The sequence below is a fragment of the Gobius niger genome, assembly GCF_951799975.1.
Source record: "Gobius niger genome assembly, chromosome: 1".
NCBI classification, from domain to species: Eukaryota; Metazoa; Chordata; class Actinopteri; order Gobiiformes; family Gobiidae; genus Gobius; species Gobius niger.
The window spans coordinates 2,030,317-2,091,865 of record NC_136852.1 but is presented as its reverse complement, the minus strand read 5'-3'; the positions used below and the strand labels follow the sequence as shown (position 1 = coordinate 2,091,865).

The 61,549-nt window shown below is 41.2% G+C and overlaps 4 protein-coding genes across 4 annotated transcripts in view; all 4 read right to left on the bottom strand.

Annotated features, from left to right (window-relative positions):
- LOC306979272 (arf-GAP with coiled-coil, ANK repeat and PH domain-containing protein 2) overlaps positions 1–13,423 on the bottom strand; it is a gene marked incomplete at its 3' end in the record, with an annotated part of 24,702 nt that extends 11,279 nt beyond the window's left edge. The window contains exons 1-17 of the mRNA XM_079578149.1: positions 13,369–13,423; positions 11,991–12,048; positions 10,077–10,196; positions 9,894–9,947; positions 9,772–9,830; positions 8,185–8,368; positions 6,660–6,704; positions 4,943–5,038; positions 4,370–4,444; positions 4,134–4,237; positions 4,015–4,066; positions 3,787–3,887; positions 3,552–3,654; positions 1,308–1,498; positions 1,114–1,183; positions 935–1,029; positions 799–869 (exon numbers count right to left, since the gene is read on the bottom strand). Of these exons, the coding sequence (XP_079434275.1) occupies positions 799–869; positions 935–1,029; positions 1,114–1,183; positions 1,308–1,498; positions 3,552–3,654; positions 3,787–3,887; positions 4,015–4,066; positions 4,134–4,237; positions 4,370–4,444; positions 4,943–5,038; positions 6,660–6,704; positions 8,185–8,368; positions 9,772–9,830; positions 9,894–9,947; positions 10,077–10,196; positions 11,991–12,048; positions 13,369–13,421 (1,531 nt within the window). The 5' untranslated portion in view covers positions 13,422–13,423. The remainder of the gene's footprint in view (positions 1–798; positions 870–934; positions 1,030–1,113; positions 1,184–1,307; positions 1,499–3,551; positions 3,655–3,786; positions 3,888–4,014; positions 4,067–4,133; positions 4,238–4,369; positions 4,445–4,942; positions 5,039–6,659; positions 6,705–8,184; positions 8,369–9,771; positions 9,831–9,893; positions 9,948–10,076; positions 10,197–11,990; positions 12,049–13,368) is intronic.
- Positions 13,424–19,307: 5,884 nt separating this feature from the next.
- LOC306961897 (UDP-glucuronosyltransferase 1A1-like) lies at positions 19,308–32,520 on the bottom strand. The gene is made up of 9 exons (XM_079554852.1): positions 32,157–32,520; positions 28,550–28,613; positions 28,326–28,474; positions 26,890–27,017; positions 26,730–26,823; positions 23,473–23,598; positions 22,526–22,613; positions 22,119–22,338; positions 19,308–19,602 (listed from the first exon to the last, which is right to left on the bottom strand). The coding sequence occupies exons 1-9, from the start codon at positions 32,484–32,486 to the stop codon at positions 19,332–19,334; spliced, it is 1,470 nt and encodes a 489-aa protein (XP_079410978.1). The 5' UTR covers positions 32,487–32,520; the 3' UTR covers positions 19,308–19,331.
- Positions 32,521–33,939: 1,419 nt separating this feature from the next.
- Positions 33,940–44,974, bottom strand: LOC306979239 (UDP-glucuronosyltransferase 1A1-like; the record flags this gene model as incomplete). Its single annotated transcript, XM_079578104.1, has 9 exons — positions 33,940–34,246; positions 35,664–35,883; positions 37,596–37,683; positions 37,748–37,873; positions 38,967–39,060; positions 39,936–40,063; positions 42,807–42,955; positions 43,031–43,094; positions 44,540–44,974. The coding sequence occupies 9 exons, from the start codon at positions 44,972–44,974 to the stop codon at positions 33,976–33,978; spliced, it is 1,575 nt and encodes a 524-aa protein (XP_079434230.1). The 3' UTR covers positions 33,940–33,975.
- Positions 44,975–46,390: 1,416 nt separating this feature from the next.
- ilkap (integrin-linked kinase-associated serine/threonine phosphatase) lies at positions 46,391–54,659 on the bottom strand. Its single transcript, XM_079554864.1, has 10 exons — positions 54,519–54,659; positions 51,712–51,849; positions 51,506–51,623; positions 50,416–50,522; positions 50,253–50,346; positions 50,100–50,187; positions 48,624–48,751; positions 48,406–48,525; positions 47,967–48,048; positions 46,391–46,589 (listed from the first exon to the last, which is right to left on the bottom strand). Exons 1-10 carry the CDS (start codon positions 54,559–54,561, stop codon positions 46,434–46,436), a joined length of 1,074 nt encoding a protein of 357 aa, XP_079410990.1. The 5' UTR covers positions 54,562–54,659; the 3' UTR covers positions 46,391–46,433.
- Positions 54,660–61,549: the final 6,890 nt, after the last annotated feature.

Below are 61,549 nucleotides of genomic sequence, written 5' to 3'. Positions count from 1 at the left end.
ATTGGGAAAAATATGGGGGGAAATGTGGAAGGGTGAAACTGAAAAAAGGGGGATTGGGTAAAAACAAAACATGGTGGAAAAAATGGGGGGAAATTTTAAGAAAATGCGTGGAAAAATCAACAAAGGCGTGTACCGTAAATGCTCTAATATAGGCCGGGGCCTTTATTTACTCAAGGGCATCTCGGACCAGGCCTTTATTGGAACCAGGCCACAATTAGAGACAGGCCTTTATTTCTATTTGAGCAAAACGGACGACCAGGAAAACGAAGAAAAACGAGATTTGTGTCCATTTGCACCTAAAATATTAGGTTCATTTATTAATGAACATTTCAAACCCTCTCCCAGTGGCTGGAACATTGACGCCTTTTATTTTGTCGGGACAACAGGAAGTGTTTCGTTGCTGTTAGCGGAGCTTTGACATCAATGTCACTGCAGGTTTCTGTTTCGTTTTTACCGTGGACCGGATTATTTGTTGTTATCTTGTGTAAAAGGCGAGTTTAGACGGAGCGTTTGTGTTTGTGATCGATCATGAGACTGACCCGAGAGAAGACGAGACGCTCGCGCTGATGGGAGGAGTTATTTTGAGGCGTGGGACTGACCTGCACACGGAGCAGCTGGACGTGCTTTGAAGATGCGATGGAGACTTTATTAAAACCCTGGAGGGTCACAAACATTTGATGTTTGCCTTGTTCCCAAATATGGTCTTTGGAGGTTTGAAAAGTGGCTAAATCTGTGTCAAAGTTACGCCTCATTCCGTGTGAACATTATTGTTTGTCGATAAATGTTTGTTGGACCCACCTGCTCCACCGCCTTTGTCCACAAACCTCTTCTCCACAAACTTGTCTTTGATCCAGCGCTCTTTCTCCGAGCTGGAAAACAAGCGTCAGACTCTGATCATTTCTTTTATCGCAGTGAGGTTCAGATCTGACTTTACCGCGGGCTGTCGGGCCGTGGTTTGGTGCGTCCCTCCTCTGAACAGCGCGCCTCGTAGATCCTGTTCACCTCGTCGTTACCCAGAATGCACAGCAGCTGCGGACAGAAAACAAAGGGAGAAATGTGGAGAACCTGAAGCTGGAGAAGAAGAACATGAATGTGAGGAAAAACGTTTCGTACCTTGAGTTGTTCTGCTTCCCACGAGTCCAGCGTGATGGACCTGACCTTGGACACGTGGACGCCCAGGCTCCTGTGACACACACACACACACACACACACACACACACACACACACACACGTGAAACAAACGCTGACACAGAGTCCAGCGCCTCCTCCTCGCAGCCTGGAGGATCTGAGGAGGAGCCTCACTCACCGGTGGATCCCGGAGCACTCGATGCAGACGGTGACCCCCAGGTTGACCGAGGCCCAGCGCGGCTGCTCCGCCCCGCAGTCGCAGCAGCGGAGGTTCCCCGCGCCCTGCAGAGCCACCCCCAGGACAGAGAGCTTCTCCTGGGCACGAGGGGAGGAGCGAGGGGCCGGGAGCGGAGGGCTGGGCTCCGGAGCCTGAGGAGACCAGGGAGAGAGACCAAACATGAGAGGGCGTCTGACACAGGGGCGGACTGGCCATGTGTCCATTCTGGAAGAGCACAGAAGGGCCACCGGTCCCGCCTCAACCGAGCTTTACCCAAATCTAAAAGCTGAAAAGAAAAGCATCAAAATAGCGAGAAATAGAGGATAAAAACAAAACAAAAATGTGATGAAAAGGCAACAAAAACGTGAGAAAAACACGGACAAAAAAAACTACAAAAACGTGATAAAAACAACAAAAATATGACAAAAATGACTTGACAAAAAGTTGCCATCACTTTTGTAGGTCTTAGCTTTCCTTTGCTCTCCAGATGAGAAGCTTTTAGATTTGGGTAAAGCCCAGTATAAAAAAAACATGAATCTAAAAGGAATTCCGTGGAGTATGGTGTACCACAAGGTTCAGTTTTGGGACCATTATTATTTATTATTTATATTAATGATTTTGCTTCTGTTTCTATGACCACCTTTCCCGCTCTTTTTGCTGATGATACTGATCAAAATAATAATAATAAAAAGAAAATGAAAATGCACTCGGTTAAGGCGGGTGGTTAGAGGTTCAGATAAGTATTTGTGGAAGTCACGATTACGCTAATTTGTGCCAGGCTGGTCAGAGTCCAGGGCTGTTTTTCAGTCCCGGTCCAGCCCCTGGTCTGACACAATATAATACAATAATAAAATATAATAAACATGTGCTCAAAGGCGTCTCCTCACCACCGGAACCTTTAGCACCCCTCGGTTCTATCGCGGTACCTCACCCTTCAGAACACGTATACATATATATTATGAATATTTTAAATAGATATGAATTTTCGGAAACTATATCGACATGCATGATACGGCCGTAAGTGTTTCAGAGATAAAACCTTGGTCTCACTAAACGCAGAGAAAAGGAAGAAAATGGTGTGAAAAAAAGAACATTGATCTTCAGACGTCGAGAAAAGAAACAAGAACATTTAACAAAGGTCCTTCTGGTCCTTCGAGCCGGACTGAGGAAACACACATGGAGCAGACCAAGTACAGACGTTTGTGAGAGTAGTAGTAGTAGTAGTAGTATAGTAGTAGTAGTAGTAGTAGTAGTAGTAGTAGTAGTAGTACCTGAGTACATGGAGGCTCTCTGTAGGCCTGGTCGATGGGAGTATGTGACAGTAGTAGTAGTAGTAGTATAGTAGTAATAGTAGTAGTACCTGAGTACACGGGGGCTCTCTGTAGGCCTGGTCGATGGGAGTATGTCACAGTAGTAGTAGTAGTAGTAGTAGTAGTAGTAGTAGTAGTAGTAGTAGTACCTGAGTACACAGGGGCTCTCTGTAGGCCTGGTCGATGGGAGTATGTGACAGTAGTAGTAGTAGTAGTAGTAGTAGTAGTAGTAGTACCTGAGTACACGGGAGCTCTCTGTAGGCCTGGTCGATGGGAGTATGTGACAGTAGTAGTAGTAGTAGTAGTAGTAGTAGTAGTAGTACCTGAGTACACGGGAGCTCTCTGTAGGCCTGGTCGATGGGAGTATGTGACAGTAGTAGTAGTAGTAGTAGTAGTAGTAGTAGTAGTACCTGAGTACACGGGAGCTCTCTGTAGGCCTGGTCGATGGGAGTATGTGACAGTAGTAGTAGTAGTAGTAGTAGTAGTAGTAGTAGTAGTAGTAGTACCTGAGTACACGGGGGCTCTCTGTATGTCACAGTAGTAGTAGTAGTAGTAGTAGTACAGTAGTAGTAGTAGTAGTAGTAGTACCTGAGTACACGGGGGCTCTCTGTATGTGACAGTAGTAGTAGTAGTAGTAGTAGTACCTGAGTACACGGGGGCTCTCTGTATGTGACAGTAGTAGTTGTAGTAGTAGTAGTAGTAGTAGTACATGAGTACACGGGGGCTCTCTGTAGGCCTGGTCGATGGGAGTATGTGACAGTAGTAGTAGTAATAGTAGTAGTAGTAGTAGTAGTAGTAGTAGTAGTAGTAGTAGTACCTGAGTACACGGGGGCTCTCTGTAGGCCTGGTCGATGAGAGTATGTGACTGTAGTAGTAGTAGTAGTAGTAGTAGTACCTGAGTACATGGAGGCTCTCTGTAGGCCTGGTCGATGCTGGTCTGGACGGCCGTGACCCAGGTCTGTCTCAGAGGTTCTGAATCCGCCTGAAGGACACAGCTCCTGCAGAGACCGGAGAACTTCATGAACCTCCTCACCTCAGACGAGATGGAGCTCAGACAGAACCAGACCGAGCAGGACCGAGCCGGACCGAGCCGGACCGAGCAGGACCGAGCCGGACCGAGCCGCACTTACTTCTGCACAGAGAGCAGCTCGAAGCAGAAGCGCCGCTCAGTGTTCTCCACAGGTTTGACGGCGCAGAGTCTGAGGTCCTCGAACAGCACCAGCGCCTCCTCCTGGAACACGCCGGGATTACACAGGACACACGTGTGAACACCGGGAGAAGAACCTTTACCTTGTGGGACTTCCTGTAGAGCAGCTGATTGTCTCGGATGGAAAACACACAAGGAGAAGAACCTTTACCTTGTGGGACTTCCTGTAGAGCAGCTGATTGTCTCGGATGGAAAACCAACTCCTGCAAAACAGGAAACCAAACCTTTAGTCAAACTGTTGTTTCAGACTTAATGAAGAGTTTGTTGAACCTTTTCCAGGTCTTGTGTTTCCGCCGGCTGCGTTTGAAGAGCTGCCCCTGGAGAGAAGCTCCACTGTGAGGACAGGGCCCGGCCCACGGCTCTCCACTCGCCTCCTGTACCACACACAGCATTAAGTCTGGAGTCTGTAAAGTGTGAGTCTGTAAAGTGTGAGTCTGTAAAGTGAGTCTGTAAAGTGTGAGTCTGTAAAGTGTGAGTCTGTAAAGTGTGAGGTCTCTTTGACTCACCCTCTGTTGGACCAGCAGGTGTTGGTTCTCCAGCTCTTTCCTCTTGGCTGCACATTCAGAAGAAACCTGAGAAATCTGAGAGACACGAGTCGTTATGTTCCAGAGTCTGGTTTTGTTCCAGAGTCTGGTTTTGTTCCAGAGTCTGGTTTTGTTCCAGAGTCTGGTTTTGTTCCAGAGTCTGGTTTTGTTCCAGAGTCTGGTTATGTTCCAGAGTCTGGTTTTGTTTCAGAGTCTGGTTTTGTTCCAGAGTCTGGTCATGTTCCAGAGTCTGGTTATGTTCCAGAGTCTGGTTTTGTTCCAGAGTCTGGTTTTGTTCCAGAGTCTGGTTTTGTTCCAGAGTCTGGTTTTGTTCCAGAGTCTGGTTTTGTTCCAGAGTCTGGTTTTGTTCCAGAGTCTGGTCATGTTCCAGAGTCTGGTTATGTTCCAGAGTCTGGTTATGTTCCAGAGTCTGGTTATGTTCCAGAGTCTGGTTTTGTTCCAGAGTCTGGTTATGTTCCAGAGTCTGGTTATGTTCCAGAGTCTGGTTTTGTTCCAGAGTCTGGTTATGTTCCAGAGTCCCGCTCCCGGCCGTACCTTCAGGGCCAGGCTCTTGAGCGTGGGGTCCAGGTCGCGCAGCAGCTCGAAGCCCTGGTGGAAGAAGGTGTTCTGGGCCTGGACGTAGGAGAACATCTGCAGCAGAGGAACAGGAGGTCAGAGGTCACACGTGTCCACCACAGAGGAACAGGGGGTCAGAGGTCACACGTGTCAGAGGTCACACGTGTCCACCACAGAGGAACAGGAGGTCAGAGGTCACACGTGTCCACCACAGAGGAACAGGGGGTCAGAGGTCACACGTGTCCACCACAGAGGAACAGGAGGTCAGAGGTCACACGTGTCCACCACAGAGGAGCAGGAGGTCAGAGGAGCAGGAGGTCAGAGGTCACACGTGTCCACCACAGAGGAACAGGGGGTCAGAGGTCACACGTGTCCACCACAGAGGAGCAGGAGGTCAGAGGAGCAGGAGGTCAGAGGTCACACGTGTCCACCACAGAGGAGCAGGAGGTCAGAGGAGCAGGAGGTCAGAGGTCACACGTGTCCACCACAGAGGAGCAGGAGGTCAGAGGAACAGGAGGTCAGAGGTCACACGTGTCAGAGGTCACACGTGTCCACCACAGAGGAACAGGAGGTCAGAGGTCACACGTGTCCACCACAGAGGAACAGGGGGTCAGAGGTCACACGTGTCCACCACAGAGGAGCAGGAGGTCAGAGGAGCAGGAGGTCAGAGGTCACACGTGTCCACCACAGAGGAACAGGGGGTCAGAGGTCACACGTGTCCACCACAGAGGAACAGGAGGTCAGAGGAACAGGAGGTCAGAGGTCACACGTGTCAGAGGTCACACGTGTCCACCACAGAGGAACAGGGGGTCAGAGGTCACACGTGTCCACCACAGAGGAGCAGGAGGTCAGAGGAACAGGAGGTCAGAGGTCACACGTGTCAGAGGTCACACGTGTCCACCACAGAGGAACAGGAGGTCAGAGGTCACACGTGTCCACCACAGAGGAACAGGGGGTCAGAGGTCACACGTGTCCACCACAGAGGAACAGGAGGTCAGAGGTCACACGTGTCCACCACAGAGGAGCAGGAGGTCAGAGGTCACACGTGTCCACCACAGAGGAACAGGGGGTCAGAGGTCACACGTGTCCACCACAGAGGAACAGGAGGTCAGAGGTCACACGTGTCCACCACAGAGGAGCAGGAGGTCAGAGGAGCAGGAGGTCAGAGGTCACACGTGTCCACCACAGAGGAACAGGGGGTCAGAGGTCACACGTGTCCACCACAGAGGAGCAGGAGGTCAGAGGAGCAGGAGGTCAGAGGTCACACGTGTCCACCACAGAGGAGCAGGAGGTCAGAGGAGCAGGAGGTCAGAGGTCACACGTGTCCACCACAGAGGAGCAGGAGGTCAGAGGAACAGGAGGTCAGAGGTCACACGTGTCAGAGGTCACACGTGTCCACCACAGAGGAACAGGAGGTCAGAGGTCACACGTGTCCACCACAGAGGAACAGGGGGTCAGAGGTCACACGTGTCCACCACAGAGGAGCAGGAGGTCAGAGGAGCAGGAGGTCAGAGGTCACACGTGTCCACCACAGAGGAACAGGGGGTCAGAGGTCACACGTGTCCACCACAGAGGAACAGGAGGTCAGAGGAACAGGAGGTCAGAGGTCACACGTGTCAGAGGTCACACGTGTCCACCACAGAGGAGCAGGAGGTCAGAGGAACAGGAGGTCAGAGGTCACACGTGAAGCACTCACCGAGTTTAGGACGTCCACCCTCTGCTGCACACGGAACGAGTTCAGCTGAAACACGAGAGTGAGAGGAGAATCAGAGACGACAAAGACATGATGGTTCTGCAGATGTTTCCAAACATCTGGTCCAGAATCCTGTGTCTGAAGCTTTTAAACAGTGTTAGTGTTAAACTGTGACAGCAGGGGGCGCTTTATTAACCTGTAAAGTATCACTGCCACTACTACTGTCATAGTAGCAGTAGCAATAGTAGTAGTAGTAGTAGTAGTACCTGTAAGCAGTAGTAGTATAGTAGTAGTAGTAGTCAGAGGTGGGAGTAAGTCACTAAATGCAAGTCTCGAGTCAAGTCCAAGTCGTGAAGGTCCAAGTCCCACGTGAGTCCAAGTCAATCGGTCATGGGGTCAAGTCAAGTCAAGTCAAGTCAAGTCAAGTCTTGCTTTAGCCGCCAAGTCACCTCAAGTCACAAACGCCAGCGTGTCGACTTTTCAAAATGTGTTTAATCTTGAAAATAACAAGTACTTTCTCAAGATATAGCAATTTTAACAATTTAGGCTAAAATCAAACTTTTTAAAATCTCATGGATTTGGATTTAAAGTCTAATTAATATTTAATTCAAACTATATATATTCTAAATAAACAGTCTATGTACAAAATTACCAGGACAGCATTTTAAGGAAGGGGGCCCGGGGGGAGGGCGACTTAAAAAAAATAATGAAACAGAGTCTTTTAAACATGAGCTGCTTGTTCCTGCAGTCTGAAATATAAATATAAAATAATATTTTTATTTTTGTTAGTCTCTGGCAGTTTTTCTGTCAGAGGTTCCCCTGTAATGCCCCAGCCCCTGTATACTCGGATTCGCCCCTGCTCAGAGTAGAGTCCGCGTAGCCTTCAGTCCCGCTGTCACTGGGCTGTTTGCGGATGTGTAAAATAACCTCTAAATGCTGTAAACTTTGTGTGAACAAATTAAAACATGGAAAAGCCCCAAGATTCCTGTTATGAATCAGCTCTTACATCGTGGTTCTGGAGGCTCCGTCTGCCCTGTAGGTCCAGCCCATTGTTTCAAACGTTTTCCTGTCCGTAAATCTCCTCCTCTTCACTGTCTTTAGAAAACTTTTAGTGCCTCCAAAGAAATATTTCCTCCTGCCTTTTCGCGCTGTATTGATTAGAAGCTCTGTGTCGGGAAACCGAACACGCATGTGGATAATCACCATAATGTAAACAAAGATGCGCCGCTTTTACGCAATGAATCCTGATCTTTCGACAGTTTCACTCAAATAAATAAAACTATAAAGTCACAGCGAGTCATTGAGAGTCATTGGCCTCAAGTCCAAGTTAAGTCTCGAGTCACAAACAGCAAGTCCCAAGTCAAGTCTTTTTGGAGCTTTGGTCAAGTAAGTCTCAAGTCCCGAAAATTGCAACTCGAGTCTGACTTGAGTCTCCCACCTTTGGTAGTAGTACCTGTAGGCAGTAGTAGTAGTAGTACCTGTAGGCAGTAGTAGTACCTGTAGGCAGTAGTAGTAGTAGTAGTAGTACCTGTAGGCAGTAGTCCAGGCTGAAGTGTTGGTAGCACTTCCTGGTGGCGAGCAGGAGGTGACTGACTCTCTCAGACTCGGACGCTTTTCCTTTTGGAACCACAGCGTTTTTCTGAAGCGCCGAGTCCAGGTCGTCTCCGATTCGAACAAACTCCCTCCGGCCGTCCCTCAGCGGAGGCACGAACCTGCGAGGAGTACCAAGGGGTCAGACAGGAAGTACACGGGTCAGACAGGAAGTACTCGGGTCAGACAGGAAGTAAACGGGTCAGACAGGAAGTACATGAGTCAGACAGGAAGTACTCGGGTCAGACAGGAAGTAAACGGGTCAGACAGGAAGTACACGAGTCAGACAGGAAGTACACGGGTCAGACAGGAAGTACACGGGTCAGACAGGAAGTAAACGGGTCAGACAGGGAGTACACGGGTCAGACAGGAAGTACACGGGTCAGACAGGAAGTACACGGGTCAGACAGGAAGTACACGGGTCAGACAGGAAGTACACGGGTCAGACAGGAAGCACTCTGGTCAAAGTACTGTAATACTGTAATAAAGAACAGTTGACTTAGGAGCATAAACATGTGAATTATTATGGCGCTAAAATAAAATAATTAAATATCTTTGCATGAATCTTCGGGCGTGAGGCTGGAATTGTGAAGTAGTTTGTCCGTTGTCAATTATATCGTCAAATATATCGTTATCGTGATATTTCTTTTTTATATCATGATAGAGGCCTCAGGCCCTGATTATCAGTGTTTTTGCTGCTGGTGCTATATTCTTTCAGGAAGTGGAATGTCTCGACTTAGTGACACATGGTGTTAGGGCGTTAACAAACAAAATAAAAAGGAAAAAATGGGACAAATGATTCTGACAAAAATGGGCAGAAATTAGGAGAAAATGAGTCAAATTAATAAAAAAAATAATGCAAACATTCAGAACATTTGGGGCGGGGGGAAATGGGGGGACATTTTTGTCATTTTTTTTTTTGTCACATTTTTGTCACAAAAAAAAACTCAACAAAAATGTTACAAAAATGTGACAAAAATGTGACAAAAATTCAACAAAAATGTGACAAAAATTCAACAAAAATTCAACAAAAATGTGACAAAAATTCAACAAAAATGTGACAAAAAAATGTGACAAAAATTCAACAAAAATGTGACAAAAATTCAACAAAAATGTGACAAAAAAATGTGAATAAAATTCAACAAAAATGTTAAGCAGCCCCTGGACCAACAGGACCAACAACAAAAGTCTATTTAATTATTTATTTTGGTACCTGTTTTTCGATACCAGTAGTACCTGAACACTCTGATACCAGTAGTACTTAAACACTCCGATACCAGTAGTACTTAAACACTCCGATACCAGTAGTACTTAAACACTCCGATACCAGCAGTACTTAAACACTCCGATACCAGTAGTACCTGAACACTCCGATACCAGTAGTACTTAAACACTCTGATACCAGTATCGCTGAACGGTGCCAGCCCCGATATTGTATTGATCCAGTATCGGATATCGGAGCGTCCCTACTTGGCGTGGCAGCTTTATAGAGGCCTGGTGTCGCCTGTGTCAGAGCAGGACTCACTGAGCGCAGAGGTTGGACAGCTGCTGACCGATGGCCCTCTGCGTCTGGTCCAGCAACATCTGGAAAACAAACACATCTGCGTGACCTGAGCGGGCGTTTGAGGGAGACTCTGATGAACTCACGGTGTGGAAGCTGAGGATCTCGCTCAGAGCCTGGTGGAAGTGCTGCAGACAGCCCTGAGACACACACAGACACACACACACACACACACACACACACACACACACACACACACACACACACACACACAGGTTTACAGCAGAGGAACACACTCACAACATCACATCTGTATGGCCAACACTGACTGTGATGACGTCGTCCTTTCGGTAAAACGCACACAGCTCCTTTAAGCCGCTGAGGAACTGCTGATTGGCCGCGCCGTAGGTTTGTCCCGCCTCCACCATCCGCCCGCAGAGTCTCAGCACCTGCACGAGGTCACACCGAGGTCACACAGAGGTCACACAGAGGTCACACAGAGGTCATTTAACCTCTTAACTCCCGCCTGAACCGAGAGCATTTTCTCCAGTTCAGCTTTACCCAAATCCTGTAGATCTACAAAAGTCATCTAAATGGATCTTTTTCATTTCAATCATGGGGGGTATTCAACTCATTTTTGTAACTTTTTTGTCATTTTTTGTCTTTTTTGTCACATTTTTTGTAATTTTTTTTGTAATAATTTTAGTAAATTTTTTAGTAATTTTTTGTCATTTGTTTTGTCTTTTTTGTAATTTTTTTTGTAATTTTTTTTGTAATTTTTTGTCATTTGTTTTGTCTTTTTTGTCACATTTTTTGTAATTTTTTTGTACATTTTTTTGTAATTCTTTTGTACATTTTTTGTCATTTGTTTTGTCTTTTCTTGTCTTTTTTGTCACATTTTTGTCATTTTTTCGTCACTTTTTTCGACACTTTTTTTTGTCTTTTGTTGTCACATTTTTTGTAATTTTTTTGTAATTTTTTTTGTCCATTTTTTTTGTCCATTTTTTGTCACTTTTTTGTCATTTTTTGTCATTTTTTCGTCACTTTTTTGTCAATGTTTTCTCACTTTTTTGTCAATTTCCATCATTGTTTTCGTCTCAGTTTTGTTGCTATTTTCACAGCTTTTTTCCGGGAGCTTTTGGACTCAGGTGGGAGTTAAGGGGTTAACATTTACAAGAACCAGGTAAATGTGCAGAACGTAGGGCTGCTCGATTATTGAAAAAAAAATAATCACGATTATTTTTGTCATAATTGAAATCACGATTATTCAAACGATTATTTGTTGCCTTTAAAAAAAGTCATTCTTTTATTTATATATTTATTAATCAAAAAAACTAAGCTGGATACTTTCTGTTTTCTGAACAGTCATAAAAGTACAAATGATTTCAAGTGATTAACCTCTTAACTCCCACCTGAACAGATCCCATTTGGCTTTACCCTAATCAAAAAGCTTCTTGGGAAAAAACACCAAAATAGCCACAAAAGAATCAACAAAAATGTGACAAAAATTCAACAAAAATGTGACAAAAATTCAATAAAAATTCAACAAAAATGTGACAAAAATTCAACAAAAATGTGACAAAAATTCTACAAAAATGTGACAAAAATTCAACAAAAATTCAACAAAAAGTGACAAAAATTCAACAAAAATGTGACAAAAATTCAACAAAAATTCAACAAAAAGTGACAAAAATTCAACCAAAAATGTGACAAAAATTCAACAAAAAGTGACAAAAAAATCAACCAAAAAGTGACAAAAATTCAACCAAAAATGTGACAAAAATTCAACAAAAATGTGACAAAAATTCAACAAAAATTCAACAAAAAGTGACAAAAATTCAACAAAAATGTGACAAAAATTCTACAAAAATTCAACAAAAAGTGACAAAAATTCAACAAAAATGTGACAAAAAAATCAACCAAAAAGTGACAAAAATTCAACAAAAATGTGACAAAAATTCAACAAAAACAAACAAAAGGTGACACAACACAGCAACAACGCGAGGAAAAAGATCAGTTTTGTGGGTCTTGGTTTAGGCGGGTGGTAAGAGGTTAAGGAGAGGTTTCACACCTGCCCCCTGCTGGCCAGCCCTCACACCTGCGCAAGTAAACTGAGCAGCGCGGCCTGATGACATCATCACACAGCGCCGTTTGTTTTTATGTCAGGCAAAATGTGAAGGGAAAATAAAAGGGGGGGGGGGCTAGTCTCACAGTCTTACACAGAAGAACAGATGTTTCCTCACCTTCTCCAGGGTGGTTTCCAGCTGAGACACGTCGTCCTCAAACTGATCCAGGGTCAGCCTGACACAAACACAGTCGTTACTGTCGTTTCTAACTTTCACACAAACACAGTCCTTTCCCTCCTGCTCGCCGGGACGTTGCCATGTGCGGCACTCGGGTTTGAATTTTGGGCCAAAATGTTGACGAGGTGAAACATGTGACGGCGTAAAGAAGAAGAAGAAGAAAGAAGAAGATTCTCATAAACTCTCAGTCGCCCGTTCACTCTGCACAGCTACAGTGTTGATGTTTGTGCAGCAGCAACGAGCACGAGCAGGAAACCAGAGGTGCTGCAGCCCCCTCAGCACCCTGGGTTCCCACGGCCTTGGCGATGGTCCTTTAAATAATCAGGGTGGAACTTGATGAACTTCATCTTTTATAGAAGTAACAGAAGTGAATAAAGTGATTCGTGAAGTCAATCATTAGTTTGATGCTTTTCCACTGAACTGTTTGAATCAGTAAATACATGAACTCAGGGCCGATGCAGAGGCAGGAAGTACTCAGGTACATTTACTCAAGTACCAGCACTTTGTGAAAGAAAAATGTACTTTTAGAGTAGTTTTATCACATGGTACTTTTTGCTTATAATTGAGTAAAATTATAATGTAAAGTATCTGTACTTTTACTTGAGTAAAAGTAATTGTTACTTAATATTTAAGCTGCAAAAGTTACATTTTGATCAAACAGATGAAGATCGTCTCGTGCTCCGTGTTCTTTAGAATTACTTTGTTTTTTTTTCTAGATTTTCTTGTAATTTCTTTGGAAACAACTGAAAGATATATCGTTATCGCATCGATATCGAGATATGAACATTCAAAATATTAAAATCAAAAAAGGAAGATATAAACGAGATACATTTCCATCAATAAAGCTGCACTATTTATATTGATACGATATAACCCATAGTTATATCGTATCGATATCGAGATATCTGGCATGAAACTCGAGATATGAAGTTTTGTCCACGTCGTTCAGCCTCAGAAACAACAGTTTCCACATTATTTATGTTTTGTTTCACATCATTTACGGCGTCATTGAAAAATAAATCAGACTTTTTCAGTCAAACAGCTGATATTTACTCATTACAGAGTCAATACTGCTCTGACTTTACTCTAACTTTCCTGATTTTGCAGAGTCACGTGACCTGCAGCTCATGTAAGTGTAGTAGAAGAACAGCATAAGGAAACAGAGGAAAAGTCAGGAATAACAAAGGTTTATGTTCAGGGCGCAGAGGAAGCAGGAAGGATGTGAAGGATGCAGCTGCACCTCACTGCGCCTGCGCAGCCCCCTCCCGTTACCTCATCGTTTACAAACTTTCATCCACTTTAATCATGTTTTTTTTACCTGAATCTCGGCGAGTCTTGGACGCAGTCCGTGAAGTCCAGCAGCGCGTCCATGATCCGCCCGCGCGCCGCCAAACACCTGACGAAAACCTCCTGAAAGTCTCTAAGGTGAGGGTTAAAGCTGCATGTTCCGGGGACCGCCGTGTGGTCCGAGGTCCGTGTGGTCAGAGGTCCGTGTGGTCAGAGCTGCTTTAAGGCTTATGTCCGTGTTTTGTGCAGAGCAGCTGTCAGGCTAAAGACGCGGCTGTTGCTACACGACACTTTCCGCAAACATCCGGGTCACGTGACGGGGGAGGAGGAAGCGCACAGGGCCGCGTTAACCCGCACGCGGGCCCCGGGCAAACCATTAAGTATAACCCCCCCCCGCAAAACCCTCACCCGAGATTCAACACTGGCTTTAAAGAGAGAATGTTTAACCTCTTAACTCCCGCCTGAACCGAGCACGTTTTGTCCAGTTTGGCTTTACCCCAATCCACAAGCTTCTGGAAAAAAGGTGTGAAAATAGCAACAAAGCTGAGACGAAAACAATGATGGAAATGTGACAAAAAAGTGACGAAAAATGGACAAAAAAAATAACAAAAATGCGACAAAAAAATGACAGAAATGTGACAAAAAACTAATTTAAAAATTGACCAAAAAAATTACAAATGTGACAAAAAATTGACAAAAATGCGACAAAAAAAATGACAAAAAATGACAAAAAACAAACAAAAATGTGACAAAAAAATGACAAAAATTTGATATAATTGAAAAAAAAAAAAAATCAAAAAATTGACAAAAAATGACAAAAAAGTTACAAAAATGAGTTAAATACCCAACAAAAAAATGATGGAAAAAAAATCTGATGACATGAGGAAAAAGATCCTCTGGGTTCAGGCGGGAGTTTAAGAGGTTAAAGAGAGAATATTTAACCTCTCAACCCCCGCCTGAACCGAGCCTGTTCCTACAGTTCAGCTTTACCCAAATCTAAAACAAAGACAAAAATGAGCTGAAAATGTAAAAGGAAACGAGTAAAAAAAAAAGTCAATTCGAGGAAAAAGATCAGTTTAGATGAGTTTTGTAGGTCTTAGCTTTCAAATGAGGCGTTACTCTGCCCTATAGGCTGTTGCCTCGTGAACCTCTATGAGATTTGGGTAAAGCAGAACTGGAGGAAATGCACTTCAAATATTTAAACTGAACATCACGCAAACGTTCGGACGGTGAATAGAGAAAAATACAAGAAAAGTCAGAACTTTTTTTTATTACATAATGGACAGAGCCAGGTTTGAATGCATGGTTTTATTTTGTGACATGACTTACTAACACTGTTCAAAAAGTAATCTGTAAAACTTAAAGGGACTATGTGGAGTTACTGTCACTCAAAAAGCTGCTACTTTGGGTCTGAAGCACCGTCATCACTAATATAATATAACAAAGGTGAGCGGGTCATTCAGCCCCAGCCCCGAGTCCTGTGTGAACCTTAATGGCCGCTCTGTTTCCTGTTCAGGCTGATAAACAAAAACCAGAGTGGTTAAAGGGGGGTATTCTGCAAAATCGACTTTTTCAAGCTTTACATCATGTTCTTATGTCACTCCCTCATTAAAAACATGGCTGAAGTGTTGCCTTGGCACATTCACGTATTTCTGAGTAATCTGTAAAAACTCTGACGGCGGCCATTTTAGGGATAGGTTTGCCTGAGTCCTCCTAGGAACGCCCCCACCTCCTGGAGACGCCTCCGAGCTTTCGTCACCAGCCGAGTAACCAACCACTGCTCCTCAGCAGAACCCCCTCCCCACTGATGCCACAGACAGCGTGTGGAGGGGGCGTGTCTAAAGGCTCAGAGGTTCTTAACCTCTTACCACCCGCCTGAACCAAATGCATTCTGTCCTCTTAGGTTATTATATAGGCCTGTGTAACACCTCATTTGAAAGCCAAGACCCACAAAACTGATCTTTTTCCTCGCGTTGTTGCTGTGTCACCTTTTTTAATGTTTTTTTTTTATTATTTTTTATTTTGGTCATATTTTTGTTGTGTTTTTTTTTTTTAATTTGTTGAGTTTTTGTCACATTTTTGATGAATTTTTGATGATTTTTTGTTGAATTTTTGTTGAATTTTTGTTGAATTTTTGATGATTTTTTGTTGAATTTTTGATGAATTTTTGATGAATTTTTGTTGAATTTTTGATGATTTTTTTTTGGATTTTTGTCACATTTTTGTCACGTTTACATCCTTGTTTTCTTCTCATTTTTGTAGCTGTTTTGGTGCTTTATTTCCAAGAAGCTTTTTGATTAGGGTGAAGCCAAACTGGAGAAAATGTGCTTGGTTCAGGTGTTTTTTGTTGAATTTTTTGTTGAATTTTTGATGATTTTTTGTTGAATTTTTGTCACATTTTTGATGAATTTTTGTTGGATTTTTGTCACATTTTTGATGAATTTTTGTTGAATTTTTGTCACATTTTTGATGAATTTTTGATGAATTTTTGTTGGATTTTTGTCACATTTTTGATGAATTTTTGTTGGATTTTTGTCACATTTATGATGAATTTTTGTTGAATTTTTGTCACATTTTTGTTGAATTTTTGATGATTTTTTGTTGGATTTTTGTCACATTTTTGATGAATTTTTGTTGAATTTTTGTCACATTTTTGTTGAATTTTTGATGATTTTTTGTTGGATTTTTGTCACATTTTTGATGAATTTTTGATGATTTTTTTGTTGGATTTTTGTCACATTTTTGTCGCGTTTACATCCTTGTTTTCTTCTCATTTTTATAGCTGTTTTGGTGCTCTTTTTCCAAGACGCTTTTTGATTAGGGTAAAGCCAAACTGGAGAAAATGTGCTCGGTTCAGGTGGGAGTTAAGAGGTTAAAGAGACAGAGGCCTATTTCAAGACATTCACTACAGCCATTTTGAGAGAGACATTTTATACAAGGCAGTTATTCTAATTTACTGCATTTACAGACCGACAGAAGGTTTGTCATCATTGTAGTGTGATATAGACTGGTGCTGTGGGACTGAAAAAAGCAGAATACACCCTCTTTAAACATATTTCACCTCCCCCAGCGTGGTCACATGGGACACATGGGTCAGAGCGATTTTTAGAAGAATAAAAACTCTTTGGAGCCAGACTTTTAAGCCGTTATTGGGACGCTTGAGGTCCCATTAGAATCAATGCTCCCAAGTGAGTCATCGCTGGCCACCAGGGGGCGGTAATACAGCAACCTCCGCTCCCCGCGGTTCGGGTCGGGTCGTGAAAATCTCCTTTAATCGCGGGGCTGGAAAAAACCCCTGACCCCCACATCAGCACGAGCTTCATATAGAAGCTGCAGTTACGAGTCAGACCTGAGGTGGCAGTAGTGAGCATAAAATGACCAACTTGCATCTCGTCCGTTTAACCTTGTTTTGTTTAAGTTAAATCTTTAAAAAACCTTAAAACATTGCAAAGTCATAGTACAGGGGTCGGCAACGTCAGGCCCGTGGGCCAAATCCGGCCCTCCAGCACTGCTCCTCTGGCCCTCGAGATGATTTTGAGAAACATTATGACACAAATCAGAGAGTACTTTGAACATTATTAGAGTTAAATGGGAGAAACAAAGGTAGAAATACTGTCAATGCACCCGATTACGTCATATATTATGTACAACACTGACATTTGAAAGAAGTGCACTGGAAAAAGAATCATCGTTTTAAGGAAGAAATTCCATCAAAAGGCGAGACACTGCAGGCGAATAGGGAAAAAATGTATATTTACAGATATCAATTTGAAACTGTTGCTGTGGATTAACTGGCGTAAAAGTGAGAAAAAAATACATTGCAAGTTTTCTGTCATTTTATCTTTTCATATAAGAACAAGGTGTTTTAAAAATGCCCCAAATTTTCCCATCTTTTCGGTGCTGAAATCTGAATAATGGATAGAGCTACATTCAAATTTATGGTTTCATTTTATTGATGAATGAGTTACCAAGACTTTCTCACAGGGGATTTTGGATTTCTTGTTTAGTTTTAAAATAAGCTGTTTTTAAGTGGAAAAATGTGTAAAAAAAATAATTTTCGCCTTATTTTTTGGCATTCAAAACTCAATAAATGGGGCTTAAGGGATTAAATAATAAAAAATTCATCTGAAAAAATCTTCCAAATGTTGTTCAGTCCAAGGCTGGAAAATGTGAAGTCTTTAGGTCCGACTGACGTGGACATAGTGTCGCCACAATGACAGAAAAATGTGTTTGGAGAAAAAGGCCCTTGAAATTGTGTTCTCCCATGTAAGTCTATGGGGGAACATTGAATCAGTGCAATATTTAAACATGTTATTGTGAAGATTAGGCATATTTTCTGTTTCCGGGTGAAAGTTAGTATGTTCAGAGACCAATTTGGCCCAAAACCTGAAAACTGAAAAAATTTAGTTTAAATGCATTGGCTTAAATGAGTTGAATTGAGGAAATGTATCGTGTATTGAGCGGTTTTCACTCATTTAGACACTTTTCCTGATCTGTTTACTTTGCTTGTTTGAGGACATTTCAGACCAGTTCTAGGGTAAATCTCGCTTGAAATAAGAAAGTAAAATTGCCAGTGAGATAAGAACAATTTTCTTTCCCCATTGGCAAAGAAAATGACCTGAAATAAGGACGAAATGTATCGAAACGAGTCAGAAACATCTCAGAACAAGTGAAATAATCCAGGACAAATGCCCGAGAACTTCTTAACCAGTCAAAACAACTCAAATTTGGATTATTATGCTCAAAGTGAGATGTTTATACTGATCTAGTTAAATACTTTTTGCAGTGTAGTCGTCGTTATTCTCTTAATTCAGATAATTTTGTGTCATTTCAAGTTAAAAAAACAATGATTTGTCTGATTTCAAGAGGGTTTTAATCTTGTTCCGTTGGCGCTGCAGCGTTTGTATCTCGGATTAGTTCAAACCGACTCAAATTCAACACAGAAGAACTTTAATTCAAGCAATTTCAAGTCATTTGTCTCATTTAAGTTGGTCATTTTTCCCAGTGTTGTGCTTTACTTTGGGCGAATAATCAGCGGTCACACAAATGTCACAAGAAAGAAGACGAAAATGTGACAAAATGTGACAAAAATTTGATTAAAAAATGACACAAAATATGACAGAAATATGACAAAATGTGACAAAAAATGATAAAAATGTGACAAAAAATAACAAAAAATGGATTAAAAAATGACCAAAAATTTGACAAAATTTGACCAAAAAATGGCAAAAATGTGACAAAACGTGACAAAAATATGACAAAAATGTGACAAAAAAATGATAAAAATTTGACAAAATGTGACAAAAAATAACAAAAAAATTATTAAAAATGACAAAAAAGTTGACAAAAAATTGACAAAAAAAATACAAAAATGTGACAAAAAAGTGACAATAAAAAATAACAAACATTTGATTAAAAAATGACAAAAAATTTGACAAAAATTTAACACAAAATGACAAAAATGTGACAAAACGTGACAAAAAATGGCAAAAATGTGACAAAAAAATGATAAAAATTTGATTAAAAAATGACAAAAAAATTGACAAAAAATTGACAAAAAAAAATACAAAAATGTGACAAAACGTGACAAAAAATGGCAAAAATGTGACAAAAAAATGATAAAAATTTGATTAAAAAATGACAAAAAAATTGACAAAAAATTGACAAAAAAAATTACAAAAATGTGACAAAAATGTGATAAAATTTGACGAAAAAATGACAAAACTGCAACAAAAAATGACAAAAAAAAATGAGAAAAAGTTACAAAAATGAGTTGAACACCCACAAAAAAATGATGAAAAATAAAATCTGATGACGTGAGGGAAAAGATCCTCTCGGTTCAGGCATTTTTGTCATTTTTACGTCATTTTTTGTCAATTTTTCGTCAATTTCTCTTCAATTTCTTGTGACATTGTCAATTTGGTCTATTTACAATACAGAAAACTTGCCTCCCCCTGTCATAGTAAAACAAAAGGGTAAATCTAAAGCTGCTTCTTATTCCTGTTTGGTTTTCCGGCTCAGCTTCCTGCAGCACACTGTAAAACATTTGACGACGATCACAGTAAAGACCACAGCGATGAACAGGAGCAGAGCCAGGACGTCCAGGCAGAAGTACTGGATCCAGTTCAGCCGGTGAACCGCGGATTTCAGATGCTCCGCCCCTTTGTGCCTCATCACGAACTCGGTCCAGAACACGGACAGGTCCAGAGGGTCGAGCGGGCGGTCCCGGTGCAGCGACGACAGCTTCTGGATGTTCTGCTTATACCTGCAGGCGACAGGGACGTCCATGAACACAGAGAGGTACGATCTACACACACACTGTTTCCACCACACACGCATTTGTTGTGGGCGGCGCCCGCACGGAGGAGCACGCTGTACAGATCGTCATTAAAAGTTTTTAGAGCCACAATGAGAACAAATGTGGACAAATGCTGCCCTCTGGTGGGAGTTATGGAATCATTCAGGGGAGTCAAGTTGTATTAACCTCTTAACTCCCGCCTGAACCGAGAGGATCTTTTTCCTCACGTCAGATTTTTTTTATCTCCATCATTTTTTGTTGGGTGTTCAACTCATTTTTGTAACTTTTTTGTCATTTTTTTGGGTCATTTTTTGTTACATTTTTGTCATTTTTTCGTAAATTTTTGTCAATTTTTCATAATTTCTTTAATCAAATTTTTGTCATTTTTTTGTCACATTTTGTCACATTTTTGTAATTTTTTTTGTCAATTTTTTATCAAATTTTGGTCATTTTTTCATCATTTTTTAAATCATTTTTCCATCATTTGTTTAATCCAATTTTTTTGTCATTTTTTTTGTCACATTTTGTCACATTTTGGTCATTTTTTTGTCATTTTTTAAATCAAATTTCCGTCATTGTTTTCATCTCAGTTTTGTCGCTATTTTCACCGCTTTTTTCCAGAAGCTTTTGAATTGGGGTAAAGCCAAACTGGAGAAAATGTGCTTGGTTCAGGTGGGAGTTAAGGGGTTAAAACAGAAAAGAAACCACTAAACACAACATGGAGGTAAGCTACATGCTAATGTTATGTAATACTGCTAATGCACCTGCACTGCTAACACTGACTTATGATAATGATATTGTTATTGATATGATGTTATTTACTGTATATACTTTTGTCCTCACAAAGTCCTTGGTCGTTGTACATAAGATAAAACTATTTTACTATTTAAAGGGATATTTCAGGATTTTTGACATAGGGCCTCATGTCCTAGTTATCCAGAGTGTTGCTGATTTCTGGAGATATTTTTGTTTGTAATTCATGCAGTTCTTATATTTGAAGAGTCACGTGGTGCTAGGCTAATGCAAGGCTAGTGCATGTCTATGGTATCAGCTAGCCTGCATTAAAAACAGTCTGACCCGCTCCACAGAGCACCTGAGGCAAATCACTTATAACACCAGACTAACCATATACATGTCTGTGTCCATAGAATCATGTTTGGAATAAAACTGACCTGCATCACATGAAATTTGAGGGACTATTTTCTAGCAGATCACTCCGCCACCGTGTAGCTTATACAACCAGGAAGCTGATGCTGCTCAAAATAAGGTCTTTTAACCTCTTAACTCCCGCCTGAACCGAGATGATATTTTTCCTCACGTCATCAGATTTTTTTCCCATCATTGTTTTGTCGGGTGTTCAACTCATTTTTGTAACTTTTTTTGTCATTTTTTGTCATTTTTTAATCAAATTTTTGTCATTTTTTCCTCAATTTTTTATCCAATTTTTGTCATTTTTTGGTCACATTTTTGTCTTTTTTTTAGTCGTTTTTTTTGTAAATTTTTTGTCACTTTTTGTCACTTTTCTGTCATTTTTTGCCAAAGTTTTCGTCCATTTTTTATCCAATTTTTGTCATTTTTTTGTCATATTTTTCTATTTTCTTTGTCAAATTTTATCACATTTTTGTCATTTTTCCGTCCATTTTTTGCCCCTTTTTCATCAATTTTTTGTCACATTTTTCGTCAATTTTTTTCCAATTTTTGACATTTTTTTGTCACATTTTTGTATTTTTTTTGTCACATTTTTTCATCCATTTTTTGCCACTTTATCATCAATTTTTCGTCACTTTTTTGTCATTTTTCTGTCATTTTTTGTCAAATTTTTCGTCCATTTTTTATCCAATTTTGGTCATTTTTTGGTCATATTTTTCTATTTTCTTTGTCAAATTTTATCACATTTTTCTGTCCATTTTTCTGTCCATTTTTTGCCACTTTTTCATCATTTTTTCGTCACTTTTTTGTCACATTTTCCGTTAATTTTTTATCCAATTTTTGTAATTTTTTTGTCACATTTTTGGATTTTCTTTCTCAAATTGTATCACATTTTTGTCACATTTTTTGCCACTTTTTCATCATTGTTTTCGTCTCAGTTTTGTTGCTATTTTCACACCTTTTGGACTGGGGTAAAGCCAAACTAGAGAAAATGTGCTCGGTTCAGGCGGGAGTTAAGGGGTTAAAATCAAAATGGATAAAATAATTCTATGGACACAGACATTATCTATCTATCACAGACTTATCTAACAGCGGCTAAATGCTAACATCGGGTATACCTTTTAGAACAGCCGTATGATGTTGTAACATATTAAATCCGTATGACCTGCGTGTCAATAGTGAAGGCTGTCCAATCAGAGTCTGTTCACGGGTCTTTGGCCACACCAGAGGTCGGTCCCAAAACCTGTACCTGGTCAGACCGGTTTGGCCCTCCTCGTAATCCCCGCCTTCACCGCTGAGGTGCTACACGGGCCTCCAGGCAAGCGCTCCCTTACGTGGGGTTGTTGATGACCTCCTTCAGCCCCTGCAGCAGCTCCTCTGTGGTGACGGACTGTATATCCAGGACGAGTCCCGCGCCTCGGCTGGCGAACCTCTGGGCGTTGTCGGGCTGGTCGGCGTTTAAGGGCAGCATGAGCATGGGCACGCCGTGGCACAGGCCCTCGAACAGCCCGTGAGAGCCGGCGTGAGTTACGAACGCTCGAGCGCCGGGATGAGCTGCAGAAACAAACAGAAAAGTCTCAACCTGTGGACTTCATTTCAATAAGATCATTACATTGATTTGATTTTGCCCAGTTTTTAAATCCACTTTCGTCCTGATTTCCTCTCGATCTCTGCTGGTGCTTAAGCTCCAACAACAAGAACCTCTGATCTAAAGTTAAGTCAAAGTGTCTCAGATACAAACCTAGTAAGTCGTTCTGTGGGACCCACTCCATGAGCTTCACGTTCTGAGGGACATTTTCAGGAACTTCCCCAATAAACCTCCAGATCACCTGTTTATACGAAAGGTTCTGATTCTTTTATCACATTCATTATGTCTTCTTGAGTAATAAACTTTAATTTTTTGGTTTGTTTTTGAAAGACACTCGGTAGAAACAAACAAAGCTGTTCAAATACCTCACACGTTTCGACGGACAAGGAACTACTACTCCCGACGTGCCTGATGCGTCTCTTATTGGGATCATGTTGACGCCTGGGAAGAACAACATCCCGCAAGGAGGAGCACGCTGTACAGATCGTCATTAAAAGTTTTTAGAGCCGCAATGAGAACAAATGTGGACAAATCCTGCCCTCCCGCCTGAACCGAGCGAGAGGATCTTTTCCTCACGTCAGATTTTTTTTTTTCCATCATTTTTTGTTGGGTATTCTTTATTTTTTATTTATTTTTTTGTTACATTTTTGTCACATATTGTCACATTTTTGTAATTTTTTGTCATTTTTTAATCAAATTTTTGTCATTTTTTCATAATTTTTTTAATCACATTTTTTTGTCAATATTTTATCACATTTTTGTCATTTTTTTGTCATTTTTTCATCAATTTTTCGTCAATTTTTCGTCACATTTCCATCATTGTTTTCGTCTCCGTTTTGTCGCTATTTTCTCACCTTTTTTCCAGAAGCTTTTGGATTGGGGTAAAGCCAAACTGGAGAGACAATAAGACAATAAGAGACACATCAGGCACATCGGAGACGCCTCTGACCAAGACGGAAGTAGTTCCTTGTCCGTCGAAACGCGTAAGGTATTTGAACAGCTTTGTTCGTTTCTACCTAATGTCTTTCAAAAAGAAACCAAAAAACAAAAGGTTCTGATTCTGTTTGATAATAGTCACACAGTCATAGAAAGAGCTTTACCTTTTGAGGGATTTGTCTAAAAGCATCAAAGAAAATAGTTTTAGTTTCATTTGGCATCATGGCCACCATGGTGCCGAAGGTCAACACCACAAAGCCGTGCTCTCCTGAGACCCATTCGGCCAAGTCCTGAAACAACAACAGGATTTTCAATATCAGAGTTTTTATTATGAACAATGAAGAAAAATATAAATGCAACGGTTTTTGCTCCTATTTGTCACGCACTGAACATTCTCTATAAACACAGTAGATCCATTTGTTAGCGAGCACTTCTCCACCCCCTCACAGCTGTGGAGGTCAAGGCTCCTTAGGCTGTCTACAATAGAAGGACACCTCATCTCCTTCATATATAATAAAAGCGATCGTGGCCTGTGTTGGTCCACTCCTCTGAGACCTTCCTCTTCACGGCTGAGTCCTGGTCTTCCTGCTCTGGGCCGATGGCAGAGCCTGTGGTGAAGGGCTGGGATGTCTCTGAGACGTCCCCTGGAGATGAGGCGAGTCTCCGGGTCTCAGTGGAGTCTCCGCATGGCCTCCCAAAGGTCTGCGCAGTGTCATGTTGAGTCACGTACACGCTTGTTCAACCCGGGAGACGTTTCTGTGACGTCCCTGCAGTGTCTGAGACCTGTGGGCCTCTCTCCAGGAGTTGGGATCTGGAACCCCGGCTGTGCGTGGAGGTGAGCCCGACTATATCTCGCCGGTATCTCTCGACCTCCCACACAAGCTCAGGCTCCTCCCCCCCTGTTGTGCGTCCATAAGAGTCTGAGCTGCTCTTCTTCTGACCCGTCACCTTGGACCAGGGCTGGACCGGCCATCGGGAGATTCGGGAGTTTTCCCGGTGGGCCGACGTACTTTTGGGCCGGATGGGCCAATCACACCGAAATAAGGCCCATGATACCTGACACCGGCCCACAATTAACGGGAAAAGCCTTCAGAAGCTCTATCATTACATTTATGCAATTACACAACTCCTCCACTAGAGGGATGTGACGCCCTCTGGTGGCCTTTCTTGAGTCATGGTTCCCAGATAATCTCTATAATGAGCGATGGGTCTCTGGGACATAACACTCATGCCCCTCACATTGCCAATATAAGAGGCAATAGTTTATTGTAACTCCCTCCAGGACCCACAAATCTTCTAGTTTCCATTGAAAGGATTTACAATGTTTGTCTTTTTGTGACTTCTATCTCACTCCACACGTCTCTGTGACTCTGTGGTGAGTTTTACCGTTTCATCTTCATCTACAGTCGATCATTTGGTTTTGAGAAGTTTATTTGTGTTGCAGTCGCGAGAGGAACTTCATTAACGGAACGCACATTTTAAGATTGTTGAGTCATTTTACAAAAGTTCCTTCAAGTTATAAATGACAAGATTAAAGTGTTGAGTCTCTGAGGCGTTGCTTGAATTCAGCAGAAACAAAATGTAACTATTGTCCTCGATTTGTAGCTTATACACTGCGTTCCAAATTATTATGCAAATTGGATTTTTGTGTCAAAAAGGTTAAAAAAAAGCAATAATAATGAAACTCATGGATGGTATCGTGTTTCAGGCTCTATGAATCACTGACATGAATCTCAGAGACCTGGGATGATCAGTTTTCAGGTTAAGCCCAGTTAAGAGAAAAACAGCTGAAAAAGGGTGTTCCACTTTATTATGCAGATCATCATTTTAAAGCAACATGGGAAAGAAAAAGGGACTTTCTGCTGATGAAAAGCGTGAAATAGTTGAATGCCTTGGTCTAGGTATGAAAACCTTCAATATTTCATGAAAGATTAAGTGTAATCATCGAACTGATAAGAGATTTGTGGATGATTCAGACACACTCGGGTTTGTGCAGATTAAGGCAAAATGAGGACGGTTTCTGCCAGACAAACACATCAGATTAAGAGAACAGATGCTACAAAGCAGCAGACAGGCATTTGAAGCTGCTGGTGCCTCTGGAGTCTCCCGAACATCAAGGTGTAGGACCCTCCAGAGGCTGCAGTTGTGCATAAACCTTCTATCCGGCCTCCCCTAAACTGTTCATTGAAGCTGAAGAACAGAAACGGCTGCAGTGGCTCAGAAATACATGAGACTCATTTTCAAACAGTCTTGTTCACTGATGAGGCCGTGTGACCCTGGATGGTCAGATCAATGGAGTAGTGGATGGTTGATGAATGGAGTAGTGGATGGTTGGTGAATGGTCACAATGTCCCAACAAGGCTGTGACGTCAGTAAGGAGGGGGCGGAGTCATGTTTTGGGCCAGAATCATGGTGAGAGAGCTGGTCGGCCCCATTTGGCCCTTTTAGGCTCCCTGAAGGTGTGAAAATGACCTTTGAAAATTATGTGGAGTTTCTGACTGACCACTGTCTTCTATGCTTCAAAAAGAAGAGCCATGTTTTCCCGAACAAAATCCTCTTCATCATGACAACGCACCATGTCCTGCTGTAAAGAAAACCTCTGCATCACTGGCTGCTATGGGCAAAAAAGGAGAGAAGCTCATGATGTGGACCCCCTCCTCCCCTGAACTCAACCCTATTGAGAACCTTTGGAGCCTCAACAAGAAACTTCTATGAGGGTGGGAGGCAGTTTTCATCCAAACAGCAGCTCTGGGAGGCTTTTCTAACATCCTGCAAAGAAATCCAAGCAGAAACTGTCCAAAAACTCACACGTTTAATGGATTTAAGAATGTTTAAGCTGCTCAAAGAAGCTCCTATGTTAAAATATAACTTGACCTGTTAATATTTTTTGGATTGAAATATCTTTTGATTTCAGTAAATATGACCTCCTAATGCTACAAATACAACAAATGACCATTTTCAGTTAATTACAAGCTTTAAAATGTATTGAAACAATGAGTTGCATAATAATTTGGAACAGTGGATTTTGAGGTTTTTACTATATTTATTTTTGAAAGAAATACTGTTTTCACCGAGATTTTTTCCACCGCATTTAAATGATCCTCCACCAGGTAAAGACTTGAAAATTATGCAGGAAAATGTCATTTGCATAATAATTTGGAACGCGGTGTACTGTTTTAGTTCAAGCCAAGGGTTTATTGTTTTGCTCATCACCTCGACTATTGCATGACTGTTTTCTTTTTTAGGACGGGCCGGTCTTGACCCAAAAGTCCAGGGTCGATTTTTTCCTGCCAGTCCAGCCCTGCCTTGGACCCGTTTGCCCCCCCACGGTGAGGCAGCAGCTCACGGGGTTGTTTGTGAACGTTCGAGAGGTGGATGATGTTCAGGGCGTGACGGGAGCAGAAACGTCTCCGACACTCACGTCAGGCAGAGGATTCCTCACGTTACAGTTGATTCCACCGACCAGCACCATGTTGGGCATGAGAGGCCGCGGGAACTCAAACGTGAAGTCGATTCTGTGTCACATGGAAAATGTCTCTGTTATAGTTCAGTTTTAATGCAGATGTTCAGCCTTTGTGCACCTTTGCAGCCAGATGTCCGAGTTGGACAGAATCTCAGCGACGCTAACGTCCTCGCCCAGAAACTCTGAGGTCATCTGATCAAAGCGCCAGTAGAGCAAACGGCACATCAGCGGCTCCAGCGCTGCCACCTGTAGGCGACAGGTCACAGCGGCATCATAAAAACATAAAAGGACAATTAATCTTTAACTCTAAAGTACCAGAACAAAGTGTTTTATATAATCTGAGAGTGAAACATGGCTGATGAGCAGAGACAGAGACAGTGAGATTCATGTTTCATCATCTCAGGCCATGAAGCCAGTGTTGGGGAAACATGTTTCAAAGTTACAAAAAAAGATTCCTTTTCTCAGTAACTTAGGAATATAACAAATTACTTTAACACAATACTGGAACATATTAGTCATTACGAATCAAGTAACTCGAGCTACAAGTAAGGGATAATGTATAGAACGCTGGTCATTATCGGGAAAATAAGCACCGACAGGGCGAACCGGACCCCGACGCGAAGCGTCATTTTTTTGTCATTTTTTTGTCATTTTTTTGTCATTTTTTTGTCATTTTTTTGTCATTTTTTGTCTCATTTTTTGTCATTTTCTTGTCTTTCTTTTGTCACATTTTTGTCATTTTTTGTCACATTTTTGTCATTTTTTTTGTCATTTTTTTGTCATTTTTTTTGTCATTTTTTTAGTCATTTTTTTAGTCATTTTTTTGTCATTTTTTTGTCATTATTTGTCATTTTTTTGTCATTTTTTTGTCATTTTTTTTGTCATTTTTTTGTCATTTTTTGTCATTTTTTGTCATTTTTTTGTCATTTTTTTTGTAGTTTTTTTGTCATTTTCTATCACATTTTTGGCCAAAAATGAAATTCATCAAACTACAAACAAATAATATACAATAATAATATATCAGATTATACGCTAATGAAAATATGGCTATTTTATCTAAATGATCTGGCGACCCCCCCAAATTTGTGTCGCGACCCCCTTGTGGTTCCCGACCCCCCAGGTTGAGAACCACTGCTTTAGACAATATGATTATTATTCCAGCAGGTCTGAGCTCATCTCTATAGGAAAAAAAAACAGACAGGAAGTACTGGCGCTCACAGCTTCAGGTCAGAGGAACTAGCATAGCCGTACTGTGCAACGAGCCAACTGGAAAACCAAGGTATTAACCCTAATTTTCTGACAGTAATACAAACATATTTAAAGTAACTGGCACTTCAAAAGGAAACGACAGATCCTGAAACTCTCGACAGACGACGAGGCAGACGTTAAAGCCGTCTCGTGCTCGTTAGAGACGCTGCTGATGCTTCTTTACCGGCTTTGAAAAGGAGAAAAACCCGCAGCTCTTCACATTGTTCTGCCATGATCGGACGATGAGCGTTTTGGGGGCAGGTTTTGCCGGGGTCAAAGTCAGATCCAGACTTAAGTGTGACTCACGATGTGGTTGACGACTCTCTGCTTGAAGCTCATTCTGTCCGTGTAACCGGTGAAGAAGCGCGGCACAAACGACGGGGGGGCCGGACACCCCGCAGACGTAAAGTCCAGCCCACAGGGGATCGTTCTCAGCAGGTTTATGGTGGGGAGACCTGGACGAGAACATTAAACACCGGTAAATCATCTGAACATAAGAGCAAACACTGAAGTGACAAACCAAACCTCACCGAATTTATGAGCCATCACGGAACCAGTGGGAATCATGGGGTCAGTCAGCACTGCATCGAAGCCCTGAAAATCATCTCACATTCACTCATCTCCATCTGTGAAGCCACACTGCACATTTCACCAGGTACAAGAGGAGACGGACTCTCACTGCTCAACAGGTTTGTGTTGTAGTTCATAATGCTGTGTGTAATCACTTCACTCGACATTGTGACTTGTCTGCATGAACCCCTTACCTCCCACCTGAACCGAGCACATTTTCTCCAGCTTTACCCCAATCCAAAAGCTCCTGGAAAAAAGCTGTGAAAATAGTAACAAAACTGAGACGAAAACAAGGATGGAAATGTGACAAAAAAGTGACAAAAAATTGATGAAAAACTGTCAAAAAAATGACAAAAATGTGACGAAAAATTAACCTGGCTAACACCAGGCTGCTGTGTGCGCTCGAATTATTTCGAACTGCACAACAGCCTGGGGACCATGGCCAAATCTCCGGTGGATTTGGGAACCAATCACAGAGCGAGGAGGGACGGCAAGACGATGACGCGCTATTCGATATATGGAAGCTTGTAGTTTATTTACGGATAATTAAAAAAAAAGTTTATTTACGGATCCAACGTGACAGCAGCAGACACGATGGTATTTTTTGATCAAGCTTTAGACCTTGTTCTAAATAATTTAGCTCAAAAGTTTACAGCGGGTACGTCATACGTCATCTCATACGATGATATGATTGGCTGTGGCTACGTGCAGACGCATGAGACTTTTTTTTTTTTTTTTTCGTATCGCCCACTAAACGACTATGGACGCTCGTAAACCACACCTCTCCTACGAGAAAATGAATTGGTGGTCCCCAGACTAAATATCACTTGTGATTTTAGTCTGGTGTTAGCCAGGCTAACGAAAAATGACAAAAAAATGACAAAAATGTGACAAAAAAATGACAAAAATGTGACGAAAAATGACAAAAAAATGACAAAAATGTGACGAAAAATGACAAAAAAATGACAAAAATGTGACAAAAAAATGACAAAAATGTGACAAAAATGTGACAAAAATGTGACGAAAAATGACAAAAAAATGACAAAAATGTGACACAAAAATGACACAAAAATGACACAAAAATGACACAAAAATGACAAAAAATGACAGAAATGTGACAAAAAAATGACAAAAAATGACAAAAAAATGACAAAAAAATGACAAAAAAATGACAAAAATGTGACAAAAAAATGACAAAAATGTGACAAAAAAATGACAAAAATGTGACAAAAATGTGACAAAAATGTGACAAAAATGTGACAAAAAATGTGACAAAAATGTGACGAAAAAATTACCAAAAAAATGACAAAAAAATGACAAAAATGTGACAAAAAATGACCCAAAAAAAAAAGACAAAAAAGTTACAAAAATGAGTTGAACACCAACAAAAAAATGATGGAAAAAAAATCTGATGACATGAGGAAAAAGATCCTCTCGGTTCAGGCGGGAGTTAAGAGGTTAAAGCTGTGGGTATTTGGCCAGGACCGGCTTTTCCATTGTTTACTCCAGAGGTTACAAACCTTTGAGACCCAGGGCAGTGAGTGGAAGTGAATGCAGGGCCAAAGATCAGTGGTTAAACATTCACCCGGGTGCTTTTAACAGAGGTTCAAACTGTGCCTCACACCTTTATTTAGGCTCGGAACCGCCTCACAGTAAAACGTCAGCTTTGAGGTTCACTCCCGCCTGAACCGAGAGGATCTTTTTCCTCACGTCATCAGATTCTTTTTCCAGCATTTTTTTGGGGGGGGTATTCAACTCATTTTTGTAATTTTTTTGTCAAATTTTGTCACATTGTCATTTTTTTAATAAATTTTTTATCATTTTTTAAATCAATTTTTTCGTCAATTTTTTGTCTTTTTTTTTTGTCATTTTTTTGTCAATTTTTTCATCATTTTTTTCATCAATTTTTTATCATTTTTTGTCATTTTTTGTCATTTTTTTGTCATTTTTTTAATCCATTTTTTATCATTTTTTGTCATTTTTTTGTCATTTTTTGTAATTTTTTTGTCAATTTTTTCATCATTTTTTTAATCAATTTTTTATCATTTTTTGTCTTTTTTGTCACATTTTTGTCATTTTTTTAATCAATTTTTTTATCATTTTTTGTCATTTTTTTGTCATTTTTTTGTCATTTTTTTGTCATTTTTTTGTCATTTTTTAATCAATTGTTTGTCATTTTTTTGTCATTTTTTGTCACATTTTTGTCATTTTTTTAATCAATTTTTTAATCATTTTTTGTCATTTTTTTGTCATTTTTTGTCATTTTTTTGTCCATTTTTTGTCAATTTTTTCATCATTTTTTTAATCCATTTGTTATCATTTTTTTTGTCATTTTTGTGTCACATTTTTGTCACATTTTTGTCATTTTTTGTCACATTTTTTTGTCATTTTTTGTCATTTTTTGTCACATTTTTGTCAATTTTTTGTCATTTTTTTGTCAATCATCATTTTCCATCATTGTTTTCGTCTCAGTTTTGTTGCTGTTTTCACACCTTTTTTCCCAGAAGCTTTTGGATTTGGGTAAAGCCAAACTGGAGAAAATGTGCTCGGTTCAGGCGGGAGTTAAGGTTTTTTTTGTGTGGAATTATGAACCTTTCAGTAAAAAGAACCGTCTCTGGAGATGTGGCCCCCAGGCCGCACTTTGGGGACCCCTGGTTTATGCTGTTGTGACTAACCTTTAGAATCCCATTACACACAGAGGATATTTGTGCAGAAAATCCCAGTGATCCTGATGTTTTTCCATCACTTTACTCATTGACAACATTGATCATTTATTTGAAAAGGTGAGACTATTATAAAGTCAAACAACATATTCTTGCTCAGAACATCCCACATTAGAACAACACAATATTTGGTGGTTGTGTGGTCTGTAACTCCGGAGACAGAAGGAAAACAAAAAAACGTCTTCAAGTTCGGGTATTGCAATCGTCCAAACCTCGACGGTGACCCTGCAGCCTTATTAAGCTGGAAAGGTTTTAACCTCTTACCCCCCGCCTGAACCAAATGCATTCTGTCCTCTTTGGCTGTTATATAGGCCTGTGTAGCACCTCATTTGAAAGCTAAGACCCACAAAACTGATCTTTTTCCTCGCGTTGTTGCTGTGTTGTGTCACCTTTTGTATGTTTTTTTGTTGATTTTTTTGTCACATTTTGGTTGAGTTTTTGTAATTTTTTGGGTGAATTTGTGTCATTTTTTGTTCAATTTTTTGTCACTTTTTGTTGAAATTTTCTCACATTTTTGTTGCATTTTTGTCACATTTTTGTCACTTTTTGGTTGAATTTTTGTCACATTTTTGTTGAATTTTTGTCACATTTTTGTTGAATTTTTGTCACATTTTTGTTGAATTTTTGTCACATTTTTGTTGAATTTTTGTCACAGTTTTGTTGCGTTTACATTCTTGTTTCTTCTCATTTTTTGTGGCTGTTTTGAAGAAGCTTGTTGATTTGGGTAAAGCCAAACTGGAGAAAATGTGCTCGGTTCAGGCGGGAGTTAAGAGGTTAAACACGGTGCATTTCGTATTGATTTGACAGTTTTTTCATCCTCTCTCTGTTGCTTCCTGACGCTCACCTGCTGCTGCAGCTGTGAGATCACGCTGTGGTTGAAGAGCAGGCTCTCCGCAGTGCTGTGGATCAGCCCCAGGATCTTCTGGATTTGTGAGATCCTCCTGCTGATCTTCTCCATGAGCGGCTGCGCGTCTCTCCCCATCAGATGTTTGTGCGTGGACATCACGGAGTCGATCATCGCCTGGTCGTGGGGGACCGAGAACGTGACGGTCTGGTAGTGCTTCCCGGGGCCCATTCGGACGCTGACCTCGGGCATCACCACCGTGACCTGGTGCCCGCGGCGGCCCATCTCCTCCGCGATGGCCTTGATGCCCACCCAGTGACTGCCGTCCATGGGGACCACCAGGAGTTTGCCCCTGAAAGAACCGGCCGAGGCTGAGATCAGAAACACACACACCAGAAGAGCTGCCTTCCACATCGTCCCTTCTGGTCTGGACTCGTCCCAACAACTGCTGCAGGAGGTAAAGGGTGAAGGATCAGGTTTACAGCAGGAAACACCTCCCCCGAACACACCCCTTCAGGCGGGGACAGTCCTCAGTGCAGAGCGTTCAAAGTCCTAAAACCTGACACACGGGGGTAAATACTGCACTGAGTAATCCACAGTATGACAGCTGGGCACATGAAGTACTCTGCAAAAAGTACCAGTACATCTTTGTTTTACCTGCACTTCCTGTGATCTTCCTCAGAAGCGCCCCCTGGTGGTGGAGGTGCCGTGTCGTAGCAGTTTACATGGATGTTCCAGTCAGTAGGGAGAGTTTACGCCCCCTTACCCCAAAAATCCAGCATAAAAGTGACAAAAATCCAGCAAAAAAAAGATAAAAATCCAGCAAAAAAAGACAAAAATCCAGCAAAAAAAAGACAAAAATCCAGCAAAAAGTGACAAAAATTCAGCAAAAAGTGACAAAAATTCCGCAAAAAAAAGGCAAAAATCCAGTAGAAAAAAGACAAAAATCCAGCAAAAAAAGACAAAAATCCAGAAAAAAGTGACAAAAATCCAGCATAAAAGTGACAAAAATCCAGCAAAAAAAAGATAAAAATCCAGCAAAAAAAGACAAAAATCCAGCAAAAAAAAGACAAAAATCCAGAAAAAAGTGACAAAAATCCAGCAAAAAAAAAAGACAAAAATCCAGCAAAAAAAAGACAAAAATCCAGCATAAAAGTGACAAAAATCCAGCAAAAAAAAGACAAAAATCCAGAAAAAAAGACAAAAATCCAGAAAAAAGTGACAAAAATCCAAAAAACAGTGACAAAAATCCAGAAAAAAAAGACAAAAATCCAGCAAAAAAAAGACAAAAATCCAGCATAAAAGTGACAAAAATCCAGAAAAAAAAGACAAAAAAAAAAAAAAAAGACAAAAATCCAGGGAAAAAAAGACAAAAATCCAACAAAAAAAGACAAAAATCCAGAAAAAAGAGAAAAAAATCCAGCAAAAAAAAGACAAAAATCCAGCAGAAAAGTGACAAAAATCCTGCAAAAAAGTGACAAATATCCCGCAAAGAAAATGACCAAACAAGTCAGAATAAGTGCAATAAAAAGGGAAATACAAAGTGAGGACAATGGCAAAGAGGAGAGAATGCATTTGGTTTTGTGGTAAGAGGTTAATGTTAGGACGAGACACTGAAGGTCAAGAAGGAAAAACATGATATAAATAATTGAAGTTTATTCTCAGCAACAGAAGAACAAACCGGACAGAGCCAGGTTTGAATGTTTTATTGTGTGACACGTGAGTTACAAACACTGTTCAAAAAGGAAACAATCTGTAAAACTTTTTGTTTGTTGTTCAAAGTCATAGTAAAATAAAAGGGTAAATCTAAAGCTGCTTCTTATTCCTGTTTGGTTTTCCGGCTCAGCTTCCTGCAGCACACTGTAAAACATTTGACGACGATCACAGTGAAGACCACAGCGATGAACAGGAGCAGAGCCAGGACGTCCAGGCAGAAGTACTGGATCCAGTTCAGCCGGTGAACCGCGGATTTCAGATGCTCCGCCCCTTTGTGCCTCATCACGAACTCGGTCCAGAACACGGACAGGTCCAGGGGGTCGAGCGGGCGGTCCCGGTGCAGCGACGACAGCTTCTGGATGTTCTGCTTATACCTGCAGGCGACACCCGGAGTGAGAGGAGACAGGTTCAACAAGCCCCGCCCACAAAGACGTTTTACCCACTTTGGCTTTACCCAAATCTAAAAGCTTGTTTTCTCTGCTCAGACTCGGGGCATCGACCTCACTCTCATTTAACCTCGTAACTCCCACCTGAATGGAGCACATTTTCTCCAGTTTGGCTTTACCCGAATCAAAAAGCTTCTTGAGAAAAAATAACCAAAACAGCCACAAAAAATGAGAAGAAAACAAGGATGTAAACGCAACGAAAAAGAGACAAAAATACAACCAAAAATGTGACAAAAATTCAACAAAAATTCAACAAAAAAGTGACAAAAATCCAGCAAAAAAAAAAGACAAAAATGAAAAGAAAACAATGATGTAAACGCAACAAAAATTCAACAAAAATTCAACAAAAAAGTGACAAAAATTCAACAAAAATGTGACAAAAATTCAACCAAAAAGTGACAAAAATTTGACTAAAAATTGACAAAAATTTCACCACAAATTGACAAAAAATTGACAAAAATTTCACCAAAAAGTGACAAAAACTCAACAAAAATGTGACAAAAATGTGACAAAAATTCAACAAAAATTCAACAAAAATGTGACAAAAACTCAACAAAAAATTGATGAAAAAAGGACAATCTTTTTTTTACAAAAAATGACAAAAAATGACCAAAAAACTGACAAAAAATTGACTAAAAATTGACGAGAAAATGCTGAAAAAGTGGCAAAAATGTCACAAAAAATTGATGAAAAAAATGACTAAAATGACAAAAAAATGACCAAAAAAAAGACAAAAAATTGACAAAAAATTTAACAAAAAAATATGGAAAAGTGGCAAAAATGTCATAAAAAATGCACAAAAAATGACAAAAAAAGGACAAAAAATTGACCAAAATGTGATGAAAAAATGAACATGTGACAAAAAGTGACAAAAAATTTACAAAAAAAAAAAAAAAAAATGATGGAAAAAAAATCTGACGTGAGGAAAAAGATGCATTCAGATGAGCTTTGTAGATCTTAGCTTTCAAATGAGGCGTTACACTGGCCTACAGGATTTGGGTAAAGCTGACCTGGAGAAAATGCTCTCGGTTCAGGCGGGAGTTAAGAGGTTAAAGCAGCAGCAGGACGGGGATGAAACAGTGCCACGGAGCGTCAGTGGAGAGATGATGTAACTGCATCACCAAAATCATTAAGACGACTGTGTGTATCCGGCGTTTACTGCAGGCATCTGAATAACGTTAAGTTCATGGGGGGCCTTGACTATTGGGGGCCCCAGGAAAGCCAGCACCGGCTCTGGGTGAATGCGCTCGGTTAAGGCGGGGGTTAAGAGGTTAAAGGTCTTTTCCAGCTCATGCACTGAAGCCGTTCACGTTCTCCTTCACACACGTGTCAGTGACTCCCTTACGTGGGGTTGTTGATGACCTCCTTCAGCCCCTGCAGCAGCTCCTCTGTGGTGATGGACTGTATATCCAGGACGAGTCCAGCGCCTCGGCTGGCGAACCTCTGGGCGTTGTCGGGTTGGTCCCCGCTTAACGGCAGCATGAGCATGGGCACGCCGTGGCACAGGCCCTCGTACAGTCCGTGAGAGCCGGCGTGAGTTACGAACGCTCGAGCGCCGGGATGAGCTGCAGAAACAAACAGAAAAGTCTCGACCTGTGGACTCATTTCAATAAGATCATTACATTGATTTGATCATTTGTTCTTCTGGGTTGATTTACACCCAGTTCAGACACACATTTAACCCAGTTTTTGTTGTACTTAACCTGTGAAGGACCACCTACTCTGATGTCCTCTCGCCTGGCTAAATTAAACAGTCCCATGTGAACCATCATAGGAATCAGGACAAGAAGTAGCTTCTTTGTACATTTAGAAGGACATTGTGACAAAAACATGTAAATATAAAGTTATAAAATTAATAAAAATATAGCTTTTTTATATATCGAAAATTACACATAAGCTGAAATGTCTTTCCTGAAAACATACTTCATAGCACACACTCCAAACTGAGTACAGTGTTAACCTTACTGGTGCTCAGCATGTGTGCACAATTTCAGAAGTCTAGGTCCAAGTATGTTGGATTTGTAAACTTTTCAATGTTTTGGTGCTATGTCTCATTAGCATCGAGCACAAAGCTCTCCAAAGTGCCAAATGTTATAAAAGCAAAAATATTTTCACAAATGTGTCAAACAAAGTGAAACAGAATCAACAAACCTCCAAAAATTGACTAAATCAAAGCAAAATGAAATGGGTCATTTCTTTTCCATATTTATCTCACAAAGGTGCGTCAGTCACACTTTCCCCCAAAACAAAATGGCCGCCTCGTTTACTCAGAAAACAGCTTTTACGCGTCGTCATTCACTGTGGATCTGGACTATAGACCTGTGGCTAACATGTGGCTAACGTGTGGCTAACATGTGGCTAACGTGTGGCTAACGTGTGTGGCTAACGTGTGGCTAACATGTGGCTAACGTGTGGCTAACGTGTGTGGCTAACATGTGGCTAACATGTGGCTAACGTGTGGCTAACATGTGGCTAACATGTGGCTAACATGTGGCTAACATGTGGCTAACGTGTGGCTAACGTGTGGCTAACATGTGGCTAACATGTGGCTAACATGTGGCTAACGTGTGGCTAACATGTGGCTAACATGTGGCTAACATGTGGCTAACATGTGGCTAACGTGTGGCTAACATGTGGCTAACGTGTGGCTAACATGTGGCTAACATGTGGCTAACGTGTGGCTAACATGTGCTTCTGGTCTGCACTGAGCGCTGCCAGCACAAATATCAATGGATTTCTTTGGGAAACGGCTCATTTTGAAGAGAACAGTCATTAGGATTAAGGAACAGAACTGGAATTGCCAAAAAGTTTGTTTACAAGAAGATATTGTCATTTTTGATTTTTAGGTCATTTCTGACCATGAAAATTGAAAATAATGAGCCAAATTTTCCAAAAAGAGTATTTTGTTGAAATTTGTGTTGAATTATATTTTACTTGAGTATTTTGGACCAAAAAAATCCAGTCAACCTATGATTGGACACAGATAATTTAATCTGGATGAGAAATGCTTCATTTTAATGCTCGATATTCATGTTTTTTTTTATTTTTCTGTCCTTAATTAATGTTTTGATTGATGTGATGATGTTCCATAACTGGAATAGATGTTTTGTTTTGCTTGTTTAAAAATCTGTGCCACATGTCTCTATATTGGTCGAAATATAATTATAATATAATACTGTACGCAAGTCAATGGACCTGGAGTCAGTCCCTGAACAGCTCCAACAACGAGAACCTCTGATCTAAAATAAAGTTAAGTCAAAGTATTTCAGATACAAACCTAGTAAGTCGTTCTGTGGGACCCACTCCATGAGCTTCACGTTCTGAGGGACGTTTTCAGGAACTTCCCCGATGAACCTCCAGATCACCTGTTTATACAAAAGGTTCTGATTCTGTTGGATAATTGTCACACACTCATAGAAAGAGCTTTACCTTTTGAGGAATTTGTCTGAAAGCATCAAAGAAAATAGTTTTAGTTTCATTTGGCATCATGGCCACCATGGTGCCGAAGGTCAACACCACAAAGCCGTGCTCTCCTGAGACCCATTCGGCCAAGTCCTGAAACACCAGGATTTTCAGTATCAGAGTTTTTATTATGAGCAATGAACAAAAATATAAATGCTTTAGTTTTTGCTCCTATTTGTCACGCGCTGAACATTCTCTATAAACACAGCAGATCCATGTGTTAGTGAGCACTTCTCCACCCCCTCACAGCTGTGGAGGTCAAGGCTCCTTAGGCTGTCTACAATAGAAGGACACCTCATCTCCTTCACATATAATAAAAGCGCTCGTGGCCTGTGTTGGTCCACTCCTCTGAGACCTTCCTCTTCACGGCTGAGTCCTGGTCTTCCTGCTCTGGGCCGATGGCAGAGCGTGTAGTGAAGGGCTGAGACGTCCCCTGGAGAGAAGGCGAGTCTCCGGGTTCGATTTAACCGAAGTCTCCGCATGGCCCAGGAAACACTATTTGTTGTCCTCAACTTGCGAGACCTGTTGGATACTACTAATACTCCAGGTAAACTCTCTGAAATCTAATCTGCTCATTTTCAACGAGACGACCTGGAGACTAGTCTTATCTCCAGGAAAGACCAGCGGAAACTCGTGTCTCCAACTAGTCTCCAGGGCAGAGAGATGGACACTGACGGTGGGTTAAAGTACGTCAGACTAACGTAAGGACAACAAACAATATTTTACTGATGGCGTTTTGAAGACACCGTGATCCGATCCTGGGCCGATTGTTCACCAGCTCTGATGCAAAGATCAGTGCACGACGTGTCCCCCATTGAGCATGTTTGGGATGCTCTGGACCGGTGTATAGTTACTATACTGCTGGTGTATAATATACTCTGTACTGGTGTATACTATACTCTGGACTAGTGTATACTATACTCTGTACTGGTGTATACTACGATAAGTTCCACTTCCTGCCAATGTCCAGCAGCTTCACGGCCACTGAAGAGGAACAAACCAACCACCACAGCCTGATCCATGAGCTGCTGCGTGAGGCACTGACCCCCCCAGTGTCCTTTTATTGTAGACAGCCTAAGGCACCTTGATCTCCACAGCTGTGAGAAGGATGGATTCTCTGATTTGAGAGGTGGATGATGTTCTGAGATCAGTGCGTGACGGGAGCAGAAACGTCTGAGACACTCACGTCAGGCAGAGGATTCCTCACGTTACAGTTGATTCCACCGACCAGCACCATGTTGGGCATGAGAGGCCGCGGGAACTCAAACGTGAAGTCGATTCTGTGTCACATGGAAAATGTCTCTGTTATAGTTCAGTTTTTAACCTCTTAACTCCCGCCTGAACCGAGAGGATCTTTTTCCTCACGTCATCACATTTTTTTTCCATCATTTTTTTGTTGGATATTCAACTCACTTTTGTAACTTTGTCTTTTTTTTGTCACATTTTTTGTCACATTTTTGTATTTTTTTGGTCAAATTTTTGTAATTTTTTTGTGAATTTTTTATCAAATTTTTGTCATTTTTTTGCCACATTTGTCATTTTTTCGTAAATTTTATATCAAATTTTTGTCATTTTTTGTCCCTTTTTTGTAATGTTTTTTATACATTTTTTATCAAATTATTGTCGTTTTTTGGTCAAATTTTTATCGTATTTTTTTTGGTCAAAATTCTATCACATTTTTGTCATTTTTTTGCCACATTTTTGTCATTTTTTCATACATTTTTTATCAAATTTTTGTCATTTTTTTGGTCAATTTTTTTGTCATTTTTTTTATCATTTTTTGTCATTTTTTCGTAAATTTTTTATCAATTTTTTGTCATTTTTTATCAAATATTTGTCATTTTTTGTCACATTTTAGTCATTTTTTTTGCCACATTTTTGTCATTTTTTCGTAAATTTTTTATCAAATTTTTGTCATTTTTTGTCAATTTCTTGTGACATTTTTGCCACTTTTTCATAAATTTTTCGTCACTTTTTTGTCAATGTTTTCTCACTTTTTCGTCTCAGTTTCCATCATTGTTTTCGTCTCAGTTTTGTTGCTATTTTCACGGCTTTTTCCAGAAGCTTTTGGATTGGGGTAAAGCCAAACTGGAGAAAATGTGCTCGGTTCAGGTGGGAGGTAAGGGCTTAATGCAGATGTTCAGCCTTTGTGCACCTTTGCAGCCAGATGTCCGAGTTGGACAGAATCTCAGCGACGCTAACGTCCTCGCCCAGAAACTCTGAGGTCATCTGATCAAAGCGCCAGTAGAGCAAACGGCACATCAGCGGCTCCAGCGCTGCCACCTGTAGGCGACAGGTCACAGCGGCATCATAAAAACATAAAACAGGAGAGAACTCATGAGGACACATTAATCTTTAACTCTGCATAAAGTAGTCAGAACATGAAAGTGTTTAATGGCAGAGGTTTTTAATGGTGTGGGAGATACGGAGGCTCTTCTACTGTCCTCCATTTTCTTTCATTTAGAGGCCGTTATAAAGTATTCATGTTATATTCATGTTTTTTCATGTATTGGGTGAGGCCTTGTCCAGAAATACTTCACACATGTTTATCTTATGCCCTGTAGCTTTTGCCGGGTTTAGGTCTGATGATCCTCAGAGTCTAACATTCCCATAGGTGGTACTTGCTGTGAAAAGTCTGAGAGCCTCTGTGTTTGGAGGATAGATGTGATGCTGGTAATAGAGCTCCAAAGTCCCGCCCCTTGTGGTCCTGTTGCTCCAGAAGCAAAAAATCCCCGTCTACTTGACCGCCGATTTTCCAAAAATTCAAATATTAAAGGGACTATAAGGAGTTTAAAAATGTTAAAATTAAGTATTTTCCTCCCCTACATGTTCCAGCCATGTCCTAATGTGTAGAATGAGCTCAGACCTGTTCACCACAACTGCCTCTAAAATCCTGCTCTGTCACTCAAAAATGTGTCTCGTCGGGCCCAAATTGCCGTCATGCACGAGCTTAATATAGAAGGTACAGTTACACATATGGCCTGAGGTGGCAGTAGTGAGTATAAAATGGCGAACTTGCTTCCAGCCCCTTTAAGAGTTTAACGTCAGCGCAAAAGCTAATCAGCTATGTAGCAATTTGTGACCATAAAATGTTTCATTTCAATCCAAAAAGAAGACGACATGTTGAAGAAAAGGCAATGGTACAAGGCTGTGACATCATTCACTTCCTGACTATAGAAACTCCGTATCCCAAGAACCATTGCTTAATTTGATCCCCCGTTTGGGGGAACACATTCCCCCAATTCAATTTTTTTCAGGATAAAGGATCCGGGAAATACTTAGGAGGAACCGGCAAAAAATGTGTCTGATATAATGGTGTCTAATGAGAGTGATCCGGCAAATGTTTTGGCCTGTTCCCCCAATCCATCACATCAGACCAAAAGTGTTCCTGAAAATACGAATTTACAAATTAAGCACTGCCAAGAACCATTGCGACATCGCGCCCACTGGTCAAGGCAACCAGGTTTTCAGCAAACACGGCCAGTTTCTTTTACTTTGCAGACAAAATGTAAAACAAGAAGTGCATGCTAGTGCCTGTTGGCTGGTGACTGTGTTCTTATGATCCAGAGCTGAACGGACGTGAGCAAACAGGAAGCGGAGTAAACCAATCAGCGAAGAGCGTCTGCCGTTGATGTTCGGACAGGATTATGAATCACAAAACTCACCAACCGCTGCCCGTGAACAACACGTGACGCAAATAAACAAATCTGAGTTTTCTCCAGTCGCCAACGAGGGCGTGGGTCCCAGACTGATGCCACTCGGGGCCTTTCTGTGTGGAGTTTGCATGTTCTCCCCGTGTCTGCGTAGGTTTCCTCCGGGTACTCCGGTTTCCCCTACCACTAAAAACATGTGCAATAGGTGAATCCTCCAGCCAGGTGATTCTGACCATCAGTCTGGCTCCACATCATGGAGACGGGTCCCCGGGCGCGGCACGGCCGTTGACCACTGCTCCTTACGGGTTGCCCAGCGGCATCGAAGGATGGGTTAAATGCAGAGGACGAATTTCCCTACGGGGACAATAAAGTAAAACAAACAAACAAACAAAACAAAACTCTGTATGAAACAATACAGATGGGCATCAGTCTGGTCAACAACTATGGAGACAAAAGCACCTCACGGGAAATCGGGAAACAGAACCTGGAGCTGGTCTTCACCCGTGCCTTCAGTCACGTAAACACAGCGCAGACGGCGTTAGCATTTAGCCTCTCCCTCTCTCCTCTATAGCTCCAAAACAGGTCAAGATAGAAGCTACCAAGCTCTTCCACGTTTTCCCTTTTTAAATATGGTTACGTGAAGTGTTCCACTACAAAGTATAATTACACACAATTAAACAATGTGGATTTTCTAAGCGGATAAAAGGGGGAACTATATTGTAAGGCGTAATAATACCAGGAGTAGTTCGAAATCCGCGCAGTAAAGTGAAGTTTTGGAGCTATAGAGGTGAGAGGGAGAGGCTAAATGCTAACGCCGTCTGCGCTGTGTTTACGTGACTGAAGGCACGGGGGAAGATCAGACAGGTCCTAAAGAACTCGTCAAAGCTAAGGTAAGAACATACCTCAGTGTGGAAAAACGGTGGCCTATTCCTTTAAGGATCGTGGAGTTTACAAACTGAACAGGCTACGCTCAAAACTATTGTCAGATCGGAGGGTTGTCGGAATGACGGGTCGACCCCACAGAACCCAGCTGCTAACTGCAGTGGCTCTGTCTCCCCCGTGGCTGTGGTCCTTATTCAATGAGGTAATGTATTAGTCCTGACTCTCCAGCCGCGATGTCCCGTGTGCTCTCAGCGCTGGCAAAACAAAACCACCTGCTGCTGAAATATTTGTGCCGACGACTCATGAAACTCTCTGCAAACGACAAGATGGAAAACCAGTCCCACCGCGGCTTAAGTCCGCAGCGTCACGGTTTCTTTGGCAGGAGGTTTGAAGAAGCAACGGCTGCCATGAGCTACGATCGGACCATGACTGTTTTCAGACCTTTTGCAACAGGTCGATTAAAGTCAGATACAGACTTAAGTTTGACTCACGATGTGGTTGACGACTCTCTGCTTGAAGCTCATTCTGTCCGTGTAACCGGTGAAGAAGCGCGGCACAAACGACGGGGGGGACGGACCCCCCGCAGACTTAAAGTCCAGCCCACAGGGGATTCCTCGCAGTAGGTTAATGGTGGGGAGACCTGGACGAGAACATTAAACACCGATAAATCATCTGAACATAAGAGCAAACACTGAAGTGACAAACCAAACCTCACCGAATTTATGAGCCATCACTGAACCAGTGGGAACCATGGGGTCAGTCAGCATGGCATCGAAGCCCTGAAAACCATCTCACATTCACTCATCTCCATCTGTGAAGCCACACTGCACATTTCACCAGGTCCATAAGTCACAGAAGACGAGAGTGTTTCCTGGAGAACAAATCTCCCGCTGACGTGGGAAACGTGACGCCAAACACATTTCGTCCTCAGTCTTTCTCTGTAAAAGTATCTGTTGCTTCATGACTCCAAGGCCGTGGGAACCCAGGGTGCTGAGGGCGCTGCAGCACCTCCTGGTGGATATTTTGTGAGCTGCAGGCAATATTAACCCCTTAACTCCCACCTGAACCGAGCACATTTTCTCCAGCTTTACCCCAGTCCAAAAGCTTCAGGAAAAAAGGTGTGAAAATAGCAACAAAACTGAGACGAAAGCAATGATGGAAATGTGAAAAAAAAGTGACGAAATAAATGACAAAAAATGACAAAAAATGACAAAAAAAACACAAAAAAGAACCTAAAATGACAAAAAATGACAAAAATGTGACAAAAATGTGACCAAAAAAAAGAACAAAAATTGACAAAAATGTGACAAATAAGAACAAAAATTGACAAAAAAAACGTGACAAAAAAGACAAAAAAAGAGCAAAAAATTACCAAAAAAAATGTGACAAAAAAAAGAACAAAAAAAGAACAAAAAATGACAAAAAATGTGACAAAAATGTGACAAAAACGTGACAAAAAAAAGACAAAAAAAGAACAAAAATCACAAAAAGAAAAAAAAAAGACAAAAAGACCACAAAAAAGAACATAAAATGACAAAAACAGATAAAAAGACAAAAATGTGACCAAAAAAAGAACAAAAAATGTGACAAAAATTCGACAAAAATGTGACCAAAAAATGACAAAAAATGACAAAAAAACACACAAAAAAGAACCTAAAATGACAAAAAATGTGACAAAAAAGAACAAAAAAATGACAAAAAATGACAAAAATGTGACAAAGAACAAAAAATGACAAAAAAATGTGACAAAAACGTGACAAAAAAAGACAAAAAAAGAACAAAAAATTACTAAAAAATGTGACAAAAAAAAGAACAAAAAAGGAACAAAAATCACGAAAAAAGGAAAAAAAAAGACCACAAAAAAGAACATAAAATGACAAAAATGTGACCAAAAAAAAAGAACAAAAAATGACAAAAATGTGACCAAAAAATGACAAAAAATGAGTTGAATACCCCCCACCCAAAAAAAGATGGAAAAAAATCTGATGACGTGAGGAAAAAGATCCATTTAGATGAGTTTTGTAGATCTCAGCTTTCAAATGAGGCGTTACACTGGCCTACTGGATTTGGGTAAAGCCGAACTGGAGAAAATGCTCTCGGTTCAGGCGGGAGTTAAGAGGTTAATAAATAGGATTCATGCACAGAAAAAGTATTTTAGGGGTAAATGTTGTCCCTCAGCGCCCCCTCACTAAAACATCTTCCCACGGCTCTGCATGACTCTCACCTGCTGCTGGAGCTGTGACATCACGCTGTGGTTGAGGAGCAGGCTCTCCGCAGTGATGTGGATGAACTCTGTTATCTTCCGGATCTGAGAGAACTTCTTGCTTATTTTCTCAAAGAAAGGCTCCGTGTCGTTCCCCAGCAGGTTTTGGTTTGCGGACATCAAAGAGGTGATGTGCGCCTTGTCGTAGGGGACCGAGTGCGTGACGGTCTGGTAGTGCTTCCCGGGGCCCATTCGGATGCTGACCTCGGGCATCACCACCGTGACCTGGTGCCCGCGGCGGCCCATCTCCTCCGCGATGGCCTTCATGCCCACCCAGTGACTGCCGTCCATGGGGACCACCAGGAGTTTGCCCCTGAAAGACCCGGCTGAGGCTGAGCTCGCCCGGTCTTCAGCTGAAATCAGAAACACACACAACAAAAGAGCTGCCTTCCACATCGTCCCTTCTGGTCTGGACTCGTCCCAACAACTGCTGCAGGAGGTGAAGGGTGAAGGATCAGGTTTACAGCAGGAAACCCCTCCCCTAAACACACCCCTTCAGGCGGAGACATTCCTCAGTGCAGAGCGTTCAAAGTCCTGAGTCCTGACATAATCGATGCCGGTCACACGGGGTCATAGACTTGACAAACAAAAGGACTGAAGGCGTTTCCTCTTGTAGGCAGAGTGTAAATATTGCACTGTCATCATCGAGTGTGTACTGGAGCAATTCATAAATAAACTGAATGAAAGTGATGGAGGAAAAGACTGTAAATAATTGTGATGGACGGAGATTGGAGTGGGCTGAAAGAAGCTGCCGGTATAATCCTCGATAACAGCTTTATCATGATAGTCAGGTTACGTTTGTGGGAGTAAAATGAGGAATTTAGGTCAGCGGTGCCTGTGGAGTAGGAAGGGAGCCCTGGGGCCCCAAGCAAACGTTAACACGGGGCCCTGTAGTATACTTCCTGTGCAGTATGGTGTGCCACAAGGTTCAATTTTGGGACCATTATTATTTATTATTTATATTAATGATTTTGCTTCTGTTTCTACGACCACCTTTCCCGCTCTTTTTGCTGATGATGCCGATCAAAAAAATAATAATAAAAAGCTGAACTGGGGAAAATGCACTCGTTAATGTTAATGTTAAAATATGTATTTGTGGAAGTGTCACAATTACGCTGTTTTGGGCCCGGCTGGTCAGAGTCCAGGGCTGTTTTTCAGTCCCAGTCCAGCCCCTGAGCATAAACCTGTTCATTTGACAGTGAATTTAAATGATGAGGCTTTTTCAGACGGTCAATAGAAGTTTGGATGATTTTAGTCCCTCCTTTTCATTTTTATTTAGTCTCATTTTAGTCGACTAAAACATCTGGACATTTTAGTCACAGTTTTAGTCTCATGAAAAACTTTGAATTTAGTTTTAGTCAGCAAAAATATCACTGACTAAAATTAAGACGAAATTAACACTGCGTACCAGGCGACCAGGCAGAAAGCTCGGGTCGCTTCGATGAACGCCCGATAGAAAAGTGTCATCACAGTTTTATCTACCTGAAAGGAGGACAGTTTCCCAAGACAATTCAGTCATTGGTGGCCCTTTGTACAAACAGCAGCAGAGTTTTCATTAAAATTCAGTTTGCAACCTATAATTGTTCCAAGATACCTGTAGGACTCCTAGATTGCAAACTGAATTTTAAGTTTTAAAGAGTGGGATAAAAACGTCCCTAAAGTTCAGTCCCTTTGTCTTTCGCCGCTGCTGTCTCCCACAAAGGAAATGCCCATATTTGGATTAAAGCGCCAACCTGGTCACAGCCTTTCCTGCTACACGTGGATACCAAACAGGTCAGTGTTTGTGAATGAATAAGCGTGGTGGAAAGAGTTGAAGTTTGTGAGGTTTTATTAGAAACATGAAACAAAAGCGTGTTTATTTGGAGAAGGAGATGGAGACCAGGATGACGGTGACGTTGTCGGCACAGCCGCGCTTCACCGCCTCCGAGGCCAGCTGCTGACAGGCCGAGTCCAGACCGGAGTCCGGACCGGAGTCCCCCTCCTCCGGGTCCGCCCCGTCCGAGTCCTGGGTCTGCAGCCACACAGAGGGAAGAGTCCATAATACAGGCGTTATATAGAGCTCCACAGTCCCGCCCCTTGAGGTCCTGTTGCTCCCCGTCTACACGACCGTCGATTTTCCCAAAATTCAAATATTAGTTTAACGTCAGCGCAAAAGCTAATCAGCTCTGTAGCAATTCATGACCATAAAATGTTTCATTTCAATCCAAAAAGAAGACGACATGTTGAAGAAAAGGCAAAGGTAAAGGCTGTGACATCATTCACTTCCTGACTATAGAAACTCCGTATCCCAAGAACCATTGCGACATCGCGCCCGCTGGTCAAGGCAACCAGGTTTTCAGCAAACACGGCCAGTTTCTTTTACTTTGCAGACAAAGGTTCTATATTATTTCACTATTAACCTCTTAACTCCCACCTGAACCGAGGGGATCTTTTTCCTCACGTCATCAGATTTTTTTTCCATCATTTTTTTGTTGGTCATTTTTTCGTCCATTTTTTTTTTTTGTCAAGTTTTTAGCACATTTTTGTAACTTTTTTGTCACATTTCTGTCATTTTTTTTGTCATTTTTCCGTCCATTTTTTTAATCATTTTTTTTGTCAATTTTGTCACATTTTTGGTCACATTTTCTTCCATTTTTTGTCAATTTCTTGTGACATTTTTGCCACTTTTTCATCCATTTTTCGTCACTTTTTTGCCAATGTTTTCTCACTTTTTTGTCACATTTCCATCATTGTTTTCGTCTCAGTTTTGTTGTTTGCTTTTCTTGCTTTTTTCCAGAAGCTTTTGGATTGGGGTAAAGCCAAACTGGAGAAAATGTGCTCGGTTCAGGTGGGAGGTAAGGGGTTAAACAATCTGAATCCTGCTAATGTGAATAAAAATGATCGGTGGTTTGTTTAATTGGATCGTTGGGAACATTTTTTTGACGTTTTTCTTACTATCAGTGTTAGATATGGATAAAACGTCAACTATCTGCCTGCATTATGTTTGAATACATTGTTTATAATATGTCGTCTACAATACAATAAATAAACACGTGTGGGAACGTGAAGCTCCACCAATCAAAAGCCTCGTAGTAGATCATGGGACTCCCGAGCATCCTGGGTAATGTAGTTCTAGGACGAAGGCTCGCAGTTAAACTAGATGGATCTCAGACGTGCTTTTTTCACCTGCGTCTGACTCTGCGGTCGCTTTAGAACCACAGAGCTGGATTCAGCCCAAGAGTTAAAGACTTTATTCCAAATCAATACGGTCTCAAAGCGAGGGAGTTTTACTTCCGGACCGGAGAGGAGGCGGGACTGTGGAGAGGAGGCGGGACTGTGGAGAGGAGGCGGGACTGTGGAGCTCTATTAGAAACATGAGCTTGCACAGATGTGAGGAGGAGAGAGGCACCTGTAAAATGCTGAGCACAAACTTCACGGCTTCATCGGCGGAAAACACTTTAAACAAACCGTCACACGCCAAAATCAGGAACCTGGAACGAGAAGATGAGGAGGAGCTCAAAAAACGTGAATCATTTATTTGAGATGAAACAATCAGCTGTCCCTGAACAACAGCATCAAAACTTGGAGCTAAAGAGATGAGATTTTTTTTGGTTCCTGCCTTTGATACTTACATTTTTTCGATCCTGGTAGAACATAAACTTTTCTCCCTGACACCGGACTGGCTTTAGTCTTACACAGCGTTTTCCCAGATGCTCAAAGTCGTAATGAAAGTGTTGATATTTCACATTAAAACAGTAAGACTTTCCTTCACACTGAGCTGATGGACTTTCACATCCGTGTCATGTGAGTAAACCATGATCCAGACTTCCTGCTTCTGCGTGTGTTACCTGTCGTTGCGTGTGAGCTGGCACCTCCGCAGGTCAGGGGTGGAAATGACCCCGCAGCGTTTGTACTGACCGTCCCCGATGGAGCGCGACACCTCCAGGACGCCCAGCACTCGGCCCTCTCTGGGTAACGACAGGGTGTAGAGTGGTGTAGTTAGTGTTCATGGTGGTTAGTGTAGTTAAGTGTTTAAGGTGGTCATGTGACTGCAGTGAGGCTGTACCTGACGGTGCCGCCCGCCCTCTGGATCCTCATGCGCTCCTCGTACATGGTGGGGTTGTGCTCTTTGCTCAGACTCAGAGTGATGGGCTTCGTCTGTCCCTCAGAGAGATCCATTCTGCACAGAACCGCCTAAAACACACAACACTTCATCAGTCTGGTTCAACGAGAGATGCACCAATGCAGCTTTTATTTCTGAGTGTCTCTGGAGACGCACATACATGCATGTTTGTAACTCTATCTTAGTGAGGACACTCATAGACATAATGCATTACACCCAGACCCTGACCTTGAACCTTAAGCCCCAAACCCTAAACTAGATTCTTACCCTAAAACCACATCTTGACCCTCAAACAGGCCTTCAAACAAATGAGGACCACCCAAAATGTCCTCATTTTACAAAAATGTCCTCACTCTGTAAAAAATAATGAACGTCTTCTGCTCACTCCTCCCCGTTTACCATAATGACCACGGTCGAGGGGGAATTCATGGAGGATTTACAGACTCCTCCTCCCCAGCTCTGACGAAGCATGTTCCTAAAAAGGGCATAAGGGCGGGATTTTCACTGTAGACTCGGCCCTTGCGTGACGTGTAGCTCGCGCTGCTCCAATGCTAACAGTCCAACCCTCAAGTACGAGATTTCAAAAATTCTTCTTACGAAAACCAGCCTGGTTTCATATATTGTGATTAACCCAGCGTTATCTCAGGAGGAATATCTAGCCTAGGCGTTAAAATTGTTTTAAAGCTGTCTAAACTCCAATGCTTTTCAATGGGGGCCTAATGGCGATATGGAGGTACTACAGCAATGGCGGAGCAATGGCGGCCCCCAGTGTTGTGGTCATAAAGCAGAGCAGTTAAAAACTCAAACTGGTCCTCACAATGTCGGAATTACAGGAACACACACACACGGTCTAGTACTTCTATCTTAGTGAGGACACCCATAGACATAATGTGGGTGTAGAAACCACAATTTTACTATTTAATCGTTCTTTGTTTATTTTCTCACATTTTCTGCCTATTTGCACACCCTGAGTGTTTCTAAGAGCTGTATGTGACAAATACATTTCTCCATTGTGAGATCAATAAAGGATCTTATCCTACCCAGACCCTAACCCTGAACCCTGAGCCCCTAACCCTGATCAGGGAGGACGGTAAGTAACAGTGGACTCCAGATTTGTAAATACATTCCTGCCTTAAATTTTAGCACAAAAGTGTAAGTCTGAAACTAAATTACAATTTCAACAATATCTACATTTTTAAAATCAAATAATGTTTTCAGAAAAATGTGATTTTAGGCCTGTGATTTCTCATCTTTACCAGGTGAAATATGTGTAAAGAAATCAGTAAATCACATTGCCCTCAGCAACATCTCATTATTTTACTGTTTCACTGCTCCATCAGAAAGATCTATGGCCCAACTCTATGATAGTACGAGTAGAAGTAGTAGTAGCAGTAGTAACAGTAACAGTAACACTCGTACCCTGCTGTCCCCCAGATTGGCCACGTACACAGTGTCGTCCACCACCAGAGCACAGGTGGCGGTGGAGCCGTCCTTCCACGCCGGCTTCCTACAGAAACAACACGTCAGAAACACGTGAGTGAAGTGAAAGCTGGTGAGTCACACGTCTCTCACTGGCTGGAGGCTTTCTTCAGGAAGTCGTCGTCCGTCTGTTTGAACGTGTCCAGGAGACTCTTCTTGATCAGCTTCTCCAAGTTCTCGCTCTCTCCTGAAACAACACTCGCTCTTTAGTCTTTAGTCTTCACCGCCGACTCAGGGGAAGTGAAATCAGACTGACCGGTGGGGAACTTTCTGGCCAGGTTGAGATGGAGGTTTTCAGCCGCGAATCTGGAGGCTCGCGCTCCTCCGTGACCGTCGAACACCGCGAAGTACGACAGACGTGAACTACAAACGGACAAAACCTGTGAGTCACCAAACTACTGTAAATGCTCTAATACAGGCCGGGGCCTTTATTTACTCGAGGGCATCAGGACCAGGCCTTTATTGGAACCAGGCCACGATTAGAGACAGGCCTTTATTTCTATTTGAGCAAAACGGACGACCAGGAAAATGAAGAAAAACGAGATTTGTGTCCATTTGCACCTAAAATATTAGGTTCATTTATTAATTAACATTTCAAACCCTCTCCCAGCGGCTGGAACATTGACGCCTTTTATTTTGTCGGGACAACAGGAAGTGTTTCGTTGCTGTTAGCGGAGCTTTGACATCAATGTCACTGCAGGTTTCTGTTTCGTTTTTACCGGACCGGATTATTTGTTGTTATCTTGTGTAAAAGTTGAGTTTAGACGGAGCGTTTGTGTTTGTGATCGATCATGAGACTGACCCGAGAGAAGACGAGACGCTCGCGCTGATGGGAGGAGTTATTTTGAGGCGTGGGACTGACCTGCACACGGAGCAGCTGGACGTGCTTTGAAGACGCGATGGTGACTTTATTAAAACCCTGGAGGGTCACACAACTCTCCACCTGTTTCCAAATATCGTCACAGGAGGTTTGAAAAGTGGCTAAATCTGTGTCAAAGTTACGCTCGGATCAGCTCCTCCGCAGCGTCCCCATCGGCCCGGGTTCAGTTTGTTACTTCCTGCACGTGAGTTTTCATTTACACCAGTATGAGACAAATTCCTAACATGGGAAATATTTCTACCGCTATAGTTTCTATAGTTAGAGACCCGGCCTCTGTCAGAGACCCGGCCACTAATGGAATTACAGGCCAGTATTAGAGAATTTACGGTATGTAAGATGTAAATGCCACATTTTATCGAAGCTTCTGTGGAAGAGAATTGTGGGAAAGGTATTGAAAAGGTAACGTTCAGGACCGTATCATGAAGCACCACTGAAGACCTGGTACATAAAGTTGAAAGCTTCTTACACAGATCTGGGCTGCACACTCAGCAGTTCGCTCATGTCGGGCAGGAGCACGTGGGCGTCCTGCATCTCGTCCCGCTCTCCTCGCCGCGCCGCCACGAACCCCCTGAGCGCGGGCAGACCTGAAAGCACAGCGGCGTCAGTCCACTGAAGCCACACCCACAAACGTTCTGCTGACCGGGAGGGGACAAACGTTGGGGAGCAGAAAACCTTCTGTGCAGACTCTCTTCACCTCCTCCTGCGCCTCCTCCGCGTCGGACGAGCTCTGTTTACGCTTCCGGGCGCCATCTTGGTCCGCATCGCCGTGGCTACCGTCCTTAGAGTCGTTCAGTCGGACTGTAGAGGGAGCTGGAGCACAGGAGACATTTATTATCAGCATGAAAAGGACGGTTTACAGGTTTGATTTAGAAAACATATTCCAAGGATAGATCAAAGCCCTTCTCTTTGGTCTTAGGGCTGACATTGCTGTGATAGCGCCCTCTAGTGCAGAGGAGGGTGAACTGTGGCCAGAGTCTCTTTCCATAATTCATGTAATTTTGGGGGAATCTTTCCAAGGTGCAACTACAGCTCTTTGCATTGCGTCCTGATATACTGAATTTCCTCCAGGGTTAGTAAGTATATTATTACGTAGTGATGTATCAAAGACATCATAGGCAGGATCGTTATGTTTTCAGAGATTTTCACCAGATGTTTTGGTGAATGGTGGACAAACAGCTGATTTATTCCAATATACAGTTCAGGTTACTCATGAAACCAATGGAGACTTTGCACGTGTCAAAAACAACTTGAATAACTGGCTGCATAGACTTTTACCATCCCTAATAATACAGTTTCCTCCCGTGACATCGCTGCGAAGAGCAAGACAGCGAAGTGACGCACATCAATAAGGAGGATCACTGTTGTTTTCTGCAGATGTTTTGGTGAATGGTGGACAAACACAAGGCGTGAAGAACACAGATCTTTTTACAGAAGCAATGCTGTGTTTGTGAACATTGTTTTGACCCACCATAGAACTATTATCTATTTAAAACTTTTGTGTGACGGCGCCGCGATCCTCCTAGAGCCGGGGTCGGGAAGTTTGCTCGGTGGAGGGCCAGGATTTTTCGTCAAAAGACCAAGGGCCGGACCCCCCAATTGAAGCAATTGAAGTAAAAAGGAAAAATGTCCGTCGCAAATGAGATAAATCACTTAAAATCGCTTGAATAAAGGTTTTCTTTATGTTAAATTTGAGTCGGTTTGAGCTAATCTAAGATCAGATAAAAACACTAATGCCAATTGAACAAAGAGAAATCCCACTGGAAATCAAACAAATTAACTTTTACTGTAAAAAATGTTAATTTTTCACTTGAAATTATACAAAATCATCTGAAATAAGAAAGAACTTCCATTGGCAAGAAAAGGTTTTATCTGCTTTAAGGCAAGACCAAATCCACGCAATCTTAAGATTTTTTCTCTTAATTCAAGTAGATTTAAGTAATTTCTTGGTATTCTTAGATTATTCTTTTAAGATTATGGCCTAAAAGGGTGCTCTGATAAGACATTTTAAGGAATTTTAAGGTATTTTCACATTTCTAGAGTACTTTAACAGGCTCTGACGGGCCTGACGTTGTCTACACCTGTTCTAGAGTTTATATTAGAGGTGCAGATGTGGAAGAAAATCTCCAAAATAACTAACAGCATCATCTCACACTCGGGCAGCCGATGCCAAGATATATTTATTCAATAGAGTTTGGGAGTGTGATGTCATAAGGCATCATTGTCATTATGGGATTAGCAGCAAATGTAACTAATGGAGATTTTAAAAATGGAGTTAGATGTTTTTACCAGCAGTAACTCCACTTTTTATACAGTTTTTAGATAATGTTAGTCAATAGAAAAGTATGCTAACAGCTGCAAAGATGGCGGATCTCCATGGTAACTCTGGAATTCCCAGAAGGTTAGTGCTAGAACGTATGCTCCGGAGGGACGGTCTGCTGTGAGTTTGTATAGATCTATGAGTTGGTTTGTCTAAAAATACAAATAATCCTAAGCCTAACCCAAATCCTTAAGGTTAACCCCTTAACTCCCACCTGAACCGAGCACATTTTCTCCAGTTTGGCTTTACCCCAAGTCCAAAAGCTTCTGGAAAAAAGCTGCGAAAATAGCAATAAAACAATGATGGTAATGTGACAAAAAAGTGAGAAAACATTGACAAAAAAGGGACGAAAAAGTGGCATAAATGTCACAAAAATGTCACAAGAAATTGACGAAAAAATGACAAAAATGTGAAAAAAATTGTATAAAAAATGACGAAAAAATGTCAAAAATGTGAAAAAAAATTGTATTAAAAAATGACGAAAAAATGACAAAAATGTGACAAAAAGTGACAAAAAAAATGACAAAAATGTGACAAAAAGTGACAAAAAAATGACAAAAATGTGACCAAAAAAATGATTAAAAATTGCCGAAAAAATGACATAAATGTGATAAAAAAAATTACAAAAAATGAGTTGAATACCCAACAAAAAAAATGTTGGGAAAAAAATCTGATGACGTGAGGAAAAAGATCCTCTCGGTTCAGGCGGGAGTTAAGAGGTTAACCATTTCCCTGGCCCTAACCTTAATTTGTGTCATGATATCTCACGTTTTCACAGCAGACTGTCCCTCCGGAGCAGACGATCTAGCACTAACCTTCCCAGAACTCTATTGTACTAAACTCACTTTAGGAGCACATCTGATTGAAATCAGTGAAGATGATCGGCAAAAATCGATATGTTTCAATGAAAACTTGTACGTTTTTTGGCATCTGTACACTATTTAGCCAATATATGACTTGTTATTGTAAAAGCAGACAAAGAATGGCTCATCACTTTTAACGTAAACTCTTTATAAACGTTAGCATCATAGTAACGTTCACCAACGGTCATTTTTCTGATTAATTTCTAAACGTCTCGAACTAAACTTCTCGTTTCTGCTGCTGCTTTAACTCCTTCCTCGTGTCTGTAAAGTGCGTGTTCAGAGCAGTTTGTTCCACTCACTGCAGGTTTGTGTCGGCTCTGGTAAGTCTCCGAACAGGTCCATTAGCTCCGTTAGCCGCCGTTAGCCTCTGAGGTAACGCTCCCACACAAACCGAAACCGCAGCGGGAACTGGCCCCAATCTTTACTTTTTTACCGTCTCTCATCCACAGAAACGCCCCGACAGCTCAGTGACTAAACCAGGGCCAATGCAGCCAGATGCGGACAGCAAAGAGTGGATAAAATGTGAGATACTGAGCAGTTTTTTGAGAGAAAGTTGTCGGTTTTTTCATAGCAGTGCAGTGCCTCTTCTCTGGGTTAAAGCGGGAGCACAGCGCCACCGCCTGGACAGGAGGGAGAGGAGACGGAAACAGGGAACAAGTTTATTAATAAAGGAGTTTAACCTCTTAACTCCCGCCTGAACCGAGACGATCTTTTTCCTCACGTCATCAGATTTTTTTTTTCCATCATTTTTTGTTGGGTATTCAACTCATTTTTGTAACTTTTTTGTAATTTTTTTGTCACATTTTTGTCACTTTTTTGTCACATTTTTGTAATTTTTTGTCACATTTTTGTCATTTTTTTGGTCATTTTTATCACATTTTTGTATTTTTTTTGTCACATTTTGTCACATTTTTGTCATTTTGTTTTACTTTTTTTGTCACATTTTGTCACATTTTTTTCCATTTTGTTTTACTTTTTTTGTCACATTTTTGTAATTTTTTGGTCACATTTTTTTCATTTTTATTTTATTTTTTGTCACATTTTTGTCATTTTTTTTGTCATTTTTTGTCACATTTTGTCATTTTTTATCACATTTTTGTAACTTTTTTGTCACATTTTTGTCACTTTTGTGTCACATTTTTGTAATTTTTTCGTCAATTTTTTGTCACATTTTGTTCCATTTCTTGTTCCATTTCTTGTGACATTTTTTGCCACTTTTTCATCAATTTTTCGTCACTTTTTTGTCACATTTTGTCACATTTTTGTAATTTTTTTGTCATTTTTTGTCACATTTTTGTAATTTTTTGTCACATTTTTGTAATTTTTTTTGTCACATTTTTGTCATTTTTATTTTATTTTTTGTCACATTTTTGTCATTTTTTTGTCATTTTTTGTCACATTTTTGTAATTTTTTTTGTCACATTTTTTTCATTTTTATTTTATTTTTTGTCACATTTTTGTCATTTTTTTTGTCATTTTTTGTCACATTTTGTCATTTTTTATCACATTTTTGTAACTTTTTTGTCACATTTTTGTCACTTTTGTGTCACATTTTTGTAATTTTTTCGTCAATTTTTTGTCACATTTTGTTCCATTTCTTGTTCCATTTCTTGTGACATTTTTTGCCACTTTTTCATCAATTTTTCGTCACTTTTTTGTCACATTTTGTCACATTTTTGTAATTTTTTTGTAATTTTTTGTCACATTTTTGTAATTTTTTGTCACATTTTTGTAATTTTTTTTGTCACATTTTTGTCATTTTTTATCACATTTTTGTCACTTTTTTGTCACATTTTTGTCACTTTTGTGTCATATTTTTGTAATTTTTTCGTCAATTTTTTGTCACATTTTTGTTCCATTTCTTGTGACATTTTTGTCAAAGTTTTGCCACTTTTTCATCAATTTTTCGTCACTTTTTTGTCACATTTCCATCATTGTTTTCGTCTCAGTTTTGTTGCTTTTTTCCAGAGGCATTTGGACTGGGGTAAAGTCAAACTGGAGAAAATGTGCTCGGTTCAGGTGGGAGTTAAGGGGTTAACCGAGCTCATTTCTCTAGTGCAGCTTTACCCAAATCTCAAAAGCCATTTGAAAGCTAAGACCCACAAAAAACATTTCACTGCTTTTCTGTAACTTGTGTTTTTGTCACTTTTCTGTTGTTCTTTTGTGAAGCAGTTGATTTGTTTTCGTCACATTTTTGTCACTTTTTCATCGTTTTTTTAAAGTCGTTTTTCCTCACGTTTTCGTCGCTCTATTGTTATTTTCATCCACATTTTCATCAGAATCGTTTTTATTGCCACGGTTTGAAAACAGGTTCACAAACTCGGAAACGTGAACCGAGTTTGCTATTTTCAAGAAGCTTCTAGATTTGTAAATGTCTCTGGACTGGAACTTACAGCCTGTAGGCCAGTGTGACGTCTCATTTGAAAGCTAAGACCTACAAAACTGATTGTAACTTTTTTGTCACGTTGTTGCCGCTTTTTTGTTGCATTTTATAAAATGTTTTTGTCATGTTTTGTAGTGTTTTTTGTCGCTCTTTTGTGGCTTTCTAATTTTTTTGTTATTCATCACTCTTTAGTCGTGTTTTGTCGCTTTTGTATTTTGTTGCTCTTTTGCCGTGTTTTTGTTGTGCTTTTTCCACTTTTTCCTCACTTTTTTGTCACTTTGTTTTGCTTTTTCATCACTCTTAAAGAGACTATACAGAGTTTAACAATATTAGTAAGTTAGTATGTAAGTACTTTCCGCCCCCTACATGTTCCAGCCATGTCCTAATGCAGGGGTAGGCAACGTCAGGCCCAGGGGCCAAACCCGGCCTTCCAGCACAGAACCTCTGGCCTCCAAGATGATCTTAATAATAGAAGCTGCAGTTACACTTATGACCTGAGGTGGCAGTAGTGAGTATAAAATGGCCAACTTGCATCTAGCCCCTTTAAAGAGGGGGTGTTATGCTTTTTTCAGTCCCATGGCACCAGTCTATATCACACTACAATGATGACAAACCTTCTGTTGGTCTGTAAATGCAGTAAATTAGAATAACTGCCTTGTATAAAATGTCTCTCTCAAAATGGCTGTAGTGAATGTCTTGAAATAGGCCTCTGTCTCTTTAAGAACCTCTGAGCCTTTAGACACGCCCCCTCCACACGCTGTCTGTGGCATCAGTGGGGAGGGGGTTCTGCTGAGGAGCAGTGGTCGGTTACTCGGCTGGTGACGAAAGCTCGGAGGCGTCTCCAGGAGGTGGGGGCGTTCCTAGGAGGACTCAGGCAAACCTATCCCTAAAATGGCCGCCATCAGAGTTTTTACAGATTACTCAAAAATACGTGAATGTCCCAAGGCAACACTTCAGGCATGTTTTTAATGAGGGAATGACAGAATAACATGATGGAAAGCTTGAAAAAGTCCATTTAATACCCCCCCTTTAATAATAGAAGCTGCAGTTACACTTATGACCTGAGGTGGCAGTAGGGAGTATAAAATGGCCAACTTGCATTTATCCCCTTGAAGTCATCTTTTTGCCGCTTTTGTGTTGTGTTATTGATGCTTTTCTGGCACGTTTTTGTCGCTCTTGTCTCTGTGGGGGTCAGAGGTCAAACTAAAAGTCTGTTTACGACATGGTGACGTCATGTGAACGCCGCGTATTAGATGAAAAATGTGCACAGCTTCTATTCTGGTATTTAAACCCTTTTCCTTTCCTGATCCGGCCCCTGTGTCTGAGCCTGTGCCAGGATTACCCCCAGGCTCCTCCCCTCTGTGGCCCCGGACCCCGCCCTCTCCCTCTGGGATTGGCCGAGTGGCCGGTGTCCCCCGGGGGCCCCTCTCTCTCTCTCCTCAGTCTCATTCACAGAAGTTTCTCCCCCTCAGTCGCCTCAGACCAAACAGACGGACATGCGGCGGCCCGTGCTCCTCGCGTGGCTCTTCCTCGCGCTTCACGCTTCACCGGGACGCAGCAGCGCCTCACGAGCCGCCTCAGCCGCTCGCGAAGAGGAGGGGGACCCAGAGCGAGGGACGTCCGGCCCAGAGCGAGGGACGCACGGGACAACGCCTCTGCGCGGGTCAGTCATTCTATACACAAATAACAGATTTACTACAGTCGAGAAGTTTGTACTTTTACTCCACTTTAGAGGAGGGCGATATGTCCAAATATATCGGCTATGCAACTTTATAATATGAAGTTTATCTCCAATGTGTGGGCGGAAAAATGTAAAGAAAACTTAACATTTGTGGAAAAATTAAGAAAAAAATGGAAGGAATTTGGGAGTCGGGAATAGTAATAAAATATGCAGAAAATTGTGAGAAAAAAAGAATGGGGGAAAGAATGGAAAAACAATATAGGAAAAACTGGGAAAAAATAGGGAAATTGGGAAAATTGAAAAAAAATAAAAATTTGGGGAAAATGTGTAATATAATATAGAAAAAAAAGGCAAAAGCTTGGGATAATATTGGGGGAAAAGGGGGGAAAGTGTGTGGGGGGAATATAAAGAAAACTTAACATTTGTGGAAAAAATAAGAAAAAAATGGAAGGAATTTGGGGAATAGTAATAAAATATGCAGAAAATTGTGAGAAAAATTGTGAGGGGAAAAAATTGGAAATAAAATAAAGGAAAAACTGGGGAAAAATAGGGAAATTGGGAAAGAATTGTACTAAAATATAGGATAAATTGGGAAAAGCTTGACGAAAAAATTGACGAAAAAATGATGAAAAAGTGACAAAAATGTGACAAAAAATTGATTAAAAAAATGACAACAAATTTTACAAAAATGTCACAAAAACTCAACAAAAAAATGACAAAAATCATCCAAAATGTGACAAAAATTCAACAAAAATTGACAAAAAACTGACAAAAAATGGACAAAAAAATTACAAAAAAATGATGAAAAAGTAGCAAAAATGTCATAAAAATTTACGAAAAAATTACGAAAAAGTGACAAAAATGTGACAAAAAAACATATTGGGGAAAAAGTGTATTATAATATAGACAAAATTGGCAAAAGTTTGGGATAATATTGGGGAAAAAAGGGTGTTTTCTTCTTCCCTTTTGTCGTCTGTTCAGGACAATCATCTTCATGAGCGACAAATCACGACGTCCGCCTGAACCTTTTTCCATATTTATGATGTTTACAAATATATCACATCATCATTGTCGTTATTGAGAAAGTCTCCAAAAGTATTGAGATATTACTTTGTGTGAATGTCGCCCAGCTCTACTACACTACATCTCTATAAAGACTCCAAAGCAGAAAGTCCATTTGTCCATGAGTTTGGTTCATGTTAAAATCCAAATAATGCAGACTCCAGAACAGCAGGTGGCGCTGTGGAGATGTGTTGTCAATGCCACTGACTCACAACAAAGAAGAAGGTTTGTCCCCTTCGTGTTCACTTATTTAAACAGATTTGTACTTTGTTTTGAACACTTGTGTGCTTTCTTGAGACCTAAACAAGCGTTAAAAGTGACGGGGAAATGTCTTCCTCAGACTCAGAGCTTCGTGTTTTAAAGAACTGTGCCGCGCTGATTGAGTTTTCATTCAGCTGAAGTAGAAAAATGGATTAAATCTACCGTGAAACCACGTCTGTGTTGAGCTTAGAGAGTGTCGGACAAAAGCAGACTCTGGTGTGTTCGCGTCTTTTTGTCGGAGCCGTCCCACTGAAGGTGGAGTGTGAAAGCGGGTCAGAGAGTTCGAGACGGCGCCACCTCAGTCCTCCCACACAAGCATCCAAAAACAACCAAAAAAACCTCCATTCCCCCACACAAGCCACAAAAACCCTCCATTCTCCCACACGAGCCTCAAAAAACCTCCAAGAAAACCTCCATTCTCCCACACAAGCCTCAAACAAACCTCCAAAAAACCCTCTATTCTCCCACTCAAGCCTCAAAAAACCTCCAAAAAAACCCTCCATTCTCCCACACGAGCCTCAAAAAACCTCCATTCTCCCACACAAGCCTCAAAAACCTCCAAAAAAACCTCCATTCTCCCACACAAGTCTCAAAAACCTCCAAAAAAACCTCCATTCTCCCACACAAGTCTCAAAAAACCTCCATTCTCCCACATGAGCCACAAAAAACCTCCAAAAAAACCTCCATTCTCCCACACGAGCCTCAAAAACCTCCAAAAAAAACCTCCATTCTCCCACATGAGCCTCAAAAAACCTCCATTCTCCCACACGAGCCTCAAAAACCTCCAAAAAAACCCTCCATTCTCCCACACGAGCCTCAAAAACCTCAAAAAAAAACCTCCATTCTCCCACATGAGCCTCAAAAAACCTCCATTCTCCCACACGAGCCTCAAAAAACCTCCATTCTCCCACATGAGCCACAAAAAACCTCCAAAAAAACCTCCATTCTCCCACACGAGTCACAAAAAACCTCCAAAAAAAACTCCATTCTCCCACACGAGTCACAAAAAACCTCCAAAAAAACCTCCATTCTCCCAAACTGGCAACAAACCTCTCCTGTTGAGTTGTTTTACTCACACAGATCTTACACATATTTTCAGAAACTACAAGGTCTTTCACATGGGGAGAAAAATGGTAATAAAATATAGAAAAAATGGGAAACAATTGGAAACAATTTCTAATAAAATATAAGAAAATTGGGGGGGAAATTTGGGTAAAGATGGTAATAAAATCTAGGAAAAAATGGAAAAAGAGTGGGGAGAAAATTTAGAAAAATTAGGAAAAAATTAGCAAAATTAATGGTAATAAAATATAGGGGGAAATTGTATGAAAAATATAGGCTGGAAACAAAAACACACCAAAAAAAAAGACAAAAAAGTGAATGTGTCAGGGGGTTAAGAGGTTAAAATATCGGCCTATATATCGGTTATTGTCAAACCTTCTTCATATCGGTATCGGAGTCTAATGTATCTGTTGTAAACCAAAACGCTTCCTCCTGGATTTGAACTCAGTCATTAGGCTTTTCACCTGAACAAACGGACTTTTTACTCTGGAGCCTTTATCTCTCAGACAAAGTGCAGTGAAAGTATAAAGATTTCCTGTTGGGAGATGAGGATGACGTCTCCATGTTTGTGCCTGGTTTGTCCTGCGCCGGCCCCCGTACAGAGGTCAGAGGTGGGACCGAGGTGTGAGCTCGGGTTTATGCCTTTCACAAGTGTCGGACTCAAACAGAGCTGTGTTTACAAAGCCACAACAACACGCCTCCAAGAATCCACAAGAGCGACCTGTGACCTGTGCCACATGTGTCCCGACGCCACGGCAACGTCCCAGAACCCTCTGCTCCTGTAACGTCCCAGAAACCCCTGCTCCTGTAACGTCCCAGAAACCCCTGCTCCTTTAACGTCCCAGAAACCCCTGCTCCTTTAACGTCCCAGAAACCCCTGC

Excerpts from the sequence above, each read along its gene's own strand:
- ilkap (XM_079554864.1), bottom strand. The coding sequence starts at position 54,561 with ATGGACCTGTTCGGAGACTTACCAGAGCCGACACAAACCTGCA. Across the intron at positions 51,850-54,518 it reads AGAGCCGACACAAACCTGCA|CTCCCTCTACAGTCCGACTG; the intron begins GTGAGTGGAACA and ends CCTGTGCTCCAG. Across the intron at positions 50,188-50,252 it reads CTGAAGAAAGCCTCCAGCCA|GAAGCCGGCGTGGAAGGACG; the intron begins GTGAGAGACGTG and ends TTGTTTCTGTAG.
- LOC306961897 (XM_079554852.1), bottom strand. The coding sequence starts at position 32,486 with ATGGACGGCAGTCACTGGGTGGGCATCAAGGCCATCGCGGAGGAGATG. Across the intron at positions 27,018-28,325 it reads AGAGAGTCGTCAACCACATC|GTGGCAGCGCTGGAGCCGCT; the intron begins GTGAGTCACACT and ends TGTCGCCTACAG. Across the intron at positions 19,603-22,118 it reads GAGGTCATCAACAACCCCAC|GTATAAGCAGAACATCCAGA; the intron begins GTAAGGGAGCGC and ends TGTCGCCTGCAG.